This window comes from Zingiber officinale, chromosome 2B (genome assembly GCF_018446385.1).
Source record: "Zingiber officinale cultivar Zhangliang chromosome 2B, Zo_v1.1, whole genome shotgun sequence".
Lineage (NCBI taxonomy): Eukaryota > Viridiplantae > Streptophyta > Magnoliopsida > Zingiberales > Zingiberaceae > Zingiber > Zingiber officinale.
The window spans coordinates 3805776-3868637 of record NC_055989.1 but is presented as its reverse complement, the minus strand read 5'-3'; the positions used below and the strand labels follow the sequence as shown (position 1 = coordinate 3868637).

The 62862-nt window shown below is 37.7% G+C and overlaps 8 protein-coding genes across 8 annotated transcripts; 4 read left to right on the top strand and 4 right to left on the bottom strand.

Moving 5' to 3' along the window:
* Positions 1–15238: 15238 nt before the first annotated feature.
* On the bottom strand, positions 15239–18590 carry LOC122048943 (calcineurin B-like protein 4). Its single transcript, XM_042610449.1, has 9 exons — positions 18488–18590; positions 17497–17660; positions 16674–16756; positions 16512–16571; positions 16295–16403; positions 16110–16162; positions 15920–16000; positions 15723–15835; positions 15239–15581 (listed from the first exon to the last, which is right to left on the bottom strand). Exons 2-9 carry the CDS (start codon positions 17576–17578, stop codon positions 15515–15517), a joined length of 648 nt encoding a protein of 215 aa, XP_042466383.1. The 5' UTR covers positions 17579–17660; positions 18488–18590; the 3' UTR covers positions 15239–15514.
* Positions 18591–19678: 1088 nt separating this feature from the next.
* Positions 19679–23846, bottom strand: LOC122045116 (peptidyl-prolyl cis-trans isomerase CYP38, chloroplastic-like). The gene is made up of 7 exons (XM_042605188.1): positions 23478–23846; positions 22475–22765; positions 22068–22267; positions 20925–21160; positions 20609–20751; positions 20126–20197; positions 19679–20046 (listed from the first exon to the last, which is right to left on the bottom strand). Exons 1-7 carry the CDS (start codon positions 23841–23843, stop codon positions 19828–19830), a joined length of 1527 nt encoding a protein of 508 aa, XP_042461122.1. The 5' UTR covers positions 23844–23846; the 3' UTR covers positions 19679–19827.
* Positions 23847–23978: 132 nt separating this feature from the next.
* Positions 23979–26175, bottom strand: LOC122045115 (stem-specific protein TSJT1-like). The gene is made up of 4 exons (XM_042605187.1): positions 25890–26175; positions 25006–25246; positions 24449–24569; positions 23979–24373 (listed from the first exon to the last, which is right to left on the bottom strand). The coding sequence occupies exons 1-4, from the start codon at positions 26081–26083 to the stop codon at positions 24186–24188; spliced, it is 744 nt and encodes a 247-aa protein (XP_042461121.1). The 5' UTR covers positions 26084–26175; the 3' UTR covers positions 23979–24185.
* A 3840-nt stretch (positions 26176–30015) lies between these two features.
* On the top strand, positions 30016–32950 carry LOC122045114 (myosin-binding protein 7-like). Its single transcript, XM_042605186.1, has 3 exons — positions 30016–31440; positions 32467–32513; positions 32625–32950. Exons 1-3 carry the CDS (start codon positions 30208–30210, stop codon positions 32707–32709), a joined length of 1365 nt encoding a protein of 454 aa, XP_042461120.1. The 5' UTR covers positions 30016–30207; the 3' UTR covers positions 32710–32950.
* Positions 32951–33682: 732 nt separating this feature from the next.
* On the top strand, positions 33683–36725 carry LOC122045113 (E3 ubiquitin-protein ligase RHF2A-like). The gene is made up of 8 exons (XM_042605185.1): positions 33683–33809; positions 34501–34636; positions 34720–34766; positions 35090–35152; positions 35232–35340; positions 35458–35822; positions 35912–36019; positions 36096–36725. The coding sequence occupies exons 2-8, from the start codon at positions 34508–34510 to the stop codon at positions 36412–36414; spliced, it is 1140 nt and encodes a 379-aa protein (XP_042461119.1). The 5' UTR covers positions 33683–33809; positions 34501–34507; the 3' UTR covers positions 36415–36725.
* A 1342-nt stretch (positions 36726–38067) lies between these two features.
* On the bottom strand, positions 38068–40184 carry LOC122048097 (zinc finger MYM-type protein 1-like). Its single transcript, XM_042609702.1, has 5 exons — positions 40070–40184; positions 38919–39931; positions 38379–38816; positions 38203–38295; positions 38068–38124 (listed from the first exon to the last, which is right to left on the bottom strand). The coding sequence occupies exons 1-5, from the start codon at positions 40182–40184 to the stop codon at positions 38068–38070; spliced, it is 1716 nt and encodes a 571-aa protein (XP_042465636.1).
* A 2831-nt stretch (positions 40185–43015) lies between these two features.
* On the top strand, positions 43016–47045 carry LOC122045112. Its single transcript, XM_042605183.1, has 3 exons — positions 43016–43698; positions 44647–44834; positions 46301–47045. The coding sequence occupies exons 1-3, from the start codon at positions 43062–43064 to the stop codon at positions 46751–46753; spliced, it is 1278 nt and encodes a 425-aa protein (XP_042461117.1). The 5' UTR covers positions 43016–43061; the 3' UTR covers positions 46754–47045.
* An 8577-nt stretch (positions 47046–55622) lies between these two features.
* LOC122045111 (transcription termination factor MTERF2, chloroplastic-like) lies at positions 55623–57103 on the top strand. The gene has a single exon (XM_042605182.1). It carries the CDS (start codon positions 55699–55701, stop codon positions 56857–56859), a length of 1161 nt encoding a protein of 386 aa, XP_042461116.1. The 5' UTR covers positions 55623–55698; the 3' UTR covers positions 56860–57103.
* The last annotated feature ends 5759 nt before the right edge of the window (positions 57104–62862 follow it).

Sequence of the window (62862 nt, the reverse complement as noted above, 5' to 3'; positions counted from 1 at the left end):
CGCACTAAAAAATCTCCTTCAGGCGGAAAAGCCTCTTTACAGCAATGGACGCACAACAAGACGAAGCTAAAACAGAAAAGGAAAGGCGCATAAGTGTTGTTTAGATATTTCTGGTTGTGTTTTAGCTTTGGGAGCATGGCTGCTTATATAGCCCTACTTGGGGCACCTGGAAGGGATCCAGGTGCCTGGACCAGGAAAGAGATCGCGGTCAAACACGATGTGGATAAAATATGATTTCGGGTGCCCGGAAAGGTTCTAGGCGCCTGGACCAGGAAAGTCAACTAAGTTGACTTTTTATAATTTAGCCTTCCGCTCCGGTTTCGCTCGCCTCAGTCTGGGTCTTCCGCTCAAGTTCCTCTTGCTCGGGTAATCTCGGTCATCTGGAATAGGGCTCACCCGAATCCAACTTCCGGTCTTTTCGAGCAAACTTCCACTCCTGGCTTCTCATCCCTTGGAAACACCACGCGCCTCCTTCTCGTCCGCCCGCGTACTCTTTCGTAGCACCTCGTCCCTCAAACGCACTAAACTTGTCGACTCTCTCCCATGCCATCCTTCTTGCTAGCTGCGTCTTTTGCTCGACATCTTGTGCTCCTAAGTTCCTGCACACTTAGACACAAAATTAAACACAACAGAACCTAACCTAACTTGTTTGTGTTGGTGCGGTTAGCACTAACGGTCTAACTCAGGTTTTAATGAATGACAAAATAGGTTAAGTTAATTAGTTTCGTTATAAGCTAACACATTGATTGAGTGTGCATGAGAAGTCCAGTTAGGTTGACGGACCGACTGGATAGCTGGCACGAAGTCCAGATTAGTCGAAGGACTGACTGAATGTCTGACACGAAGTCCAACTAGGTCGACGGGTCGATCGGATAGCTAGCACGAAGTCCAGCTAGGTCGACGGGCTAACCGGGTAGTTGGCACGAAATCCAGACGGGTTGACAGGCTGACCGGACGTCTGACAAGTAAGTTAAGGTAAGTCACTGGAGGGGAGTGACTTGGTGAGAACGCGTTCCCAGCTAGGAAACGTAGGCGTCGATCCAACTTAGAACCATTTCGAAAATCTAAGTTGAGATCATGACTAGATTCCGGTCTTGAGGAGACGGAATCTAATTACTACTCTGTTTGATATAAATTGTACTAACTTTTATTTTGCAGGGTAGTTTAACTTTTATTTTGCCTCCGACTAACATATTCTTGTAGGAAAAAGAATTTCTAGAAAATGGTGGTCTGGACGCTCGGAAGACAAAATTTATCTCGTCGCAGATATAGAGCACGCTGATTGGCAAGACCTACGTCACGGTCCGAGCGCCTGGAAGGGATCCGAGCACTCGGAGCATGCCTATAAAAAAAAGCCTCCACGGAGCATCAAACACAACAACTTCTTCTACAATTGCTCTATTGCGCTCTGCTCCTGCGACGCTGCAAAGCTACTCTGACAACTCGCAGTTCAATTTTTTTTTATTATTATTGTTGTATGTATTTCGTTTTAATAGTTTTTGTACCTACTGTTGTAATCTTGTTTGCGAACTATTAGTGATTGTCCAACGAAAGCATTCAACGAGTGCGGACCTTGAAGTAGGAGTTGATGAAGGTTCTGAACCAAGTAAAACCAGTTTGTGTTAGCATTGTCGTTCATATTTTCCATTGTGTACTCGATACGAATTTTTCGATAGCTATTCACCCCCTCTAGCGACTTCCACGATCTAATAGTTTGATCATATCAAAACAACCTTAGGGTACCAACAGTATGACGTTAATATAATTGACCAAGATGAATATTGTTGTCCCAACTGAAAATGCTAACTTTTTGAGAAGAGATCGCTTAAAAAGGAAAGTTAGACTGGAAACGCTAATTTTGCCCAGCTTTAGCGACTAAATCGAGTGTTTCGTCGTTGGTTTATAACGAAATACTCGATTTCGTCAGTGATCATAATTAACCAACAATGAAAACTCAATATTATTGTCGACCAACGATAGAAACGACAATTCCATCGTTAATCAATGATGGAATTGAGTATTTGGTCATTGGTCTACAACTAAACATGACCCCGTCGTTATTAAGGTGTTTGATTATATTTGCAATCACTAATTGGAAAAGGATTAACGATGGGGACTTGATGTCTCATCGTTGATTATCATTGACCAACAACGGAATTTGGTATTCTGTCATTGATAATCGTTGACCAATGACAGAATACTCGATTCCATCGTTGGTTAATAATGAGATTTCATCGTGTCATAAATTTTGTCTCTTATTTTTTTTGTAGTGAAAGGCTTGGTTAGCAACATTAAAATAAGATAAAATTTATTTAAGTATAAATGATAATATAGTAAGGGATAGATCCCAATAGTATAGAAGGATCCATATAACCGACCTCACCTAGTGAGATAAGGCTTAGTGATTGTTGATATATAGTATGACCCACGAGAAGAATTAGCAACTTGAGAACCCTTCTCACCCTCCAAGCAATAATGCAGTGGCAGGGCACTCATGTAGAGTCCCAAGCACCCATGGTTCAATTCCTAATTACGGCGCATTGCATGATATTTTTCTCCGATGGGATGACAAACCTAAAATGTTGGGTTGTTAGGTCGTCTGTTGTGAGAACTTTTGAATTTATCCTAATAGCAGATGAAAAACTTCTGTACAATTAGACCGATCATCTCTATGATCATCCTCATAATTAATCGATTTAAAAGGCTAGATACTTAATCCTAGCTCTTAAAAAAAAGAAAAAACAAAAAACTTGAGAACTTCTCAATTGATTTTCGCTATACAGAAACTTAATCCAAGAAATCGTCAATCAAATTAACCATGCAAAAACTTTTATGTGAAGTGATAAGTGTTATATTATGAAAATAAGACACTCCTGAGCGACCCTCATAGGTCCGGGCATCTGGATGCCATCCCGGGTACCCCCATTCTCAGAAGTGAATCGGGGCACCCGGACTTGTGAGGGTCACCTAGGAGAATGGGCGGAGCCACATTAGGGCTAGGGTGGACTCCAACCCCACCAACTTTAGAAAAATAAAATTAAAAAAAAATCATCCCTATACTTTTTTCCTTAATTATTTCCTGTTTTCCCACATGCACTTTCCATTAAATAAAAAAAATATTTTGTTTAATTAAATTTCCAAAACACATGTCAATTTATTAGGAATTTTAATTAAATTAAAATTTTATAAACTCCACCACGCTACCTCTTATTTTTCCTCTTATCCGCAGAGCCACAAGTGTCGCCGTCCCTCCACCTCCTTATTTTTCCTCTTATCTGCAAAGTTGTAGGTGTGAAAGATTTTAATTTTGATCCTCTTTTTCCGTCACTAGGTTTGAGTAGATCTATTTATTTTTAGAATGGATTTCCTTCAAGCAATCGAGCTCCTTTCTCGATGACATAATCTCTTAATTTCTTGAAGATCTTTATATTATCATTCACATGATATTTTATATTCATATCCTATACAGGTGTTCGGCAGTAACTCGACGAGTACAAGTGCGACATCCCTTCTCTCGAATAGCACACGATATAGGTACGACCATTGTCGTAGGTATATTTTCTTTTGATATTATCTGTATGAGTCAACTACTATTTTTTATTTTAATAAATTGATTAAATTTATTAATAGATTTATTAATTAATTTGATTAGTTTTATTTAATGAGTTTGTTCAACGAGAGTTGGTTGAAAAAAATTGATAATGATATAATAATTAATGAGTTTGATTCTAAGAAAAATAGAAGAGCATAATTTTAATAGCATTTTTTGCTCTTTGCTTTAATTTTGAATGTACTGAATATTACATACTATTGTTTTATAATTTTGAAAAATTAATAATCATTTTTTATATCTTTGAATTAATTAATTTATTATATCTCGATGATCAACCCCAGGTAAATTTAGATTCTGGCTACGCTCCTGCCTAGGAGTATGCATGATAAGGGCATGTAGGCTAACACACACACACATATACATACACACACACACGAATGCTCTCTTGCGGACCTTTTGCTGTGCGCGACACTAGTCCCGACACTTGGATTGAATTTAGGCGCTCATGTACGACATGGTCCAGAAGACATCTGGATTCATTCAATTTGTTTTTTTTTTGTCTTATTTTGCGATATATTATATATATTTAGGGTTCAAGATTTTAGTATTTAGAAGTTGAGTTGTAATGGGTTTGAGCCAATCAAATTTTTCCTCTAAAGTTCAGACATCCCTCTTGGGTTATTGTGTTCAAGATTAAAAATCTTAGATACTCACGGGGTATATTATATGTATTTAAAATTTAAGATTTTAGGATTTAGAGGTTAAGTTATAATGAATTTAAGCTAATAAGATTTTCCCTTTTGGATTATAGTGTTTAAGATAAAAAAAATTTAGATACTCAGGTGTATCTTTAAAGAAATGTTGATTTAAAAAAAAAATTGAATCCAGGCCCTTGGATCACTATGGCGCACACAATCGCGTGACATCTCATCCATAGCATAGCAGGACTATATATATATATAATTTTATTAAAAAATTATTAGAAATTTTTAAAATTTAAAATAAATTTTAGATATTTTATGAAAATAAATTGTTTAGATTTTAGAAAAGTCTATTTAAATAATCTATTAAATTAGGAGTTGATTGAATTAATTTACCAACGTTTAATTTCCTAAAACTTAAGCCTTTGTTTTTACCCCTCCGTGTCGCTTCCTCACCCAAGCGCTCGCGGCGCTGTTTTGCCACACCCGTGATAGCAGTGCTGCTCCTTGCGCGCCGATTGTCGACGCCGCTCCTCCGACCACGCGACTGGCCACGGTGGCGCCGCGTCCATCTCCTTCCCCGCCTGCCAATGCGAGCGTCGTTTTCCCCGCCACCCGTTTCCTTCCTATTCCCTGACCCAGAGCAGAAGAAACAGAGATTTAAATGAGGTAAATTCGTACACATAATTAATTGTGATTAATAAGATAGTTTAATTGGTAATCAAGGCGATTAAGCAATTAATCAATTTAATAAGTTGATTAATTAGTGGAATGATTAATGATTTAGAGTTATCCGATAATGATTAATGAGATGATTAAACTGTAATTTAATTTTATTAGGGTTTAATAATCAATAGATTATTTAATTGATTAATTGATAGATTAATTAGGTGAATTAATGAGATTTGATTAATTATGATTATTTGGTTAATTAACAGCCGGTTAAAGTTCATTAATTAATAATTAATAAATTGATTAATTAATAATTTAATAGAATGATTAGTAGATTAATTAATCAAGAGGTTAATTAATTAATCAGAGGGCTAGAGACACGCCCTCTGATCTGAAAACATAAAAGAATGTATGAAGGATGTTATACAGTTGAGGTTGAGGTGGATAGTTTAATATTCTTAGACCTCTTTAGATATTTGATCTTAGTGTATGATTTCTTTTATTATGTTGATTAGGTAATATTTACTTGTTTATCCTGACTTCACTCTATTTGCTTATTGAATTTGATACTTGTTTGATCTTATTTTAGTCTATTTGATATTTATATAGTCTCATTTGTTTTTATGCTTGGGTTGGTTATATATGTAAGGTATTACTAGACCATAATATAGTTATAGACTTGTGCTTTTGCATTTACACTGAAGTATAGTTGCATACTTATGCTAGTGCCTATATATATATTAGTGATACTATACCTTACTATACCGTTGTACATGTATGTTTGTTCTTATACATTATAGATATCATACCGTAGCAAATGTTAGTGAGAGCTCTAGAGCCGATCATGTGATGATTGTTGTATGAGCTCGATGTATCATATTCCTATATATATTTATAAATATATTTCTTTGTGGTTATTATACTTACTTGTATTGATGCCAAATAACTAAGTATAATAGCGTCCTTGGGTAGAAAGTTCTTATCTATATCAATCGATTGATTGAATTGATAATGAGATGATATAGAGAACACTACTCTTAATCATTCCTAGTCAAGTATTAACATTCGGGGACAATGTTAATGCGATTAGACTAGCATGTAAGTCAACTAGATGACTTGATCTCACAAGTCATGGATATTAGATACCAAGTTGACACATGGGTATGCATTGGAGAATGTATACTGAATGACCCGCCATGAGAAAGTATCATGGATCGTTATATGAGTGTCATATACTTTCTCATGTGACTATTAGTATGACTATCAGTCCTTGGACCTGAAGTCACCATGATTCTCTACATAAGGAGTTGCATACTTTGACTTCGTCAAACGCCACCCGTAAATGGGTGGACTATAAAGGCGACTACTAGGTTATAGCAATTTGCACCATGGTTATCGTTGCTTACATATACCAACAAGTTGAATTTATATTTCACGACATCTTACTTTTGATGAGACTCTATTCCCTTTTTCAGTATCTTCTTCGATCTCTCCTCCAGATACAGGTGGCACCTTCTTAATACCACCTAATATTGTCAGAAATGATGGCATCCTAGGTCCTGCTCCGCTCTCTAATAACTCCCCTATACCATCAGAATCACCTCAGGATGCTGCTCCAATCTTGGAAGCCTCGCCGGTCGAAGATAATATGCTGTCTAGTTCTGAATCCTCGGATAATGCAAGTCTGTTATCTACATCATCATGTCAGCCTACTTCCTCATCACCATCAACAAGTGATTCAGATGATAATGCTCCTCGTCGCATGCTTCCCATTAGTGACATTTATGAACGTTGCCCACCAAATGCGACTCGATATCCTCTTCCACGGGCTCTAGTGGTTTCTTCAAAATCTATTGAAGCAACTTGTTTTACGCAAGCAAACAAGGATCCAAATTGGCGTAGTGCAATGGCTACAGAATTTGATGCACTTCTTCGCAATGGAATATGGAGTCTAGTTCCACGCACTTCCTCAATGAATGTTGTGGGCTCTAAATGGGTATTCCGTCTTAAGTATCGAGCTGATGGCTCTCTTGAACGATACAAAGCTCGACTTGTAGCCAAAGGTTTTAGTCACCAACCAGGTATTGACTTCAATGACACTTTTAGTCTAGTCATCAAGATTACATCTGTCAGACTATTATTATCGATAGCTGTTAGTTCCAATTGGCCTGTACGCCAATTGGACATCTCAAATCCATGGTCATCTTGAGGAAACTGTATTTATGGAGCAACCACCTGGGTTCATTCATCCACAATTTCCATCTCATGTTTGCCAACTTAAGAAATCCTTATATGGTCTTCGACAAGCTCCTCGTGCATGGTTTCATCGACTATCCAATTGGTTACAATCTCAAGGATTTTTTGGATCAAAGACTGACTCGTCTCTATTTCACAAATATAATGATGGGTCTATGATATTTTTTCTTATTTATGTGGATGACATCCTGATAACCGGTAATGATCACAAGGGCATCATAAGTTTATTAAGTCTTCTCAATCAAGAATTTCCTACCCGAGATTTGGGTATTGCTCATTTTTTTCTTGGTATTGAGCTTATTCCACATGAGGATGGCTATCTTCTCTCTCAGAGCAAATACATTACTGGACTTCTTCAAAGATCCAAAATGGATGGAGCACGTCCGGTCTCTACACCAATTGCTATAAACAACTCTCCATCTTCATCCTCTCCTGCTCTGTCTGATCCACAGATTTATCGAAGCATTGTTGGAGCCTTACAATATGTCACTATCACATGCCCTGATATTACTTTTGCAGTAAATCGTGCTTGTCAATTCATGCATGCTCCAACTGAACAAAATTGGGATAATGTAAAAAGAATACTTCGCTATCTCAAAGGTACTATTCTACATGGTCTTCTTTTATATCGTCAATCGTCTCGAGATTTACATGCTTATGGTGATGCGGATTGGGCAAGTTCTCCTGAAGATAGACGCTCTACTAGTGGATATGCAATATTTCTTGGACGAAATCTTATCTCATGGAATTCGAAGAAGCAACCTACAGTATCTCGTTCAAGTACTGAGGCAGAATATAAAGATATAGAAAATACAACGTTTGAAATTATTTGGCTTCAATCACTTCTCTCTGAACTTCATCTTGCATCAAATATTGCACCAAAAATTTGGTGCGACAATATTGGAGCAACATATCTCACAGCAAATCCAATCTTTCATGCTCGTACAAAACATGTGAAAATTGATTTTCATTTTGTTTGTGAACGTGTGGCAACTCAATAATTATCCGTCTCTTATATCTCCGCTGAGGATCAAATTGCTGATATCTTTACTAAGCCGTTATCTAGACAATGTTTCAACAAGTTAGCAAGCAAACTCAACGTCAAAGATCTCCCGTTAAGTTTGTCGGGGGGTAAAAGAAATAAAAGAGAATTACCAAAATTGACCGGATCAAATCATCAAATCAAATCAAATTAGTTTTAGGATTATTCTAATAATTATGTTATAATTATTAGAATAATTCTCAAAATAATTTTTAGAATTATTCTGTTATTTATTAATTGGTTAATTGACCGAGTACTTGTTTAAACCCTATATATTGTATTATCTTGAGGACATGTATCAATAAAACAATAAGATTAATTATTACTCTCCTATTTTATCTTCTTTCTATTCTTCTTTTAACAAAACCATCTACTCAAATTTGAAAATGTAGTCATCCTTCACCAGTACATGGATGATGTTAAATGTTGAGTGTTCCTTACCACTCTCTCTGGATTTGCACAAAGATGGTTCAATCGGCTTCCTACCGAGTTCATTTATTGCTTCAAGGATTTTCGTGAAGCATTCCTCCACTACTTCCGCAGTAGCCGCCACTATTACAAAACTATGTTGAGTTTATTTTTCCTCAAATAAGAGCCCAAGGAGGGGCTGAGGGCGTACATTAAACGATTTAATCAGGTGCCTATGGGCATTCCTTTAGCTACTTCAGAAAGTTTAATGAGTACCTTCTCCCAAGGGATCATAGATGGGAACATCTTCCGATTACTGATCAAGAAGCCACCTAGAGGCTCCGACTACTTGCTTGGAAGAGCGACCAAGTACATTAACGTTGAGGAGGCCCAGTCCGCTCAAAAAAGGAAAGTAGGGGCATCCACTCTTGTCCCTACCCCCAAACACCAAGCCCCACCCCCTCCTCTTCCTCACAAAGGACCCCTGAGCGGGACCCCAACTGCATCATCATGAGCAACAACTTAATGATGTACATCACGTGGAGGTCGAATGGATGCGATTCTCTACCCCCCCCCCCCTCTCTAGACTCTAAGGTTATGCACCTATCATCATTCGAAAACACACAATACTCAAGACTACTATCGGTATAAGCAGGAAGTGCGTCGGGCGGCTGGCTATCTAAGGGTTTCACCAGTGTTCGCCATCTCCCAATAATCGATGTCACCAATGTCTGAACAGGCCACCCAGATGAGACCACTGAGATGCCGAGTAGTGCCAGTGAGCATCCCAACAGTAAAAGAATAGGGCCCAGGCCCCCTGCTCGTGTTGAACAGGAGCGTCCTCGATGCGGCAAGAAGAAAACCGCAGCAACGCGGCTTGGGGAAATATTGGTATGACAGTAGGCAGGCAGCCGATAGAGACTCCAACCAGACCTGTAAGTCACACGCTCATGGACTAAAAATCAATATAGTCGGATGTAGCCATGAGCAAGCACAAGGGCCTAAAATTAGCTTTGGCCCCAAGAACTCAGAGGGGTTGGAAGTACCCCCATGATGATGCTCTAATCATTAAAGCTGTTATAACTAATTATAACATACACCATACTTTTATTGACACAGGCAACTTGATCAATATTATTTTCAAAAAGGCGTTCGAGCAATTGCAAATAGAAAAGAGTGAACTGCAGCCCATGACAATGCCCTTGTACAGATTTATGGGCAATGAGGTTCAGCTACTTGGACAGATTAGGCTAGCCATATCCTTGGGGGAGGAGCCCCTAATGAGGAAGCACTGATAGACCTTTATCGTGGTGGGCGCGCCCTCGACTTACAACGTAATCTTAGACTGCCCGGCCTTAAATGAGTTTCACGCGGTCATCTTGACCTTTTGCCAGAAAATCAAATTTCCCGTGAATGATCATGTCAGGGAAGTCAAAGGAAACTAGCCAATAGCACGTAAGTGCTATGTTGATGTTGTTAACACTGAAGCCCGAGCAGCGCAAATGATCCTGTAGACCTTGGGGTTCTCATTGATTGTCGTAGGTAGCACCCTCCCAACCACTTGATACTGATGGAACTACAACCAAGAAGAAAAAGAAGTGACTAGCAAATTGCTGAAAGTAAGTGCATTCACAGTGGGAGCTCCGAAAGGAGCTTCGACTGTGGCATGGATGCATCGAAAGAGCTCCCTCCCATAGTGGGAGGGAGCTCTTTCAACATTATGAGGAAGTGACTCCATATTTACGGAGCCGCTTCTTCAACTTTTTTTTTAAATTATTAAAATAATTTTATTTTTTAATATTTGTAAAAAATCACAAACTAAGTCATTGCACAACGGTTAATTTGTTAGCCATTTTTCACAATAAAATTTTAATTTTTTATTTAAAAAATCTATAAATACATCTTCAATACTTCATTTTTTTCATTTACCCTATCATTCTCTTCACTCACTACCTCCTCTTTCTCCCTTTCATTTTATTTGTATTCAAGATGGATAAAAATTTCAATATTTCTTTTATAAATTTGTTGAATTCTTCAAACGTAGAAGAAAATACATCTTCTCAAGATACTCACATTCCTCAAAATGTCCATATCCTCATTTTTCTCTCACATACAATACCCTCCAAATTTTAAAAATATTTCAATGCTCCACAATATCCTCTAAATTTCCCAAATTCCTAAATTTCTCAAAAATTTTCGATGATTCCAAGTAACACCTCCTCAGCTCCATTTGGTTTGTATCCATCCCCAAGATTGGTCAGCCATGGTCAGTCAATTTCAGATACCTTTTCTGCCTTACATATTTTCTCCTTCTCAATCATCAGTTATGCTTTCAAATGAATTAAGAAGGGCTACTACTGACTCATCTATCAGTGACAAAGAATCTCTAATGCTATCATTTGTTCTAGCAACTCAATAGTCATCACACTCATCACAATAAGAACATGAAGTTGAACCAAAGAAAGATGATTTGAAATGAAGATTTTAGTCTCTCGATGAAGACGTCGTCCTTGCAAAGTCATGGGCAACTATCAGCACCGACGCAGTCATTGGTAATGACCAAAAGGATGAAGCTTTTTGGAAACATATAGTAGATTACTACAAAGTATCGACCCATTGGAACTTTGATGAGAAGATATCAATAGCTAAAATCTCATTATTATAATTTTGCATCGAAGGTAAATGTATTTTCTACAATTTATAATAATTTTTATACTCATTGTCAAAGTGGTTGGAGTGACAAAAATGTGTTGGAAAACACACTAAATATGTAGAAAGCCAATAGCAATAACAAGGACTTCAAGTATATGCATGTGAGGAAGATTCTCAAAGAGTATGAGAAATGTGCTCTAGAATTAGGTGCTCATTACTCTAGCAAGAAGGGAAGGACATCTGAATCAAGGGGAACACTTCAACATCAAATCCAAATATGAGTGTTGATGTGGATGACTTTAAAGTCCGCATTCGTTTGATAGGGCAAAAGGCAACGAAGAGTAAGGACAAATCTAAAGTTAGAGAAGGTGACACATTGGAACAAAGCATAGATAAAGAATGATCGTATTAAAGAATATCAAATTAAAAATGGCTTTGCGGGAAACTAAAATCTTTCATAAGGATTATGGAATTTTTATTAAGGATACTAATGAAATGACACAAGGATAACTTCATATACATAAAAAAAATGATTGAAAAAAATTAAAGAGAGACACGGTCTAGTGTAGCTGTGCTTAAATTTATTTTTATATATTATAATTTATGCCTTTTATAATAATTTTTATGTACCGTAATATTTATGCAAATTTTTTAAAATTATTAATGTTATTCTATATTAGTAATTTATGAATTTAAATTTTATAAAAATTTAATTATATATAAGGTAAAATACGATAGAGAGATAAAAAATATATATATAATGAATAAGTGTGGGATCCATGTTGTTATTAAGGGATTTTTTTATATATATATAATCGAGAGATATATGAGATTCTTTACTTTTGATATGGTGCAGATGTAGTAACAAAGGAGCTCTCCAAGAGTATCATGACTGTGAAAACCCTAAAAGATTCGAAGAGGAAGAGGAAGAGTGGTCGTGGTGACAGACCGAAGACCAACCCTGTACATAATCATCTTGTTGATTTTTTGAGATCGCGTCTCTCTGCTCCCTTTCCCTTGCGGGGGGAGGGATCCGATCATAGGAATTAATTTATATAGAATGGGGCAACGAACCCTAATCTGGCTAAAATTGGGCAGTTCCCAGTTAGTTTAAGTTTTAGAAAAGGAATTTGATTAACTAAAAAAAACCCTCAATAAAATTATGTTTATCTTTATTGGCATGCTTAGCGTGGATTATAGGAGTGTACTTAACTATCAAACTGTGTGTTTGCACATAATTCTAATACTTAATATTAAAAAATCATTATTATTAATTTTTAGAAAAAGCATTATATCCTCCCTGCCGTATTCGAACCGACCTAGGATTTCAAATCCTAGGATCTGTAATATAGGGGTGTCAAAAATAAACCCGACCCGATGATCTAATCCAAGTCGACCTGAAAAAAATTAAGTTCGGATTGAGCATTTTCGAGTTCGGGTCGGGTTCGGATTGGAGGGTTGGAGAGTAAAAAATTTTCGGGTTCGGTCGGGTCAGGTTCGGGTTGACTTAAATATAAAGTTTTGTGGATTTTTTTTTTGGGTTAAATCAAATTTTATTTTAAAATTTTAGATTTTTTTTCTGTATATTAATATCATGTTTGTATGATAATAATGGAGTATTGAGATAAAAGTTAAGAATTATAAGGAAAATAATTCAAAAAAGTCGTTTTGAATCGGATTTTCGGATTGTATGGGCCGGGTTCCAGCTGATCGAGTTGGTCGGGTTCGGGTTCGGATTTAAATATTTTGGGTTGAACTCGGGTTCGGTCAGGTTCGGATTGGGTTAAAAAAAAACTCAACCTGACCCAACCCGATCCGACCCACCCGAATTTACACCTCTAATGTAATATCTAATTTCCTCTTTTCACAATTTGCATGTTAGTTGACGGTTGGAATATGTAGAAAGCCAATAGCAATAACAAGGACTTCAAGTATATGCATGTGAGGAAAATTCTCAAAGAGTATGAGAAATATGCTCTAGAATTAGGTGCTCATTACTCTAGCAAGAAGGGAAGGACATCTGAATCAAGGGGAACACTTCAACATCAAATCCAAATATGAGTGTTGATGTGGATGACTTTAAAGTCCGCATTCGTTTGATAGGGCAAAAGGCAACGAAGAGTAAGGACAAATCTAAAGTTAGAGAAGGTGACACATTGGAACAAAGCATAGATAAAGAATGATCGTATTAAAGAATATCAAATTAAAAATGGCTTTGCGGGAAGCTAAAATCTTTCATAAGGATTATGGAATTTTTATTAAGGATATTAATGAAATGACACAAGGATAACTTCATATACATAAAAAAAAAATGATTGAAAAAAATTAAAGAGAGCCACGGTCTAGTGTAGCTGTGCTTAAATTTATTTTTATATATTATAATTTATGCCTTTTATAATAATTTTTATGTACCGTAATATTTATGCAATTTTTTTAAAATTATTAATGTTATTCTATATTAGTAATTTATGAATTTAAATTTTATAAAATTTTAATTATATATAAGGTAAAATATGATAGAGAGATAAAATATATATATATAATGAATAAGTGTGGGATCCATGTTGTTATTAAGGGAATTTTTTATATATATAATGGAGAGATATATGGGATTCTTAGCTCTCCAAGAGTATTATGACTGTGAAAACCCTAAAAGAATCGAAGAGGAAGAGGAAGAGGAAGAATGGTCCTGGTGACAGACCGAAGACCAACCCTGTACATAATCATCTTGTTGATTTTTTGAGATCGCCGTCTCTCTGCTCGCTTTCCCTCGCGGGGGGAGGGATCCGATCATAGGAATTAATTTATATAGAATGGGGCAACGAACCCTAATCTGGCTAAAATTGGGCGGTTCCCAGTTAGTTTAAGTTTTAGAAAAGGAATTTGATAAACTAAAAAAAAAAAATCCTCAATAAAATAATGTTTATCTTTAATGGCATGCTTAGCGTGGATTATAGGAGTGTACTTAACTATCAAACGGTGTGTTTGCACATAATTCTAATACTTAATATTAAAAAATCATTATTATTAATTTTTAGAAAAAGCATTATATCCTCCCTGCCGTATTCGAACCGACCTAGGATTTCAAATCCTAGGATCTGTAATATAAGGGTGTCAAAAATGAATCCGACCCGATGATCCAATCCGAGTCGACCTGAAAAAAATCAAATTCGGATGAAACATTTTCGAGTTCGGGTCGAGTTCAGATTGGAGGGTTGGAGAGTAAAAATTTTCGGGTTCGGTCGGGTCGGGTTCGGATTGACCCGGGTTGACTTAAATATAAGGTTTTGTGGATTTTTTTTTGTTAAATCAAATTTTATTTTAAAAATTTAGATTTTTTTCTGTATATTAATATCATGTTTGTATAATAATGATGGAGTATTGAGATAAAAGTGAAGAATTATAAGGAAAATAACTCAAAAAAATCGTTTTGAATCAAATTTTCGGGTTATATGGGCCGGGTTCGGGTTAATCGAGTTGGTCGGGTTCGGGTTCGGATTTAGATATTTTGGGTTGAACTCAAATTCGGGTCAGGTTCGGGTTGGGTTAAAAAAAAAAACTCAACCCGACCCAACCCGACCCGACCCACCCGAATTGACATCTCTACTGTAATATCTGATTTCCTCTTTTCACAATTTGCATGTTAGATGACGGTTGGAATCTAGTTAAAATTAGTTACGATCTTTCTTGAATTCATCTTTCCATTTAAGTTATAGTTTGATTCGAGATAGATGATCAAAGGCCACTGGTGGTGGGCGAACCACCCCTTACTCTCCCCTGAGTTCACCTTTTCACCGTCGACGGCCTCTGACAGCTTACCTGAATCCAAACTATTAACCGAATAGGAAGATAAATTCAGGAGAAATCATAATAAATTTTACCTAGATTTTAACCATGATACGATATGCAAATTACGAAAATAACTAAGAATGAACCAAAAATTACATACCGAAGGATATTTCCTCGCGACCTAAGCCATCCGCAACGACTAAAGTCCTCCGCTCTACCTGGGCTACAGTGAACAGTGTGAATTTGATTAAAAATCCATAATGTAATAATAACGTGAAAATTCAAAATACGTAGTTATATGGGTCCGGGCATTCCCATGCTAGTTAGTTCTCTAATACTATACCACCTCTATGCAATCCTCAACATCACTCCTGCAGAAGATTTGAAGCAACCACTGGTCGTAATCCTTCAGAATACGGCTAGACAGTCATCGATATAACATCATACGGTATCGGTGTCGCTGTTGTCTGCTTGCATGACGAAACTAGGGAATGATGTTGTTATGTCCCTGCATGAACAACATGAAATCACCATACTTAATTTCTAGCAGGGTCTCTTTAGAAAGAGAAATACGCAGAGTGTTTAGTGATTGTAACTGAGTAGTAGTAGAACAACTAACAAAAGATATATGTTTGAACCGAGAACTCACAATAAATAAGGAAGAGTCATATTCCTGAGCAGAGATGGATTTTTTTTGACAAAATCCTTCCATTCATCTGGGTCGATCTTCCCATCGCCTCTTGCATCCGCCTGATTGAAACTCTTCAAAAGACAACAAATAAGTCAATTTCTGTTTTGGAATTTAATTATTTAGGAAAAGATCCTTTAAGGGGGTATCACACACACCTTATCGACAATTTCTTCGACGAGTTCATCTGAAAGAGACAATTCTGATTCACTGAGAATAGCCAACACCATCTCCTTCAACTGAGAATGTTTTTCAAAAGGTAAGATTAACCATGCAATATAAAAAATCCAACAACAAACATCCAACAAGGAGGAAATCTCAAGATTGAAAAAACGAAATTATGCTCACCTCCTCGGGTTCTATGAAGCCAGTTTGCCTTAAATCATACAGTTTAAATGCAACTGCAAGTAAAATGTTAGGGATCAATTATTGGAAGGCTTTTCCAATTGTTAGGGATCATTTGTAAATTTTAACAAACTATATCACTTGTAAGGCCAGCATACAAGAAGTCAGTGAAATGTCTAAGCATTTACATTCAATTTTCTCTGATTCTGGAGCTCTTGGGTGAAAGATGCTAAGCGACCGAACAAATTCTCCAAACTCGATAGCCCCATTTCGTTTGATATCAAACAAGTCAAATACCTGACAAATATGTCAATATGATCATAGCTTGAGCAGATTTATCACATGGATAACTTTCATGTTTGAGAAGAAATTTCACTAGGCTCAAAGTTAAACCAGAATGCTGACCCTGTCTGCAAAAAGATTTCTTCTGTTGCTGTTCCTGAACAAAGCAAGCTGGAATTCTTCCTGCTCAATGGCATAATTAAGAATAGTGAAGAAAGCCTTGGACGGTCACGATACCATAGAAGTAGTTTGGTGGTTAATTAAACGCCTAAGGAAAGTACATACCCGATGGATTAGCCCGTCCGGAATGATCAAACAACTCAACTTTTTAAATAGCTCATGAAGTGCTTCTACGTCATTGACAGTGACTGTCGAGCGGAAAAGATATAAGATTAGATATAAATTTTATAATAGTTATACATTATATAATGTTTGTTGCGCTGAACTCAGCCTGCATGACAGGCGGAAAAAAAAAACAAAGAGTACCTCCTTGTTCCGCCCTATGAAAGGTTTTTTTTCTTTAGATAACGTATTGTTCTGACATCTATTAGACATCTATTTTACTCTATATCTTTGGATGGTGATCTCCCTACATCAAAAAAATATACGAAAGCCCAACTATCCGACATTAAAACCCAATCCTTCTGTAAACGAAGGGACAACCTTGGACGGGACATGTTGAGCCTGTTCCATAGGCATTGGGCGGTTTGACTGTACGACCTTGGACGGCACATGTTGTCATGTTCCATACCTAACCTGCTGTTGTTGGATACTGTTTTGTTTGTGTGTTACGTGTGTGTGTCATACTGTCCATATAGATGCCTTTAATTGCTGAAAAAAGTCGAAGAAGCAACAGTTCAAAGCATGTATGAATGGCACCTAGAGCACAAAAGTTACAGGATTTATAAAATGAGAGATTGACAGAGAGCAAGCGACAGCTCAAAGCATATGCATGCATGCGTTGGTTATTCCTAAAGCATGAAAATTTATAGGATTAGTAAAAGGAAAGCGAGAAAATAGCAAGCAACAGTACGGAGCATGCGTGCATGGCATATTCCTGAGCATGAAAATTACAGGGTTAGTAAAAGGAGAGGTAGAAAGAAGATACAATTTGTTTGAGAAGCAAGAACCACAGGGTCCTCGTATCCGACTGCGTGTTTGTCAGTAATCTTAGAAGAGAAACAGCCCATCAGATTAGCAACCAAACCATAGATATCAAGGTAAGGCAAGCTGTATCTCAATTCAGTTTAATGACTTGCTTAGGGAGAGCTCCTGAGAAGGAACGGAGAAAACACAATCAAAATCAAGACTGGTGCACGGAACCATGTTTAGGGCAGTGAGATAACTGAACACACCAAAGTCTGATACTGAACAATCTTCTATGCAAACACATAATCATATAAACAATAACAATAAAAATAATAATATTCTGAGCTATTTAATCATCATCATCATCATCTTTGGAACTAATAAACTAATGAGTAGGAAAAAATGGTACTGCCACTGTTTACCTTTGACGTTTGTATTTTTATGATTAAATTGATGTTCAGAGAACTGATCTGTCCAATCAACATAACTTAGGAGGATTAAGACGTCTAGGCAGATCTTCTATTTCAGGATTCATCTGATGTTTTCATTTCTTGTCCAATCACAAACTTTTCAGCAAAATTCTTTCAGAATGCAATGCAATTTTAGGGGGAAAAAAAGTACATTACAGATTAATCAATTTCACTCTTCGCTCCAAACAGTTAAACCCCATCACACTACCAGAAACAAAGGCGATTTCAGGATCACCTGGCGGTGCCATCAGCTAGTAGATCTAACTCCTGCTAACGACAGCATTCATGAAAAAAAAAAAGGGGACTAAATACCTAAAAATCAGTCATTGAGCTTCGAGTTTGTGGCCACCTCTAACTTCGATTTAAACCTAACGAAACAAATCATAAAACCAATTCCCCCAAAAACGAACGAGAAGAAGGAAATAATCCGGTTCCCTTATAAAAACGCATTCCGGCGCAAAAGGAAACAAAAAAATCGACCCAAAAAAAAGCGATAGCGATCGAATGAGATAAGTAACGAGGAAAAACAGGGATTTCCACCTCTTAATTACGACGGCGAATCCGACACCATCGACCTCGCGCCGCTATGAGTCCTTCGGAGATCAGGTGCCGCCTCCTTCCTCCTCCTCGGCTCCTCAAGCGCGAGGGTTTCACTTATTCCATGCGCAGGCACATATTTAAACATGATGACAAGGAAACAGCTTAATAAAAAAAAGCTGTTAATTCATTTTAAATTTGACTTCCCAAAAAGATTATCGGACTTTCCAGTTGATATTTAAAAACGATAATTAAATTTCTGGCACATTTTTTCACTTATTGGTGAAATTAATTATGGCGTATTTTTTCACTTTTAAATTATAACTATTTATTTTTTCTTTTATATGCGCATGGACATGCACCGTCAGCATCTTATCATGCACGTGTACGGCCTATTGAAAAGGTACGCTCGTGCTGATTAGACGGTGGATGACGGGGAGGACCTTAAAGAATATTTTTAATGTAATAATATTCAAAATCTAAAATTTAAAATTTAATTATAATTATAATTATATAGTAATTATCTAACTACTTAGGTAGCTACTTAACTAATTTGAAATGATTTTGATAAATTGATAAAAATTATTTTAATATAATAATACTTTAGATATAATAATTTTAATTAAAATAAAATAGTAAAATTTTCAAACTTACGTATTATCAACTTTTTTGTTTAATGTTGGTTGCTGTAGCTAAACAGCTGCATGCGAGTGCTACGATCGATACCGCTGGATAATGCAACATGGAGAATGCAACCTGTGCCCATCTTTTCCAGATCACTGTGGCAGTGCCGAAACTGAGTGGAGAATGATTGGAGTTGCTGTCAACCTATCCATGCTCAACTGTTTGTTCTTTTTTCTCCTGTGATCATAACTGATTCAGTATTTTCGATATAGAGCTTCTAAGAAACAGACTCGGCAAAAGCATCTGAATCACTGAATGAACGATAATACTTACTCAAGTACTTGGAAGAATCTGTGCAGAATTCCTCCTAATTTTATCCATTCTTTTGGAAAGCGACTTTGAGCAAGTTGGAGGCTTTGATCGAGTGGCACCCGAGGCAAGGAAGATGCCTTCGATTAAGGAATTGCCTTACAGTAGTGTGGATCTATTTCCACGAGATTGGGTTCTTCCCGGAGATCTAGTGTCTTGTTCTAAAGAAGTTGGATCGGGCTGGAACAAAGTCAATCAATGTGACCAAAATAACCAGCTAAAAATTAGATGAATAGAGTGACACATTATCAATAGATTGTCAAACATCTCCGAGTGCTCAAGTTTTACAAGAACCCAGAGGAAGAAAAAAATGGAGCCCCATGCTCCAGCTCACAAATCTCACTACTATCCTACTTGTAACTTGGGTTGACAAGATTTTCAAGGCCAGAAACAACTTGGATCGACTCAATGACGTCGCCAACCTTGAGGTCGGCCAAGAAATCTTCGTTCTCTGTAGTGTATCCGAAGACAGCATACCGGCCATCCAATATATTAGCATTGCTAGGTGTTAGCTCACTTTCTTTTAGAAGCCAGAAGACTTGGCTTGAGCCAGAGTTGTTGTCAAATTCCTGTTTCCGAATACTGATAATTTAGGATACCAGTTGAGCTATGATCAAACAACTAGAAGAGGGTGAGCGGATGACTTACAGCTCGAGCCATTGCCATCGTACCGAATGCATTGAAGGGTAGGCATGTCTGAGCTTTGTATCTTCCAAGTTCCTAGTCAGAATTGGCATTGTGCTTGTTAGGCAAGTGCATTTTGTTCAAATAACAAATGAAAATTTCTGATCAGAAATGCTCATGAACAGCAAGCAAGCACAAGTGAATATAAAACAGAACAATCTGTGAGATTCGAGAAGAAACAGCCAAATTTTTTTCATATATGAACGAACAAACCTGACAAAGAGCTATTTATTTGTAGTATATCGGAATTTGATGAGAGTAATGTCATTTTTTTTTTTTTTGTATATAACCAAACTTGACATTATTTTTCTCTGATTACTTAGGCGAAAAGTGAAGAAATGGACTGCAATTGGGGTCTTGATGCTTTATTTGTACAGATAAGCACTTCAATGGGATATTAAACCAATGGCATTGTAACCGGTACATTTCGCAGAACAAGAAACTTACTTCAAGAGTTTCACCATAGATTGGAGCCTTGTCACCGATAACCATGATTTCAAGCGGTATAGTGCGCAATTTCTCTGTACTAGGGTCAATAAAACCTTCTGCAGGTCCTTCAGGGTCCCCAGTTTGTACAACAAAGCCATCCGCTGTATAAGAACTTTGTCATACTTAAAAGATGCATACTTGTGTGGAAAGATGCATACTTGTGTGGGATCAAAACATAGCATGCTTGAAAAATTAATGAAAGAAATGCTGCTATGCCATCATGCAAGTATTGGCATACAGTTAAATATTCTTCCAAGTACAATTACTGAAATACCTCTTTGGATTTCCATGCCATCATAGAAATGCCTTTCAACTAAGTCTACGAAGTTTCCAGCTGTAACTGGGGCATTGTACCCATCAAGCACTATGCGGAACACGCAATCTTGGACGTTGGGATTGTCCTTAACTTTAACCTTCATATCCACAGTTGCTCTTCCTTTTAAAAGAGGCAAATTACTGTACTCGTCTGGAATCTCGAAGGGGAAACCATCCACCATATCCTCTTCAATACTGCAGAAATGCAATGTCGCAGGAAGTCTCAGCTGCAGTGAATGACAAGGTTATATATGAGAATGAAGCATACATGAAGGCTTGCATCAACTTCTAGTGCCAGATTGTCTAACCGTGAGAAGCTAGAAAACTCAAGTTATATAGTGTCAGAAAGAAAGTTTGCACTGTGATGTGAAGTTGATATAAAGCATAACTATCAAGTGATTAAATAGTTGCACATTGCAGCTTTGCCCATTTGCAATTTGGCAGGCCATTTAAATGATTATTAAAAACATTATCAAAATGGGGCTAGAAAATTTATTTATTCAAGATTATCAACAGACAGTATAGGGATCATATTTCGGAGGTATGTCGCAACATCCTATAAAAGTATACCTTATTCAAGCAAAGCCTGACACATTTAAGCAATGCTTCTCGAGTAACAACTAAACAGTGAGTATGGAGTTATGCAACTTATGCTTCAATTCTTTCCTACAGAGATTTCCTATTGAGTTTGATACTTAATTAAGAGTCTTATGCCTCTGAACAATTATTTATTCACCAAATCATTCAGGAATCATTCAGTGAGAAAATAAATATTCTAGGAACCAAATTAAAATAGGGAGGTTGAACAATTATCCCATTTCAACAAATTGCAATACTAATACATAGTTTGTCTTCAAGTTTAGGCACAATAATTACAATCATCAACCTTTGAGAGACAGTTTGTGCTTATTATATCATCAACATAGGGAAATAAAAGAAACACAACCAATAAATATGAAAACAGAATAAATGGCATGTTACCAAGAAAAGTTTGGTTCTCTTTTTGATAGGAACCAAAGTACAAAATAAGAATTAGCAGCTAAAGTCTATGATTAAAGAAGAAGACCATTGGCCCGTAACTAAAATAGAAGATAGTTCTCACCTTCCAACATATTGTAAGAGTTCCTTCTGTTTTGGGGCCACTGCCTCCCTATCTCTTTGCTGGATAATGCCTTCAAGCTCTTTCATCCCAACAGCCAGCTTTTCAAGCAATTCCTTCCCATTGTCTTTCTTTGTTTCAGATACACCTTTTAGAATCAAAGCCTTCCCTTGTTCTAGAGCACGAGAAGCTTGTCTCACATTCTACCAATAAAGTAGGGAAAAGAATTAGCAAGGAATCCATGAGCAAGAGATTACTTTGAATTAGATCCGCAAGCAAATCCAGACATCACAATCATGAGTGCCTATATTTCTCATACAAATAAAACATCACCAAAGTCGTGAGATCATTGCAGGCTTGAAAGTAGCAAATTCAAATAAAACATAAATGCATGTGCCAAATCAACTTACTCGCTCAGCCGTGTCCAATGCCCTAACGCCAGAAATCTTGAGACTATCTGTGATATCCTCAAGCGGTTTCTGAACCTCCCTGATTGCCTTATTATCAATAGGCAATGCATTTCGCAACAAGACACCGGGATCTTTGATAGGTGGACCAGATATCAGCACAGACAGATCAGGCAACACTGGACTTACAGGGGAAGCATGGGCTGGAGAGGTTACTATGGGAACACCAGTTACCAATCCAATTGCCAGTGCCAAAGATATTGCACATTCTTTTATGCGACATGAATTTTCATTCTGCATTCAAATATAAATTAAAATAAAGATTCAGACACAGGAACTGCCCCAAGTTTTACCAAGAGTCTGAAGTAGATAAAATAAACAGCGAGAAGTAGTTAAGAGATTGCAGTTCGTTGTTCAAACCCAATCGTGCAAAGTAAAAGAAAACAAAGACCATTATTTATCTTAACAGTGAAAATGAAAGCAATGCTCAAGAACCCATGAGGTGTAGAAAACCACAGTAGTGTTTCACTTGAGAGACGAAAAAAAAGAGAGAAACTCAGAATAATTTGACCAGGACTATTTCTCCGAACATCGCCAAAGAGAATGTGGGTTCTCGAGAATTTCACCAGAGACAATGTGAGCTCGGGAACTACTTTGATCAAAATACCGTTTTATGACATGAAAATTTTAGTGAAGTTTCAAGTTTCAACAGAGTAAAATATGAAATGTTGAATAAATACGATGCACACAACTCCAGTCTGTCTAGTTGCGTGTAGGAACCCAAAAAGGGGGGAAATGAAGCATAACAAAAAAACCGCCCTCTTTTTCACGGAAAAAACATCAAAAAAGAAACTGGGAGGGATGGGAGCGGAGGAACTAGTGGGGGGTTAAACAACTCAGGGACGACTATAAAACTCTCACCTCGTCACACCACAAAAAGAATCGAACTTTCATACAAAGAAAACCAGACCGTAGCTCAGAATGACGAAGGTAGAGCGAGCGGTACCTGTTCGCCGCCTAGGTCAAACCGGGGAAACCTAGAGGCGGAGCAGCGAAAAGCGAGGCGGGCGCGCCTCCGAGCGACACCAGCGGCGAGGGTCGACGTCGAGCGTGCCAGAGAGGGGCGACACTGGGAAGAGAGGAGGGCGGCGGCCATTAAGGGGATGCTGAGCTTTGACACGAGAGGCGAAATGGGATTAGAAGGCGAAAACGAGGTCGGCATCTGCGTCTTGCGGAGGAAGAAGAAGGTGGATAGTGTTTGACCACCGGGAAGGAACAGCGGCCAATTGCATGTAGACATGTAAGATAAGGCTGTTCCAGGTGTCAAAACGAGCCGAGAACGGTTCAGGTCTGGTCTGGCCGCTTTCAGCATGATGAACCGGGCCTGGTCCGGTCTGTCACGGGCCGTGACCGGCACATCATTTAAATAATTCGAATAATTAGTATGATGTAAGCCGACTCCTTGTAAGATAATTAACCAACATGATAGTTTTTCTACACTCAAATATTTCATAGAAACTTGCAAGTTATTAACTCAAATAGCAATTTTGGAAGTTGAAACTATTACATAAATATAGGTTCAGGGATACATGCGAGGATCCTAACATCATTATTATGATTTAGGTCATACATACAACTTCTTTAGGTTTGCACATAGTCTAATATACCCATAGGGAAGCATCAATGGCAGCATGGAGTATGAGAATTTGCAGAATCAAAATTGGGACGACCAATCTGCAGCGCTACCGACTCTGGGAATCCCTGATTCCTTCTTCGCCTTGTCGTCGACCTTGTAGTCAGAACCACAGAAATTGCCATCACTGTCGACCCTTGGCACTGGCTTCAGCTCATGGAGAGGATGTTCAAAGCTCTTCAATCCTCCAGATGTAGTGAAGAAGCAGCCTGAGAAGGAAACAGTAGGAATGAGGTATGTATATATGCATAATGATTGAATACAAAATTCTCGAAATGTAGTACCTTTAGGGAAAGGGGCGAATGATTTCCCGCAACCCTTTTTGATGATACCTATGTCATCAGATACTATAAGATGATCTTCGGCATCGGCTCCCCAGAAGAAGGGAACACTCTCGTGAGCATCCTGCGGGAAAAGAAAAGAATCAAGTTTTTCAGAAACTAAATCAAATGAAGCATCAGGACCTTGTGTTGATTTCAAAGGATTTACTTGATCCGAGCAGAATGAATGAGATTATGAACTTAAAGACCTCTTCAACAAGACAGAATTATAGAGACAAGGCTAATGACTGGTTCCCGGAACCACAGATTTAGTAGCTTAATAATGAAGAACATAAGAAATACCAAAGCATCAAGTTCAAACCAAGAAGCATAGATCAATCATTTAGTGAGCAATAACTATATAGTCGTCAAGGATGAACATCTGGTGAAACTAAAGATACAAATTATGCTCGTTCACCTGATCATAGAAATGTGTTAGTAGAATATGCATACCTAATATATAAGAGACAATTAAAAAAATTTGTGAGAAGGAAAAAAAAAATGCTTCTTTTAGTACTCACACCAGCAATGAAGGCAGAATTTGATGAGCTATCAAACAGAACAAAAGCAAATTTTCCACTGAGGTCTCTCAAAACTTGGCTAGCAGGGAATGGCCCTCTATCTCTCAATGTTTTATAGGCTTCAATTACAATGATTACTTCATTAGCAATCTTGCCTAAACCATACTGTTGTTTCAGCAAAGTCAGATTCTCGAGATGCCCTTGGAACATGCAAAATACATCATCTGCCACAGCGAATAATCTGCCAGAATAAAAAGAAACAGCAGAAAGATGAATCCAATCAAGTTAACACTATATAACTAAAACTCTTCCTCACTGTCCCAGGTATACTATTTTCTCTGTATCTTAGACAAGTTAGCTAAATCTTTAACAAACTCAGAAGGTCAAGCAATCTTGGATGATCTGATGACAAGATCCATCTTTATGAAGAAGCAAATCAACATTAAAATACAAGTAAACAACATGTCTCAACCAAATGCAAATGATTAGCACAGTCATCGCATAGAGATGATTTCAGGAAGCAGAGTATGAATCCTGCGATTTGTAATATGCTTAAAACTAAGATCACAAGGTATGATTTTTGCTCTTCTTTTTATAACATTTGATTAGAACAGTTGAGCGATCATCCCACCAACCCTACAAGCTTTCTCAATCATACACACACTAATGGTTTTTTACTTGATAATAGAAGAACAGATCAATATTTGATAATTGATGTTACTCACAGATATCGAAGAGATGAAAGAATCTACAATTAAGAAATTTAGGGCTTTCTTCTTTATCTTATCAAATTGAAGAAGAAAAAAATCATTTTCCTCCTTAGATTGAAGATTTTGCCCTAAAATCAAGGAAAACGAAGCTAAATAACAATCATTGATTCTCACCTCGGAAGGAGAGGGTTCTGGTTCTCCGACGTGTAAGCCAAAGTGCCGGCCAAGCCGAGGCCGACGACCACCGCTCCCTTCCGCTCCGCCGCGAAGTGATCCACCACTCGGCGGCCGCCCTCCCCGCCCGCTGCCTCCGGGCTCTTCAGCCCCTCCGGCACCTTCGCCACAGTCGGATTGAACACAGCCAGCATCTTCTCCGTCGACCCTTGGAACCGATTCCGACTCCCGCGTCTCTTCTCGATCGGTTTACGGAGCCCTCGTGTCGCGCATAAATAAACTATACGCCAAGCCAATATATGTGGCGGATGGGCACCGCCCGTGCGGTCAATCGTTCCAGATCTGAAGACCGCAGACTGAAATCAATCACAAGAAGACACGTGCACAAACCTCGTCTAGCCAAAAAGTCAAGTCTCCAGGGAATGGCGCTGACGTGGAGGAAGGCAAATGCATTTAGTATCTATATTTACAAATTTGGTTAAATATCTAAAGTGTTAAATGGTTTATTAAATCTTAGAATGTGAAGATTTAAAGGTTATTTCAAACAATTATTGAAATAAATGCAGATTCCAAGCACTTATTTTTTATTATGATTATCAAATCTACCTGGCAAAAGATGATCCACCAACCTTGATTATCAAATCTAGAACTATAAACGAATGAGTTAAATTTAAATTTGTTGGATAAGAGAATGATAATTTATGTAACAAATTCATTTCTATTTTTATTGTTGTATTCAAACCAAACGCTATCTCAAAAATTCTAAGATGATATTTCGTTCTTTCATAATAATCGGAATGAGGATGAGAATAAAAATTATTGTATTATAGAATTAGAATGAGTATGATCATATATATCACTTTTAAAAATAATATTTAATTAGTTGAATATTTTTATTAGAATAAATTAAATTTTCCTTTTTTACCCTTAGAAGAAACTAAGTGAAAAAATTATCTGTGGGAGAAAAATATGATGAGAGAGAATGATTAGAGAGAAAGTGTGATAAGAGAAAATATGATGAGAGAAAATGTAATGAGAGAAAATGAAAAAATAAAGTATGATGGGAGAGAGCATGATAAAAAGATGAGGAGATTGAAAATATGACGAGAGAGAATAAAGAGTGAGAAAATGTAATGAGAGAAAATGAGAAAAGAAAGTATGATGGGAGAGAGCATGATGAAAATATGAGGAGATTGAAAATATGATGAGAGAGAATGAAAAAAGAAAAAAGTGTGATGAGAAAAATGAGGAGAGAGTGTGTGTGATAATAGAGATTGATGAGATAGAAAGTATGATGGGAGAGAAAACATGTTAAAAGAGCAAGTGTGATGAAAAAAAAAAGTGTGATGTGAGAGAAAACATGTTAAAAGAGGAAGTGTGATGAAAAAAAAAAATGTGATGTCAGAGAAAGCATGATGAGAAATGATGAGGAGAGAGGAAGTGTGATAGGAGAGAATGAATAAATAGAAAATGTGATGATAAAAAATAAGGAGAGAGAGTGTATATGAGAGAGATTGAGGAGAAAGAAGTATGATGAGAAAAAAAGTGTGATGATAAAATGAAAAGAGAGAAAATATGATAAGAGAGAATAAAGAGAGAGAAAGTGATATGAAAACAAATTGACCATCTTGCTTGATCTTCAACACGAAGATGTCGAACACCATCCTGCTCTTTATCTTTGTCGTCGTTGCTGCAATGGTGCTTCCGGCACCAGTCGTTGCCGCAAGGGTGCTTCCGACACCACCACTTCCGACGGCTCCTCCGACGTCAGCATAAGGAGCTATACCGGTTGTTTGTTGTTTATTCGAAATAAAAATTCTTTGTCGTCGCAACTGCGGCATGCCACTCACCCGTGCTTCAAGTCCACCTTCACCGCCTTGGCACTGGCTACCAGGATTCATAAACTCTAGTACTTAGCTTGGAGGTCTAGAGTTCGAATCCTGGAGAAGACAAAAATCCACTGGCCATGGGTGGGAAGACCTAGTAAGTAACGGCACGACCGAGGGCTGTCGGTCGACGACATAAGGGGTTGCCAAATGGGCCGCAAGTTGGGCCACCCAAGGGATCGCCAAAGGGACCGCCAAATGGGCTGCCAGTTGGGCCGCCCAAGGGGCCGAGGGGGCGGGTCGTTACAGAGTGCTTTGTGTTCACCCCCTCTCATGGATTCCCCTGCGCCTGCCTATGCTCTTGGAGTTTTGACTTTCACTGGCATGGATCTGGATGATCTCTGCTTCTCATATGAAATCCCCATGGCAACACACATCATCATACCCTCTGACGTTCATTGGGTCTTTTCCCCTCCAATAGGGTATGTGATTTTATTTTTTCAAAGAGAAGTTTGTCGCTGACCTCCGTTTTCCCATTCACCCTTTCTTCTCCGAAGTGAGTCGTTATTTCCGCATCCCTCTTTGTCAACTTACCCCCAATTCTATGAGGATCTTGTGTGGATTCATCCTCCTCTATGAAGTGTGCAATGTATCTTGGACTCCTCGCCTATTCCACTACTTCTTCACCCCCTCGTTGTCACAATGAGGGCCTTTTTCATCTCCAGACCCGTACCCGAACTACTTTCTTCGCTCCTCTCCCATCCTTCGACTCAGAATGAAAGGATAAGTACTTCTTCCTGCGCTTCCCCCTCACCGTGGAGTGGCCTACATAATGGCGATCAACTCTTCACTCGGCGGCCTATCTGTGGGACTTTCAGACATACCCTAATTTTATTGAGGCCTCTGCGCAACTAGTAGGGTAAAATTTCAGGTTACTGTTGCAGTTATTGTAGCGCTACTATAGCATTACTGTAGCTAGTGTTTTCATCAATCGACTGATTTTGAGCCGTTGGCCTATAATGGTCGAAATCCACGAAGGCCAGTCGATTGGTAAGTATGGTAGTCGACTGGTGGCAGAAATATTGTTTGGATATTTCCATTCGAGCTCTATTTAATGGAGCTCGGGATGCTTGAGTAAGGTGATGAAATTAGTGGTGGTTAACCCTAATTAGAGTCTCCAAGTGCTTAAGTGATCTAGTGTGGTCTTGTGCGAGTTGTGGTGAGGTTTCTCCACCCACAAGAAGTTATATGAGCTAGCCAGAAGTTCTCCGAGAAATCATCCATTGACGGATTGAGATCGTCCACCTTATGGACAACCATGTAATAGGAGCAAGTGATCTCCGAACCACGTTACATAAACGTGTGAGAGGTTTAATCGTCTTAGTTATTGTCTCTAGGTTTATCTTTCATCTTGTTAGGTTGTTTTGTATTTTTGCTGTGCACTAACAAGCATATGAAGCAAAGAAGTGGGTGATTGACTATTCACCCCCTCTAGCCAGATGTGTAGGTCTCAACATAGTATTTTTAGGGCGACCGCTCATTAAGAAAAATTCATTCGTTAATTTACCGAGCCTGGGACTCAATCCATTATTGTCTCGAGACTAAAATAAAGCTCAAATCTCAATTATTTTTTAAAATATTTTTTTAGGTGACACAAAATATTCAGGTTATGCCGATAAATTCTGGGAGTGATTGGTCCGACCTCATGAATTTTTTTTTACCAACCAATCATGGCTTAATCCTTAAATTTCCAGAAAATTGAGAAGTCGCATTACCACTGCACTATTGCCCTGAGGCTAATAAACCTCCACTTGTTTTTTTAATCTAAGTATTCAATTATTTAAATCGGCTAATTCTGAAAATGACCGATCTAACTCTATTAAAATTTTTCATTGTCTCTAAGATAAATTAAAAATTACTCACAAAGACCAGTATCTTTGATTACGTCTCTCATTTGGAGAAATTTTTTTACAAATATGTTATAGCTAATGTTCGAACTATTGATATCTAAATATCTTACCACGGTACCATTACGTCGAACCACCCAGCCATTTTTAATCTTTATGTTTAGCTAGTATTTTGAGATGATGATTTTAATTTCACATTGATTGCGATTTTATGTATGGGCCCCGCTTAGTCCTGGGTTGGGAAAGTGGGTATCTTTGTCCGGTACGCATTCTTAGTCCTTCTCATTTCTGTCCTACCACAGAAAACTACTAGACGAAGCCTTCTTGGAAGCAAAAATAGAAGCCACGCGTTCGTTCCGGGCCGGCGATAGTTCGTTCGTCGTCTAATAAGGCGCTTCGGGCCGTCCCTCGCGGCCTCGCCCTATTGGTTCATCCTTGGCATCTCCTTCTCCGCCGCCACCGCCGCCGCCGCCGCCTACGAAGCATTTCACCCACGGGCGGGGGGCGACGCACCAGGAGGTGGCGTTGGAATGGCAGCATTGGATCCCGGTTGAGGATAAGAGGTTAGGCTTTTTTGGGGAATCTATGGATTTCGGTCCGGGCTATGGTGGAGGTGGAGGGGAAGGATTCTCCGTCGGGGTTTTCTCTCCTGGACGACATCGGTCTCTGAGGCGAAAGCGGGACGCCAGGGCAGCCGATGCCCATTTGGTATCCTGCGTCGGCACCGATGGGGACGATCTCGGAGCTGGCGCTAGCGTTGCCAGAGTCGAGATCGGGAACGAGGCGGAAGCCCTACGCGAGGCCCTCCTCAGCCACCAGCAATCGATCCAGAAGCTACAAGAGGAGCTGGAAGAGGAGCGGAGCGCCGCTGCGTCCGCTGCGCAAGAGGCCATGTCAATGATTGTCCGGCTACAGCACGAGAAGGCGGAGGCCATCATGGAGACTCGCCAGTTCAAGCGCGTCACCGAGGAGAATCTGAAGCACAACCAGGAGGAGATCGCGACGCTTGAGGACCTTCTCTTCAAGCGCGAACAAGAAATGCAAGCCCTCTCCTGTGAGGTCCAGGCTTACCGTCACCGCATCCTCAGCTACGGCTTTAGCCTCGACGGAGATGCCCCTCCCTCTGAACCGCAAACACCTGACACGGCGACCTCCGCCTTCGCCATCCCCCAAATCGAGTTCCCGCAGGAGTATCAATATCCTTCGATAAAGTGTGTCGGGGACGCTGGTGCCGAAATCGACAAGTACCTCCCTGGTGAAACTCCACGTGAACACCTCCAGAAGCTGGAGCAGCGAATTTTCCAGCTCGAGCGGACGCCAAGTAGCAGATTTGGGAGCGCCATCGACAAGGGAATCATCGTGAGGCATTCTCCCCGAGCTCGGCCTAGGCATCTCAGAAATCTTTCCTACGGAAGCCATGGATCTGTCCTCGAATTCAACAAGGGGGATGAGTTCCCGACATCGTTAGATGCTCTATCAGATTACGAGGAGATGAATGACAGAGTGTATACAGTGGATGCTGTGCATGGAGCCAGTGATGACTATGTTACCACACCAAGGGAGCTACAGACTAGGAGATCCCGAATGGGTGAAGTGGTCGAGGAAGGAGAAATTTCTAAGCTTGAGATGCGTCTGCAGGAGCTTGAAGCTGATAGAGAGTATATGAGACAGGCATTGATTTCCATGGGTGCAGATAAGGCGCAGATGATGATATTGAAAGAAATTGCTCAGAAGATGTGCAAGGAAGGAACCATTGACAATAGAATCATAAAGCAATCATCTACCTCGCGGAGGTTTCCTTTCATGTCGATCATCAAGGTACAAATTTATTCACTAATGTTTTCGATAGTATTTTTTTTACATGTGTAGATCAAATTTAAGTATGTGCTCACCTATGTGAATATATACTATATGTTGAATTCGGAATAGAAAATTAGCATAGTAGTATTTGCACAGATTGTATCATGCATAGGCTAAGTCAATTGTTTTTTCAGCATTTTACTGAACCGCACTCATGTTAGTTTTGGGATTTCTCATTTCATGTACCTAACTTTTATAATACCAAAATCACATAGCACATTCCCATTATACTCCTCATTTCCCATTCAAAAATTTGTTGCTTTCAATTTACACTATCAAATTCAAATCCGAGGGCATAGGTACATTAACAAGTTTCATTAGTTTTGGTTTGAAATGATTCAGAGTTTTGAAACTGTACAATGGACTTAGAGAATTCGAAAATTCAAAAGTTTGATATTTTTCGAACCATGAGAGTCCTAGGAACTTGTTGGTGATGTTGGTTAGTGAATATCATTGTCTTAGGCCTAATAATGAGCTTGTGATAAATTTTATCAAACCTTTGCAAATTTAAAAATTCACTGTTTTTAATTTAGGTTGTCGAATTCATATTTTAGAGCATAGATACATTCCAGGAGTATATTGGTTTTGATTTGAAGTGATTTAGAGTTCTCTAGGTCCATCATTTAGTTTAGTCCAAAACTGTCATTTAGTTTAGTCCAAAACTGACTATGGACCTAGAGAACTCCGAATTATTTCAAATCAAAATTAATGTACCTCTAGAAGTCTCAACGTATCTATCCTCTCAGATCTGAATTCGACAGCGTAAATTGAGAGCAGTGAATTTTTTAATAAAAAAAAAGGAGAAGTATAATGGAAATGCGTTGTGTGGTTTTGATATTATGAAAGTTAGATACGCGAAATGAGAAATCTCGAAACCTGCATGTGCGGTTCAATAAAATGTCATGTTTTTTTTTAAAAAATTTAAAATAACATATATACAAACCTGAACTAATTGCTACTTCACTTGTTCTTCTGTCTCCCCAGGATGTATTTTCATGTTTTGTATTCTGGAAGAAATCATCTCAAGCCAAGTAAGTTTCCACATTTCACTTAAATTTGGTGACCTTGTTTTTTTTTTTTTTGAGAATCCTTATAGAACTGATGCCTAACCAAGGTGTGATTTGTCACTTTAATCCTAGTAGGTATACTTTTGGGATAACAGCCGGTGTTGGCTTACTCCTGTTCTTAGGCAAGTCATGTCACATGAGGCAAAGGAAGATCCTCTAAACACAAGTGCAGTTGTGCAGCTATCAGTTCTCACAGTGAAGCATGAGTTGAACATGCATATCCAGTTCCTGTTCTTTTTTTCCTTTCCTTTCCTTTCGCATGTTATTAATCTTTATCAACTGTATCTTGGTTATAAAATCACCAATTTTTTTCTTTGTTTAAAATATAAATAATTTATTATTATTATTATTGTTTTGGTGCAAAAATATGAAACACAATGCAGATTATCAATCCCTTTTTCTACTCGAGCTTCTTAATTTGTAAATTTGTTGAGTCAATTTGATAATTCGTCTCATCATATTGTTGTATAAAAGCTTAATTGAGGAAATTGTGTATTTTATTTTTTTCTTTAACTTGCCAATTTTCTTGGATATTATATTATTACATCTAATTGATTCGGTTAAGGTTGTTTCCTAATTTCTTGAATAATCTTTAAAATAAAATATGTTGTTTTTTTTTTACTTTTAGAATTTAAAAATAATAATAATAGATTATAGAATATAAAATTTTCATTAGTGACCCATGGGTCGAAATAAAAAGGTGACCATTATATTTTTTAAAAAATATTAAAAGATTTTTATTAAGTTTGAGAAATTTTGATTTGTATTTTGATGAAACAGTGATTTTTATTAAGTTGGAGTAGACAAAAGGTATTTCTAAAAGAAAAATAAAATAAAATGTTATATATATATATATATATATATATATATATATATATATTTCAAATCAGGTGTATTTTGGACAATAGTCAAAAAAAAAAAAAATGCGTAACATAAATATTTGCCTATAATATAATAAAATATCCTTTCCGCCTCGATTACGCATTATCATCGACCCAAACGTACTCGAGTCAAGGGATTCCGATGATTCCGCACCTTCACCCCCTTCCATTGGTTAGTAAAAGCTGCGTAAGAAAAGCACGTACAGTAACTAACTCTATTTAACCCATCCGCATCCTTCCCCTAAAATAGCAAGAGGGAGCGAAACGATCAAACGAATGTGACGCCTTTCTTCTTCTCCGCGCTCACTCTAGGGTTTCTTCATCGCGATTCCAGGAATTGTCGGCTCACAGAACCTCCACCCGCGTCTCTTCGTCGGAGGTACTTGATCGATCGCTTCCCTGTTTGGTTTTTGTGTTGTAATCTCGCTCGGATCCTCGGTGGTTAGAATCCGTCTTTGTTTTCCGCCGATCTCCCGTTTGCCTTATTGTTCCCCATTAGCCATATCAGATATGGTGTTGCGCGCTCCTGGTGATGACAATCAGCTAGAACGATAAGATGCTTGTTTTAAAAATTCATTTTTGATGTTATTTCCAATTTCCCACCCTAATTTTAGTGTTATTTCTCGGCTTTGGTTGTAGCTGTATCGATGATATCCACTTTCTTAGATTGAATTTTGTGATTGAACTATCCTTTATGAGCTATTTTCCTGGGGGGTTTGAGTTTTTCTTTTTGCTCGATCCCTGATTAGAATCCGTCTTTGTTTTCGCACAATGTTGCTAATTTATTGGCCCCATGGTCCGCCGATCTCCTGTTTGACTTATTGTCCCCCATTATCCATCTCAGATATGGTGATTTGCGCTCCTGGTGATGACAGTCAGCTAGAACGATAGGATGCTTGTTTAAAAATATCATTTTTGATGTTATTTCCCCCCTAATTTTAGTGTTATTTATCATATATTCACATTCTTAGTTTGAATTTTGTGATTGAACTATCCTTGATGAGCTATTTTCCTTGGGTGTTGAGTTTTTTTTTTCCTGTTTGATCCCTGATTGAACTACTTCGACTTAGGTTTGCGATGGAGGCTGCTTCAGAGATGGAGAACCACTTGTCGTCAGCTTCAGCTTTTGTGGAAGGAGGCATCCAGGATGCCTGTGATGATGCTTGCAGCATCTGTTTAGAATCCTTTTGCAGTGATCCTTCCACTGTACATACATATTTTGCTAACAATATTGCTTTCACCCTCTTGTTCGTTCGACGTGTTATGTTTTCTAATACATTGTTCTTCAGGTTACTGGTTGCAAGCATGAGTTCCATCTACAATGCATTCTTGAATGGTACTGTTTTATTTTTCTTCTGTTGATGTTCTGTGCATTCTTGAAGGTTACTAATATCGAATCAGTTACCTAATTGTGAAATTCGAAAGTATATTCATCCTCATACAGAAAAGTTGTTGGTTGAAGGCAACCTACTTTGTTGCATTATTTGTTGGAATCACAGCCATGACTTGCACTGTATATTTTCGTAATAGCTGAACAAGTTTATCCCATCTGTTTTGGTTTACTTAACTGCATATTGATTCCACATGCTAGTTTCGTGTACATACCCCAGACTTAATCTACTTTCGCAATATTTATTTTTCCAAATTCATTATGATTAGGTGCCAGAGAAGCTCTCATTGCCCTATGTGTTGGCAGACTGTTAGTTTGAAAGATCCAGCCAGGTATATTAGTCGTAATAAACCGATATAATTTGCTGAGACTAATGGCACAAATGAAAGGTTCTGAAATTGCCTGTGGCAGCCAAGAACTACTAGAGGCTGTAGAGCACGAAAGGAGCACTAGACATAACCGCGCACAAACTGCTACCATTTTTCATCATCCTGCTCTTGGTGATTCGGATTTGCAGCATGTGGGTGCTCCTGTAAAGTGATTTTGATATTTCTCCAGTGATTTATTTTTCAGGCGAAAAGATAATGGTTGCTTCCTCATGTGCTATGATCATTTCTTTCTGAACTTCTCATTGCAGCTGCCAGTTGTTGGAAGTGATGCTGAACTTGAAGAGCGCATTTTTCAGCACTTAGCTGCTGCTGTTGCCATGGGAAGAGCACATCACATTGCCACAAGCGAGGGACGAGTTGGATCAGGATCTCACAACCGGTCACAATATTCAGTGTTCTCTACGAATTCAAATGCCCCATCTGTGGTCTCTGCACCTGCTGTTTCTGCTTTAGGAAGGGAAAATGAATCAGTTCATGTGATAATGGATGCTGATCCATCACCTCCAACACCTAGTCCAGGAGGTGTACCTGCTGAAGCAGCCAATGGTTTCACAGCTCAGGCTACCCAGTTTCCTTTACTGACATCAGGGACCAATAGTCTTTCAAATCCCAGGTGTGCTTTAGCACTATAGGCATGTAAATCACTTTGCATAAGTTCTTCAATACATCATTAGATTGTTCTGCTCACCGCTTGTTATGCAGGACACCCATCCGGCATTCTTCTCCGTTTAGTCGAGAAAGACCAGGGCCCTCCGAGTCGCAGCCCATTTCAGAAAATCTGAAATCTCGCTGGAATGCTGTTTCGATGAGGTACTTGTAGATTATTTGTGCCCCCAATCTCCAGAATACACATGTTGATTATGCTTCTTTTCCAAAAAATAAATAGATACAAGGAATCTATAGTTAAGAATACTCGGGGATGGAGGGAGCGGCTACTTTCACGTAGTGGTTCCATGGCAGATATTGGTTCTGGAGTCAGAAGAGAAGTGCGTGCTGGAATTGCCACCGTAACACGAATGATGGAGCGGTTGGACACAAGAGAAGGAAGAACATCGAGTACTTCTGCTCCACCAAGCGCTGAAGTAGATGCAGTCATGGAACCGAGCAATGCGGATAATATGGATCTTAATGCCAATCGAGTTGGCACTCATGGGAACACTAGCAGTTCATCAACTCATTGGGTAGCAACTTCAGGTCCCAAGTAGTCTGCATTCCATTTTCTAACTCTCCAAGCTTGCTCTGGCCGAAAGGTACACACATGTAAGCTCGGTTCGTCCTTGGCATTGCTTATCGGTTTAGACATAATAAATCCACAAATAACCACAAGGTCATTTATGCCCAAGTTTTCAATGTTGTGTCCTGTTCTTTTGCTTAAAATAAAAAGGAAACATAGAGAATCTCCTTTCCATGTATGGATGGTGATACTGTATTTTGTATCAAAACTCAATGTCTTTAATTTGGCGATAGAACTCGCAATAAACAGATAACAGAAAGCATGGAAAGCTTTGGCTGCAAACACCAATGAAACTACAGGAACTGCTAGGGTAGTAAATGATTCAAAATTTATTAATTGGATAATGAAATGATTTTCTTCATTCCATCCCACATCTAAAGAAAATTCATGATCATGTAATGAAATTTGGATCAACTACATAATTTGAGTCTGTAGAGCCTACGAGGTCAATCAAAAATCGACTTTCAAAAGCTTAATAGTAGTATTCATCTCGATCATACTCTAACCAATGAGAAACATGCCATAAACAGGCTTGCCTTAGCAAAGATGCATGCAACAACGCAACAATTCAGATCATCTCAGGAGATGCTGCAGGGAAAACCTTGCCTTAGCAATTTGTCTAGAACACATTGTTATCATACACCCGATGCCACTTCTTTGACAGTTTCAACTATTTGATACTGGGTCACAAATTGCATCATGAACTTCGTTCAACATCTTGAAATGATTCCCTGTGAAGCCAGGCTTGATCAATCCCTTGTGCATGAGACAGCGCAGGACAGTATACCTGGGCATCAAGCTCTTCTCCAAGCTCATCGACAGAACATTTGGAAACTTAACTACACTGTGTGCTCTGGTGTCCCTGCCAGCTTCTCTTCCACAAACTTCACAATCTTCCTTGTCTTCTCAGATGGTATCCGCGCAATGTGAGGTTGCTTTGTGAAGGCCTCCAAGACATGATCCTATGACCAGGGGCGGAACCAGAAAAAAAAATTCAGGGGGATTGAATTGTACAGATATTTTTTTTATGATTAAATAAAAATATTTAATAATTAAAGTTTTACATCAACTCTTAGTCTCTTACATAATAAACGATACTGCAGAAACTATACATATGAAATCTGAAATCTAACGGACAAAGGAGTTAAGCTCTAGACTATAGTCTATTCATTTCCACTGTGCTGATCCCTCCAAGGCTCCAACTCTTGCATAATATACGTTACTGCAGAAACTGCAGCCAAATAAACATGAACGTCACTCACATAAATTGTAATATGCACGGAATTTTTATGAGAGAGAGCGTAGAACAGAGCAAAAAAAAGAGGTTCAGAATTTTGAGGAATCAACGATGAACAAAGAACAGTTTAATAGCAAATGTTTCTGTCAATATAGAAGCAATAAGAAATAGGTCTACATCTCATTTTGCAACCCACTTGATGACTAACAACATAAAACACTCTCCATGCAAAAGCTATTAGCCATTTAGCCTATTAAGTTAACGACAACCAATTGATCTTATTGAACACTTAAGATTCTCATTTAAACCATATAACAGGCTGCAATACTAATACTTACAATATGTGATTGAAATGATATTGTTAGAGTTTACCAAGAGTCCAAGATACTAGAACTCGAGAGTCTTTCCATTGTCCCACTTAATACTCGACTGATTCTCCATAACCTGATAAAGTAACATTGAGAACATTTAATCTAACTTGCAAGAGAAAAAAAACTAGAAGTTTAGGAAAGATTAGTCTACCTTTCTTCCATAGGTGAGCTTCATTTCCTGGTTGGCACAGAAGTCTGCGACTGCGACGGTCGACGAGTCGATATAAGAGGAGGCAATTGCATTCTACGAGATTGCATTTGTTGAAAATGTTTTTATATTTGCTCATTTTCAATTGTAGAAAAAATATCCTTTTCAATGTATACAACTAGACTGTCATTCATCCATTCATCTCCCATTCTATTGCGTAAATCAGTCTTCACAGTCTTCATTGCAGAAAAAACTCGTTCAACCGAAGCAGTTGCAACTGGTAAAACTAATGTCAACTCTATCATACGATAAACCAATGGAAACACCAAATGTTTTTCAGTCTCAACCAATTTCTGAGCAAGAATTCCCAAGTCATCAATTGAAGAAAAGTAAGGATCATCCCGCAGATTATAAAAGTAACTCATAAGTTGTTGTTCCAAAAATAAATAATCAGTACCACAGAAGTCCTCGGGATAAAAATCAGCAAGATGGATGAGTTTGTGAACATCAAATTGAGAGAAAGAATTTCTTGGATGAAGACATGATATGCAACCAAGCAAATCCGTACTAACTTCTGAAAACCGATTATTCATCTCTTGTATAATTAAATCAACAACCTAGCATTCAAATTTGCAACCATGATAACATTAATACTCAATGAAATCTCTTTAACAAAAAAAAAAGATTTTTAGAAATAATACCTAACAAAAACTCTCCACACGATAATGATGAAAATTGGTGATGAGTTGCCCTCTACGCCTACCATGACCACGAGTTAGCATGTTGTCCTCCATATCAAGTATTGGAATCATATTCAATTCACAAAATGTGTTAACTTGTTCCAAAATTATCTGCCATCCATCTTCCCTGAAGTCTTGTAGTCGACATTTCACACTTCTAACCAAGGACATGCCTTGAACAATATTTTGATCCCCTTGTTGTAGGGAAAGTGATAACTCATTTGTAATTCCCAATATATACTTCATCAAATGTAACACAAAAACAAATTGATAACTCTCCATATTCTCAATTAAACCTGCGACAACACCTTTATTCGCAGAATAAGAGGCATCATCATGTATATTTCCTAACACTTCTATCACTGAAGACCACATAGAGCATAAACGAAGTAATGTTAAGTAGTGTGATCCCCAACGAGTATCTCCAGGTCTTGCTAAACTAGTTTCTTGATTTTTTCCTTTTCCACTATTAATTTCTCCACTTTCCAATTTAGCAATTATCTTATCATGTTGAATCTTTCTAAGTTGATCTCTCCTCTGACAAGATGCTCCAGATATATTCACAATCATGGTTATATACCCAAAAAATTCACTCATAGTAAAATTGTCATGGGCAACAGCAACAAGAACTAATTGGAGCTGATGAGAGAAACAATGAACATACATTGCAAATGGATTTTCTTGTAGTATCAAGGATTTCAATCCATTAAACTCGCCACGCATATTTGAAGCTCCATCATATCCTTGGCCTCTCAATCTAGATAATGATAAACCATGTTGCACAAATAAAGTATCAATAGCCATTTTCAAAGAATGAGAACTAGTGTCAGGCACATGCACAACCGCAAGAAATCGTTCAATCACACATCCTTCTTTATTCACATACCTCAAAACAACTCCCATATGCTCCTTCACTGAACTGTCCCGAGCCTCATCAAGCATCAAAGAAAAGAATTTATCTCCAATATCATTGATTATAGCAAGTGTGATCTCTGAAGCACAAGTACGTGTTAAATCCTTTTGAATTTTTAGGGAAGTCAATTGATTGTTTGCAGGAGCATTTTGTTTTATAACTTTAGAAACCTCTTCATTTCGTTGACTATACCATTCAAGCAACTCAAGAAAATTACCTCTATTTGAAGAACTAGTTGACTCATCGTGTCCTCGAAAAGGTAACCCCTGCTTCAATAAAAAGCGTGTCACATCCAACATTGCTGTTAAACGAGTGCGATAATCAATTTCCATATAGCGACTATGTACTCATAAAATATTCTCCACACTATGCCTTTGATCTTGAAAAGTCTCAAATTGTATTCTAGCTTCATTGTGATTTGTGACAGCTATTCACAGTCCCCATATGACGATTGAATCTTTCTAATGCCCTTTTCCAATTGTTGTATCCATTTTTTATAAAGGCATTATTTACATTTTCTTTATTTAACGGTTTGAAAAGATAACACCAAAAGCAAAATGCAGCATCTTTTGATATGCTATACTCTAGCCATGTATATTTTTTATACCAAGTTCCTTGAAAACTTCTTTCTTGATTACCAAAAGTTGTTTTCGGATACACATGACCATTTGGTTGACAAGGCCCTCGGAGCACATACTCTCTTCGAGCTTGATCTCGAATAGCAATATCAAAGTCTTCAATTGGTTTTCGTAATCCCGGATCACTAACAATATCATCCAAATTTAATTCTACACGGGATTGATTTTCCACTTGTTCAATAACATTCGGCTCATTAGAGGAGCTAGAGCCGGAAGGCCCGGAACTATGAGTTCGTTTAAAAAATCTCTTCATATCCTATACAAATAAATAACTAAAAATAAATTATGTAATGAAAAAATATATGTTGAACTAAAACTTTAATAAACTACCATTACAAATGCAATAGAAAACTAAACTTTAATAAATTATGTAATGGAAAAATGTACAAATGCAATTCTGTATATTAAAACTAAAACTTTAATAAACTAAAACTTTAATAAACGTTAATAAATTATGTAATGGAAAAAATGTACAAATACAATTATGTACATTAAAACTAAAACTTTCATAAACTAAAATTTTAATAAACGTTAATAAATTACAAAAATGTACGAATGCAATTCTATACATTTTACAAAAAAAAATCAAATAATAATGGAAACTACCAAGTACCCAAAAATGGTATTCTGTACATTTAAAAAAAAATCAAACTATAAAAAAAAAATAAAACACAACAAATCTAAATTCAAAGTTCAAACCTCATGCAGAAATGACGTTGGAGCTTGGAGCCTTAGAGATCCAGTTGCCGGTTGGAGAATGGAGACTACTGCCACCGCAGCGCCGCCGCCGCTTGCCGCTTGGCTGTTCGCGAGCGAGACTGCAGCCTGCAGGTCCGCAAGACCGCGACTCCACTGAGGCTCAGTCGCTCAGAGGCACCAACTACCGCACTTGGAGACTTGGTTGGAGGATTGGAGCCTTAGACTCTAGAGCCTTGGAGTTGGAGGAGAGTTGGAGTGGGAGAGGAAGAGATTAGGGATTTAGGCCTTTAGGGTTTCCGCCGCCGTTCTGTGAAGTAGCAGCGAAGAGGCAAATCGACATCGAATTAAAGAAAATAAAAGAAGATGTTGTGTTTAATGTTTTCACTTTTTTATAATTATTTTATTTATTTAACGTGGGCCCACTTACCACTAAGTTATGTATTATTTAATTAAAAAAACTAAGGAAGTAAGAATATGAAAAAAAACGCCTTGTTCTCTCTGTCACCGCACCTGCACCTCAGCACCTGGCCACCTGCACGACGCCGACGTGGACGCACCACACAAACGCGACAAACGCACAGTGGCAAATGGCGATGGCGATTGGCAAGCAGCGCTGCAGGCCCCCAGCGGCACCACCGCGGCGGCGGCAGGGCAGCGCCAGCGCCGCACCGGTGCATGGCGCACCAGCACGGCAGCAGCAAGCGCCGTGGGCAGCGTCCAATTGGGGGAGGCTGAAGCCTCCTCTCATCCTCTTGCGTCGCTCGGAAATTTTCTTATCGTCCAGCGATATCAGTGGACGACAGCCATGCTGGGGGGCTAAAGCCCCCCTCAGCCCCCCAGTCGGTCCGCCTCTGCCTATGACCATCCCAATCCCCTCAAGTTCTCGACTCTCCTTCCACTTCACGAATGAAAGCGCTGCAATAAGTTGTCAGTAGTGGTCTAGTGGATAACCACGGTTTTCGCCATCCCTGTAAGACCGTCCAATATTGAGTCTTTGCCTGTGAAGATAAACTTGTGGGCTTTTCCATCTCTGGGAACTTCAGCCCATGGTGACTTAGTCCAAGTTTTTCTATTAAATTCAGCGACAACCTATATCTCAATATAGGATCAAACCATGATACTCCCTTTAGCTCCGTAACTAATTAATTTTGAAGTTCTCTTGCTTAGTTTACTCATTGGATAAAGTACAAGTGGCTCTTCACCCAATAGCTAATATTATAGATATTTCATCCTACTAGAGGAATCATTTTACGGGAGGAAAATATTTTACAGTACACCGTACACCATAACTAAGATTCGAGTACTTCGTGTGCCATAGCTAGGATCTAAATCATGAATACGTAAGTAATGTGCTGAATACCTTGTTGTTACCACCGTATTCAGGGGCTTTCATTTGATTTCTTTATACAAGATATTGGAAAAAAAATGACATGGTTATCAACTATTGGTCGTAATGAAATATGTTATTTTCTCCTTTATGAGTAGTGTATTTTTGAGTATTGATTGTCAGAATGGGTATGTATATATATACTTTTGATGAAAAATTTCTATAGAATCGATTCATCCACGTTCAACATTATAGTTAATCATTTTTTTTAATGAAATAGTTTCTTCCCTACCAAAGTTATACTCAGCCTAAGACTAATAAAATTTGGAAACTATATTAAAAAATAAAATTTAATATTAAAATTAAGCAATTGTCTTTTTTATAAATATTATTTAATATTTTTAAAAATGCATTTAATTTGGGCCTTTTGCGATCTGTGAAGCCCACTATTTGTCCAGTCCACTATTTATTCGGAGCCCACTTCCACGTCGATACGAGCATGGTTTGATGTCTAGGGAAACAAACAGACCAGTCCAGCGTCGGCAATGTCCTGGCTCTCGAGATCGCTGGCCAACTCTCTTGCCCCCGACCACCGTAGCGACGGCGGTGAAGGCAGCGGCGGCAGTAGCGTTGCGGAATCAAGGGACGATGGCAGATCTTTCCGATCGGACAAGGGAAGCGGAGTGGACGAGAAGGAGGAAGATGATGATGCCGGCCGGGGCGTCAAGGAAGACATTTCTGAGCTCTCCCAAACCCTAGCCCGCCAATTGTGGGGCGTCGCCTCTTTTCTTGCCCCTCTTCCCCAGTCCGCCGTCGATGAGGCCCCCCCTGATCCGGCTGTTCTCAGCGAGGCGGAGCAGCCGACGGAGGAACCTGATTCGGCAGCGGTAGCGGGAATCCGGAATGATTTCGCTGAGATTGGTGGGAGATTCAGGTCCGGGATATCCAAGATCTCCGGCAATATGGGCGTCTCGGAAATATCCAAGTTCGCCTCCAACTTCCTTCCATTCCGGGACGAAGAAGAGGAGGAGCGGGCAGAGGAGGAGGAAGAAGATGATAGGAACTTCGGTTCTGGAGCTATTGGTATTACGGATGAAGTGATGTCCTTTGTCCATAACATCTCGATGCATGCTGAGACATGGTTGGATTTCCCTCTCTTATCAGATGACGAAGATTCTGATGGTAAGGCTTTTTCTATATTGATATAGATATTACTTTACCTTATTTTCGTAATTCGAAAATGTATTGAATGTTCTACTGAAGAACTATTTGGGAACTTCTAAAGAATTTTTTACTTGTATACGGAAGATTTTATTCTTAGATATTATTCCCTTGTTGATATATGGAAGATTTTAATTTTTCCTAACGTCTTATATCTGGGTCTTATATTGCAAAAGTTGGTGAAGTGATTTTGGCAATGTTCAATACAGTGGGAAGGAGAACCAGCACAATTTTTTTTTTCCTTTCCAGTTTAGAGGGATCAGACTTGTTGGAATGTTTTTGAATCATAGGTTGGTTTGATGGATGCATTTCTTGCTAGCAGTGTTGCCACATCGAGATCACCAATTCAATTGATTTTTGTAAGGGATCAGGAACTTCCATTTTTCATTAACATCATGTCTTTGTTCTTTGTTATGTCTATTGCTGTCTCAGTACCTCAAGTTCTTAGGAACGCCTTGAGTTGCTCGAGTAATCAAGAGATGCAGTATCATCTTCCTTATATCGCATTGGTTGCACGTTATGTTTCGTTGTGCCTTACTTTTTGGTGGGATAAAGTTTTTTATGTAAAGGGCCTTGTCTTTATGCTTGTTCTTCAGTGTGTTCCTTTTTATATCGTGCTTGTAAGGGCTATGCTTTTGTGCACATAAGAGAGCAGAAGCATATGTAAGCCTATCTCTCATATTGATGATCGAAGTTGCTTTTTAAAGAGTTTCCATGGCTGTTTCTCCTCATATTATTTCTAAAACTTGGATTGTTTATCATTTTTTTTTATAGAGTTCCAACATGTTATTTTCATAACTTCATTAGTTTTGTTTTTGCCTATTTTTCAGTGGCTGAACATGTGTCACATATGTGAAGAATTTCAAATTTCTTTGGTTCCAAACAACTTATGCCTTTGCCATCTTTCAGATTTTCACATGTCTGATGCCCAACTTGAGCATGCATATACTATTGAATGCTTTTCACCAAGATTGGCTGCTTTAAGAATTGAACTTTGCCCTAATATCATGAGTGAAGGGAGCTTTTGGAAAACCTATTTTGTGCTTTTGCATCCTAGACTAAATAAGCAAGATGCAGAACTTCTCTCAACACCTCAGGTAAGTTGCTTTGTACTTAATAATTGTTTTTTTGAATATTTGTATTTGATTATGTTCTAGATATTTATCAAGACCACCTTTTTTCTTGAACTTTTGCAATAAGAGAGTACCTTGAATGCATATTTAACCATACTAGGGCAGTGCAGTTATTGTTTTCCTGATAAACCACATAGTTATAATCGTGTTACAAGAAATTGCACCATAAAAAGGTTTCAGTATCTTGTTAGGCCTGGTAACATACCTTAAAAAGCAGCACCACACCACGCCTGGTTTCTTTCTGCTAGTGTAGAAAAATAATATGTTCTATGGATTTGATTAATCTTTAGCAGATGGACTTAGGAAATTAGAGTTGAACTAACAATGAACGCTAAAACAGAAGAATATGAACAAATTGAAAAAGGAAAAAACTAAGTTGTTGTTAACTTCTTTGATTCATAAGATTTAACATTTAATATTTGATATAACAATGATGATAAGCTTCCTTTTTGGCTATACATCACATATAATAGTTGTTACAAAGTTTTTGGCAGCCAGTTCAAGAATTTTTGGCCTCCATTCCTTACATGATCCTTTTTTCTGATCTGAGTGCATAACAAACTTTTGATAACTTTCACCAAAAAACACTGATATTAGAACCTATAATGTGTTTCTTTGTTTGGCAATTGAGTACCTCAAATTCCAGAGAAGACTACAGTGTCTCATCTCCACCGTCAATTGTGTGATCTGTGGGGTGAGAGCAATATGTTTTCAAGAATTGAATGGCTTTCTCTTAGTTTTAGTTTTGGTGAGAAGGTTGATTGTTTGAGTGAAAGTTATTTCTCAAGTTTCATCTCTTCCAGTTTATTACCACCTGGAATGGCTGTATGATGGTGAGTTGATTGATGTAATTGTGTTAATATTGGAATCTTTGCACTTTAGCTAATGATTTTTTTTCAAGTTGAAGGGAATGCAAATTAAATGACAAAGTTTCTCCTCGTTAGCATTTAAAGCATTTGGTTATATCAACTTTAATTAAAGTAAATATTTTCTAAATCCCTTTTTTCAAGTAGTGACTAGGGCATGATTTTCTATCCAGTGGTGCTTACTTTGTTAAGCCATGGTTTTCTATCCAATGGTGCTTACTTTGTTACAATGCTCTAGACTGCATGACTGAGAATTGTAAGATCTTTAATAAGCAAATCTTTCTAATGCAGTCAAGATGGCATACCAATTTGTGCAAAATGTTTAATGCTGACCTATATTATAAAGAAGTGAGAAGTCTTAGATTTTAACAGACTTAGTACTTTGTATCTGTAATGTTGTTTCTGTGGAGAGATTTAAAGTAACTTGACCTGGAATGTTTTGCATATTGTACAATCTATCATCGTCCACATGGTTCTCGCTTGTATAAAACTTTTGCTATTTCAGTTCAGTCCCTTTTTTTTCCTTGTAAGTAATAATTCATTTTATATCATGGATGTCTGTAGGTCGTGGAAGCCAGAACTATGTTGTTGCAGAAATTGCAGCATCAGAGCAAGTCAGATTCACCAAAACTGGTGGATGTTTCCCATGGGAAGTCTGAGACATCATTTCCATTTTCAAAGCCAGCCATAACCTCAAAGGATGCATTTGATACCTTTCCATCGGAGAACCCACAAACTGAATCCTTGCATGAGGATAGGCACCCAAACCCGATCATAGCAAGTTGGACAGCTACTAACCAAACTGTTGCTGAAGAGAAGAGACAGAATAAACACCTCAATAAGTTCAATGTTGCCTCCAACATCTCTGTTGAGGAGACAGATGATGATGACTGGCCAGAAGATGAGGATGGAGATACGACACCAAGGATCATCAGCATCCCTATCGATGAAGATGTGTCTTTTAGCGATCTCGAGGAAGAAGATGAAAAATATGCGCCGAAAGCTTTGAAAACATGAGAGCGATTACAATCCTGTTGAGACTGTATGGAAAAGGCTCGACACCGCACTGTTGTTGTCTCAGTGGTAACAGCTCTGCATTGATGGTGTGAATCAAATGCTCGTCTTTATAGACAATTGTTCATTACATGATTACTTAATTTGTAATCTTTATTGTTCTCTTGTACATATTACCCAATATGCTCAGCTTGAATCAGTTGAGACTATGTATTCGTTTGGAGCATTTCCAGTCGTAATGTAGCTTGAAATATTTCAGCTTTTTATAAACTAGTAATCAGTTTTGTATCGACAAGGAAGACTCAATCGCTTGCTGTTGTTTGTAATATGGTGGATTTTAACTGCAGTAAGATATGGGTTGCTCATATATCTGTGAGCTTGAGACTCGATGTTTACTGGAGATTTAGATGTGATTGATAAACTTGAAATAAGATGTTAGTGATGGCCGATGGGTTGCTTCCTGTTTACTTGTAATTCTATAAATGAAGGACGAATTACGGTTTGAATCCAAGTTATGGCGTCTTATATGTACGACAAACTTAAGAGGCCGTTTTGGATGGACTAATATATGTACGACAAACTTCCTCGTGTGGCTCCTCTGAGTTGGCGTCGGCGTCTCCACCAATCGTAATCAGGCAAGGTTTTCCTCTCACACCATCCCTTGAGATGATCTGAATTGTTGAGTTGTTTCATGCATCTTTGCTAGATTTTGCTGTGTTAACTTAAACTCAGTTTATGGCATGTGGGATGAATGCTATTAAGCTTTTGAAAGTTGATTTTTGATTGATCTAGTTAGCTTCCTATAATATATACTACAATATATAATGCTTTTAAAAAGAGGGATAAGGAAGTAAAGTGGTAATCGTTTTCTAAAGACACACGTATATTTTTAAATTTACTAAAAGACACATATTACTTTGATATTTATAAAAAAAATAGACATTTTAAATACATTTTTTATTTTATCCTTCTTACAAATTTAACTTTTTTCCTTTTCTCTTTTGTTTCTCGCTCTTTCTTCTATGCATGCAACCAATCTTATTTTTCCTCTCCTCTCTTCTCCTTCCTTTTTTTTTGCATGTGTATATGCATAACATAGACCTAATATACTAATCATATTAGGCCCACGACATTAGAGTTTAGTAGATTTTTTGATAATATTTTAATATATTTGTAGAAGTCGAAATAATTAATAAATAGTATATTTGAACTCTTTCTAATTCCAGAAATCGACAGAAATTGATCGATTATTTATTTTCAACTTCTAAGGAGGTGTAAAATTGTAATAATGATGAATCGACAAAAATCCTCATACGTGGGCCTGATATGAATCATATTAGGCCCAACGTGGAGGTTTTTTTTACTGATTTTTTTAATTATATTTTAACACATTCTAGAAGTTAAAAATAAACAATGGATATCATATTTGAATTCCTTGCAACATCAGAAATCGACATAAATTGAAATGGATGCAATCGGAGCTCTTTAGATCCCTAAAACACATTCTGTCGATTTCTGATGTTGCAAGGAATTCAAATATGTTATTCATTATTTATTTTAATTTTTAGAATATGTTAAAATATAATAAAAAATTAGCAAAAATCTCATACATTGGGTCTGATATGAAGAATATCAAGCCCATGTTGGACCTGATATGATTCCATATCAGGTCCAACTCGGACTTGATAAATTTCAAAAGTGATAATCCAAGAAAACATGTGATTAAAGATTTTAGTTTTGAAGATGACATGCTTATGCATGGAAATTATGCAAAGAAACCCAATTGATATCATTCTTCTATTCTTTAGGATCCTTGCATTGTCTCACAGTGCAATTCCTAAATCAAATAAGAAAATTGGTGGCTTTACTTATGAAGCTGCATTTCTTGTTATTGCTAGGGAATTTGGCTGAGTTTTGTAAGAGGACTCAATCTAGTGTATTCATTAGGGAGAAATATTCATCTTCTGAAGATCTTATTGAGAGATAACAATTCAGTTTGTATATTTTAATCAATAAGTTTTCTTTTTTTACGAAGACCTTGGTGACTTGATATTTTGTTTTGACAAAGAAAGTTTAAGATTCTAAATATGTTGGAATTCAATAGCAAAAGGAGGAGAATGTCTGTAATTATGTGTGATGCAAATAGAAAATTTTTCCTTCTTTACAAAGGTGGTGATAGGTGTTGGTGTAGCGGGGCCTACAAGAGGGGGGGGGGGTTAATTGTCTGCAAAATAAAAGTATATCCTCCTCGATTTTTCAACTCAAAATAAATAGCAACAATTAAAGTACAAGACAGAATTAAAATAAGAGATAAGAAATTAACTTGGTTACAACCAATACGGTTGTTAATCCAAGGCGGTTGAACAGCTCTACTAGAATGTCTCCTTCACTGTAGGCGGAGAAGTGCCTTTACATACTAAAAGAGTTCACAAGTTGCTAGGAATTGAATGCCTGATTTGAATACTATTTCCTAGCTCCAGGGGTCATTTTATAGCTCCTGAAAATCTCATCTCGAAGGTCCAAGGCGCCTCCAATAGAGGTCCAAGGCGCCTCCAATATAATGAGTGGATGGATAAAACTTTATCCATTACGCAAACGATCATCTTTGACCTTTCTGAGGCGCCTCAAACAAGCATGAAGGTAGACCCGACCCCGGGCCGGGTCTGGCCCGGACCCGGCCCGGGCCCATAATCGGGTCAACGGGTCGGTTGCCCGTTGACCCGGTTCGCCGGGTCGAACCGGAATCGGCCTGGCAAGTTGCCGAGCCGGTTCCGGTTCATTCGCTGCAAAACCGGCGAACCGTCGGTTAATCGGCGGGTTGAACCACCGGTTAACCGGCGGGTTGAACCGCTGGTTCGGTTCAGCCGATAATTTTTTTTTTCTTAAACGGCTTGAACAGCCGGTTAACCGGCGGTTCGGAGCCATTGGGAGGGTTTTTTGGGTTTTTTTTTTTCAACGGTTAGGATCATTTGACCGTTTTTTAATCAATGACTATGATTTAGTGTCCGTTACTATCAAAACTCTATAAATAGAGAGCTCATTTCATCATTTTTCACACACATCTTCTCTACTCTTAATCTCATTTTCGTATTCTCTAATCTCTAGACTCTACACACTTTCGTTTCCAATTTTCAATTACAATGGAAGGAGGCCGCGGAGGTGCATCATCTCGAGCTCGGAAGGAAAAGCAAATAATGAATCTGCGGGAGGAGGACCCCAACATTCAATCCATCGATGATGAGATCGAGCATCTTCCGAATCCAACACCCGAAACACAAGGAAGTGCCGATGCAATTACTTCTAAGGTTCGGGAACTTCCTCCTCTAAAGTCTTCTATTTTCACTAAACATTTTGAGAATGTCACTCTTCCGTCGGGAGAAATGCGTGCAAAATGTAAGCACTGCAATGCTTCCTACAAATTCCAAGCCGGCGGCGGCTATGGGTCGTTGAAACGACATGTAGAAACGAAGCACCCGACAGAATATGGACTTGACCGTTCTCAAACACAATTATCAAGATTTTCTTCAACTAGCGGTAGTACCGATTCCGATTTATTTTTATATTCGGATAATAAATTAATAGAATCATTAGCTAAATTTGTTTCCGTAGAACATCTTTCTTTTAGTTTTGGATCTAAATGCACATTTGAAGATTTTTGTAAAGAATCTCTTAATCCATGTGCTAAACGTGTTCCTAGGACTACACTTACTCGTACAATTAAAAAATTAGTAAAACCAGGAAAAAAGAATTTAATTGATGAATTTAGTAAATTAGATAATAAAGTTTCTTTATGTTCCGATATTTGGAGTGATCATTGGCAAACACATTCATATATGAGTGTGACTTGCCATTGGATCGATAACTCTTGGAACCTCCAAAAAAAGATTATTAGCTTATAGAGTTTTTGATAAATCACATAATGCTCATAATATCGCACAATTATTATGTTTAATTTTAGAAGAATATGACTTAACTCATAAAATATTTTCAATATCATTAGATAATGCTAGTTCCAATACCGCTTGTATAGATGATCTAAAATTTGTTTGTCAACATATTATTGGAGGTTTATTTTTTCATATTCGTTGTGTATGCCATGTTTTAAATTTATGTGTTCAAGATGGTTTAAAAATTTTAGAAAGTTATATTAAACCAATTAGAATTACAATTTCTTATTTATGGTCTCATCCATCTATAATGAAACAATGGGGTAGGTTTTGTAAAATTAATTGGATGAGACCTAAAAAATTTCCATATGATGTACCAACACGTTGGAATTCAACATACCAATTATTACAAGATTCATTTCAATATAAAGAATTATTATGTTCATTTTTTGCACAAAACACTAATACTAATATATATTTATTTTCACAACAATGAAATATTTGTAGTAGTATTTGTGAAATTTTAAAAGTATTTAATGATGCAACCGAACAACTTTTCGGTGTTTATTATCCCACTGCTCAATTAGTTTTAGAAAATTTTTCTAATATAGTATTAGTTTTAAATGAACATATTAATAATGAATATTTATCTCCTTGCATCTTAGCTATGAAAACTAAATGGGAAAAATATTTTTATTTAATTCCTGAAATTTATTTAACTGCATTTGCTTTAGATCCTAAATTTAAATTAGAAGTTTTACAAGAAATGTTAACTTTATATTATGACGCTTTAATTCCAATTAAAGAGTCTTCTTCCCCTGATCCAGTTAATATTATATATAATGTTAGAATTTATTTATATGATATTTATAATCAATATTATGCAAAATATGGAACACAAATTAATATTTCTGAAATACAACAAACTACTAGTAGTAATTTAAAACTTACAAAAGCACAACTCTTATTAAAAGAACGGACAAAACGTCGACGAGCATCCTCAAGTTCCATATAGGAACTTGAGAATTATTTTACGACTTCTTTTGATTTTAATGAAGCAGATAGCGAAAACTTCGATATCTTAAAGTGGTGGTCACAGAAGGCTCAAAGCTTTTTCTCTCCAGTCTTAACTGTTGCTGTGGAGTAGACATTTAGTGCCGACGACAACATATTAGATGAACGACGATCAACTTTGCCTCCCGACTCATTGGAAGCCCAAGCATTACTGGACGATTGGATCAGAGCGGAGAAAAGAATCCAAGGAATGCAACTTTCAGATGACGAAGTTGAAGATTTTGATACTGAACGAACAAATACGACAGGAACAGGAAATGGTAGTGAGTGAAAATGTAAAATGATAAAAATGTAAAAGGATAAAAATATAAAAGAACTACGTGAGCTTTGATTCTCCTAAAGGGATACGTAGGCAACTTAAATAAGTGCAAGCCCTTTTTCCAATATATTTTAATTTTTAATTTTTAATGTTTAATTTTTGATGTTTAATTTTTAATTTTTTAAACATAATAATCTTGAACCGTGACGAACCATGAACCGACGGTTCCGAACCGTGAACTGTAACCGTCTTGGGCGGTTAAGGTTAAGGGTCGACCTGCCTAGAACCGTCGAACCGGCGGTTCCGAACCATCGACCCGTTGGTTTCGAACCGTGGTCAGGTCTACATGAAGGCACCTCCAAGTTTGAGGCGCCTCCAATCCTGCTTGAGGCACCTTTACGGTTGAGGCGCCTCAGAGTTGGCAGGTATATAAGTGTTTCCAGCTTCTCTTTTTTTACTTCTTTGGCTTCCGATTCTCCGTTCGTTTGGGTGATTCCGGCCAACTGGAATAGGGCCCACCCGAACCCAATTCCCAGCCTTCTCCTCGAACAGTTTTCCGTCCCGGCTTTACGTCCCTCGAACGTCACACATGTTCTTCTCGCCCACCGGTGTACTCTTCCATAGCTCTCTCGTCCTTCGGACGCACCGAGCCCGTCGGCTCCCTTCCCGTGTCGTCCTTCTCACTAGATGTGTCTTCTACTTGACTTCCTGCGCTCCTAAGCTCCTGCACACTTAGACACAGGGATTAATAACAAACAGGACCTAACCTAAATTTGGTTGATCACATCAAAATAATCACGGGGTCCAACTATGTTTAACTTTTATACAAAGGATTTTTTGTTTTGTGACTATAGATGTAGTTTATGTGAATTATGTCTTTAGTTAGATCTGAAATCACATCATGTAGGTGGTAAATACGAATTGAATTGTTACTAGTATTTGATTTTTTTTTTATTTTTTTTTATCGAGCATCATCATATTTTGGTTTTTGGAAGGTCTTAAAATTTAATTAGGAAGAATCGACAAAAATCCCAATGTGTGGGCCTGATATGAATCATATTAGACCCAATGTAAGCTTGATATGGAATCATATCAGGGCCAATGTATGGGCATTTTTGTTGATTCTTTCTTATTATATTTTAACACCTTCTAGAAGTTAAAATAAAAAATGGATATCATATTTGAATTTCTTGCAACATCATAAATCTACATGAATTGAAATAAAAGCAATCATAGTTCTCTAGGTCTATCAGTAGATTCTGATCAAAACTCATTGATGGATCTAGAGAGATTCGATTATGTTCATTTCAGTTCCTGTGGATTTCTGATGTTGCAAGGAGTTCAAATATGTCATTTATTGTTTATTCAGCAATTTATTAAAACATGTATTTAGGTTTTCGAATTTACTAAAAGGCGCATGCTACTTTGTTATTTACCAAAGGGCGTACCTTTTTATAGTGTTTTCCCATTCTACACTCTTGACAAAGTTAACTATTTCCTTTTTATTTTCTCTGTCATTTCTCTCTCTCTTCTCTTTCCTTCTATACATGCAACATCTATTCTCATTCCTCTCTTCTTTTTTTTCTTTCCTCTCTTTACAACGCTTTTCCTATACGTACATATATGATAACGTGAACTTAAAAAGCCTCATGAGATGCCGATTCTTCTAAAGATATTTTAACACCCCTAATAAGCTAAAATAAATAATGGATAGCACCATTTAACTCCTTACAACTTTAGAAATTCATAGGAACTGAAATAGGTGTAATTGAAGCTATCTAGGTCCATCAGTGGATTTCGACCAAAATCCATTGATGGGCCTAGAGAGCTTCGATTGCGTCCATTTCAGTTCTTATGGATTTATAGGGTTGCAAGAAGTTCAAAAATGCTATGCATTGTTTATTTTGACTTCTCGAAGGTATTAAAATATAATAAAACAGAATCACCAAATTCTCTACGTTAGACCTGATATGGAATCATATTAGGTCTAACGTGGGCCTGGTATGGAATGATATCAGGCTCACCGTAGAGAATTTTGATGATTCTTTTTTGTTATATTTTTAACACCTCCGAGAAGTCGAAATAAACAATAGATAACATATTGAACTCCTTGCAATCCTAGAAATCTACTGGAACTGAAATGGGTGCAATCAGAGCTCTCTAGGTCCATAAGTGGATTTCGGTGGAAACTCACTGATGAACCTAGAGAGTTCTGATTATACCTATTTCAGTTCTTGTGGATTTTTAGGGTTGTAAGGAGTTCAAATATACTATCCATTATTTATTTTGATTGCTCAGGGGTGTTAAAATATAATAAGGAAGAATCGTCAAAAAATCTTCATGTTGGACCTGATATGTATCATATAAGACCCAACATGGGCCTAATATAAAATGATATTTGGCCCACTTGGGCCTGATATGATTTTATATCAAGCCCAATGTGAAAAATTTTGACGATTCTTTCTTATTACATTTTAACACATCCGAGAAGACGGAATAAATAATGGATAACATATTTGAACTCCTTGCAACCCCAGAAATCCACAGGAACTGAAATGGATGCAATTAGAGCTCTCTAGGTTCATTAGTGGATTTCGGTCAAAACCCATTGTTAGACCTAGAGATCTCAGATTGTATTCATTTCAGTTCTTGTGAATTTTTAGGGTTGCAAGAAGTTCAAATATGCTATCTATTGTTTATTTTGGCTTCTCTGTTGTGTTAAAATGTAATAAGAAAGAATTACTAAAAATCTCTATGTTGGGCCTGATATGATATATACCAAGCCCAACGTGGGTCTGATATCATTCTATATCAGGCCCAACGTGGAGATTTTGAAGATTCTTCCTTATTATATTTTAACATCTTCGAAAAATTAAAATAAACAATGGTTAACAAGGAACTCTAATTGCACCCATTTCAGTTATTATAGATTTATGGGTTGCAAGGGGTTCAAATATATTATCTATTATTTATTTCAACTTCTCGGAGGTATTAAAATGTAATAAGAAAAAATCACTAAAATTCTCCACGTAAGGCCTGATATGGAATCATATCAGGTCCAACGTAGAAATTTTTAGCGATTCTTTCTTATTATTTTTTAACACATCCGAGAAGCCAAAATAAATAATAGATAGAATATTTGAATTCTTTGCAACTTCAGAAATCCACGGAAACTGAAATAGGTGCAATCAGAGCTCTTTAGACTCATCAATAGATTTTAATCGAAACCCATTGATGAACCTAAAGAGTTCTAATTGCACATATTTTAGTCCTTGTAGATTTCTAGGGTTGCAAGGAGTTAAACGGTTGCAAGGAGTGTTAAAATAGTTTTAGAAGAATAAATAGTTTTAGAACAATCGACGTGTAAAAAAGAGGAAAGCAAAAAGAAAAGAGAAAAGAGAAGAAATATTATATGGATAAGAGAAAAAATAAAAGAGAAAGAAGAGAGAAATGAGTAAGGAAAAAAATTAGTCAAATTCATCATGATGATATAATAAAAAAAATATTATAAAAAATATGTCATTTGATAAATAATAAAATAATATAATCTTTTCTTTTTTTTTGATAAATTCAAAAACTTAAATACGTCTGTCAGTGAATTGCTGTATAAAATTTCGTATAAATGAGGGACGGAGGGGCAACTTTTTGAGCACCAACGTTAGGTCGAAAGATCTACGGCCGTCGTTAACATCAAACGACACAGTTTGGTTTACAGAGCGAAAGTAACAATGTTTCGACGTCTCTGCGCCGCCGTCCACAATCGACTTCAAGTGACTGCCACTCTCGGCCATCGTCGGACAGCCGCCCCCTCCTGCCCACACTTTCTGGGATTCGTCAAACCCTATTCTGCTTCCTCCGTCGGCGCCGACGATCCCTCATCCCTGACCGCTTCCTCCCTCATCAGATCGTGCGGGATCTCCGACCGTGCCGCCCTCTGCATCTCCAAGAAAGTCCAGCTCGACACCCTCGACAGAGCGCTCTCGGTTCTCACCCTCCTCAAGGACTACGGCTTCGAAGAAGCGCATCTCGTCCGCCTCGTCGACCGCCTTCCTCGTGTCCTCGTGATGGACGCCGAGAAGACCTTGAAGCCAAAGTTGGAGCACTTCCGCAGGATCGGCCTCGTCGGAACCGCCCTCCCGGAGATCCTGTCAGCTAGTCCCGATCTGCTCAGACGCAGCTTAGAGAAGCGATTGCTCCCCAACGCTGAGCTCCTCAAATCAATTTTGATAACGAATGCGAACCTTGTGAATGCCATAAAGAACTCACTTTGGTTGATGGGCTTAGACATCAGAACCAAAGTGCTTCCCAAGGTCGATGCTCTGCGCGCACACGGCGTGCCCGATGATGTAATCTGTGTGCTTTTGACCCGTTACGGTGACGCTTTGGTGACAGATACAAATCGATTCAATGAGGCCTTTGACAAGATCAAGAAGATGGGAATCTGTCCGAAGAAAACTACTTTCGCCCGTGCACTCGGGATGCTTGCTATCTTGCCCCAGAAGAAGTGGGAGGAGAGACTGGAGACCTTGATGGGATTGGGATGGTCACAGGATAATGTCTTGGAGGCCTTCTCAAAACAGCCTCATATTGTGTGGATATCGACTGAGAAGACAAGGAATACTGTGAAGTTTCTGGAAGAGAAGCTGGGATGGACGCCGGAGCGCACAGTGAAGAATCCAGTTGTTCTCTTGATGAGCCTGGAGAAGAGGTTGATGCCTAGGCATGCTGTCCTGAGCATTCTCATGCACAAAGGATTAATCAAGACTGGCTTCATAGGGGATCATTTTCTGATTTCGAACGAGAAGTTCATGAAGCAATTTGTGACCAAGTATCAAGAGAAAGCTCCAGAAATAGTCGAAGTTATCAAAGGAGTGAAATCATGTAGATGATAACAATGTGTTCTAGACAAATATACTAACAAGCAAACTCTTCTGTAAGACAAGCCTTACACCATCCCTCGGGATGTTCTGAATTGTTCAGTTGTTACTTGTTACATGCATCTTTGCTTGGTTTTTTTTGTTGTTGTTGTTGTTGTTGTATTAGCTTAAACTCATTTTATGGCATGTTTCTTGTTGCTTAGAGTATGATCGAGGTGGATACTATTAAGCTTTTGAAAGTTGATTTTTGATCGAAGGAATTAGTTAGTGTCATAGAGAAACTTGCCATATTTATCCATTGTGGGAGGAGCTTGGGCAATTGTTCTTTGATCATAAGCTCTTACAAAGGGCAGTCCGATGCATGAAATGTTCTTCAATGCAAGGTTCTAGAAATAAATTTATTTTACACATTTTTATCATACTTTGTAAGAGATTATTTCCATGATGACCTCTAGGTCATTCAAGCTTTACCGCTCCATCAAGACTCTTTCAATGAGCTCTTACATAAAAAATAGTCAAAGTGCTTCAAAATGTTGATAATCAATTTGTAGGTCAACATAAGTGTGTATCCCATCCAACTCAGATCGTTTCCATCTGTCTAACCTACGATCAATCCTTGATTGATATCTAGCAATCCACTGACCTTTAAGTCTATCAAAGAAACTTTGACAAAAATAAAGTGGCTATTTGGATGATGATGGAGTCAGATGAGTACCAATATATGAGAGAAGACTCTGAAGTGTAATTCTATAAATGAAGGACGAATTACGGTTTGAATCCTAGTTATGGTGTCTTATATAGTTATGGTGTCTTATATGTACGACAAATTTAAGAGGCCGTTTTGGATGGACTAATATATGCACGACAAACTTCCTCGTGTGGCTCCTCTGAGTTGGCGTCGGCGTCTCCACCAATCGTAATCAGGCAAGGTTTTCCTCTCACACCATCCCTTGAGATGATCTGAATTGTTGAGTTGTTTGATGCATCTTTGCTAGATTTTGCTGTGTTAACTTAAACTCAGTTTATGGCATGTGGGATGAATGCTATTAAGCTTTTGAAAGTTGATTTTTGATTGATCTAGTTAGCTTCCTATAATATATACTACAATATATAATGCTTTTAAAAAGAGGGATAAGGAAGTAAACGTGGTAATCGTTTTCCAAAGGACACACATATATTTTTAAATTTACTAAAAGACACACGTTACTTGGTATTTATCAAAAAATACACATTTTAAGTACATTTTTTATTTTATCCTTCTAACAAATTTAACTTTTTTTCTTTTCTCTTTTGTTTCTCACTCTTTCTTCTATGCATGCAATCAATTTTATTTTTCCTCTCCTCTCTTCTTCTTCCTTTTTTTTTGCATGTGTATATGCATAACATAGACCTGATATACTAATCATATCAGGCTCACGACATTTAGAGTTTAGTTGATTTTTTGATAATATTTTAATATATTTGTAGAAGTCGAAATTGTCAATAAATAGTATATTTGAACTCTTTGCAATCGCAGAAATCTATAGAAATTGATCGATTATTTATTTTCGACTTCTAAGGAGGTATAAAATTGTAATAATGATGAATCGACAAAAATCCTCATACGTGGGCCTGATATGAATCATATCAGGCCAAACGTGGAGGTTTTTTTTTACTGATTTTTTAATTATATTTTAACACATTCTAGAAGTTAAAAATAAACAATGGATATCATATTTGAATTCCTTGTAACATTAGAAATCGATAAAAATTAAAATGGGCACAATCAGAGCTCTCTAGGTTCATTAGTGAATTTTATTCAAAATCTACTAATGGACCTAGAGAGCTCCGATTGCGTCCATTTCAATTTATGTCAATTTCTGATGTTGCAAGGAATTCAAATATGTTATTCATTATTTGTTTTAATTTCTAGAATATGTTAAAATATAATAAAAAAATTAGCAAAAATCCCGTACATTGAGTCTGATATGAATCATATCAGGCCCATATTGGACCTGATATGATTCCATATCAGACCCAACGTGGGTTTGATAAATTTCAAAAGTGTTAATCCAAGAAAACCTATGATTAAAGATTTTAGTTTTGAAGAAGACAGGCTTATGCATGGAAATTGGGCAAAGGAATCCACAGTTGATATCATTCTTCTATTCTTCAAGATCCTTGCATTGTCTCACAGTGCAATTCCTAAATCAAATAAGAAAATTGGCGGCTTTACTTATGAAGCTACATTTCTTGTTGTTGCCAGGGAATTTGACTTTGAGTTTTGTAAGAGGACTCAATCTAGTGTATTCATTAGGGAGAAATATTCATCTTCTGAAGATCTTATTGAGAGATAACAATTCAGTTTGTATATTTTAATCAATAAGTTTTCTTTTTTTATGAAGACCTTGGTGACTTGATATTTTGTTTTGACAAAGAAAGTTTAAGATTCTAAATATGTTGGAATTCAATAGCAAAAGGAAGAGAATGTCTATAATTATGTGTGATGCAAATAGAAAATTTTTCCTTCTTTGCAAAGGTGATGTTAGGTGTTGGTGCAGCGGGGCTGACAAGAGGGGTGAATTGCCTGCAAAATAAAAGTATACTCTCCTCAATTTTTCAACTCAAAATAAATAGCAACAATTAAAGTAAAAGGTAGAATTAAAATAAGAGACAAGAAATTAACTTGGTTATAACCAAGACGGTTGTTAATCCAAGGCGGTTGAACAACTCCACTAGAATGTCTCTTTCACTGTAGACGGAGAAACCTTTTTACACACTAAAAGAGTTCACAAGTTGCTAGGAATTGAATGCCTAATTTGAATACTATTTCCTAGCTCCAGGGGCCAATTTATAGCTCCTAGAAATCTCATCTCGAAGGTCCAAGGCGCCCCCAACAGAGGTCCAAGGCGCCTCCAACGAGTGGATGGATAAAACTTTATCCATTGCGCAAACGGTCGTCTTTGACCTTTCTGAGGCGCCTCAAACAAGCATGAAGGCGCCTCCAAGTTTCGGCTCCAATCCTGCTTGAGGCGCCTTCAAGGTTGAGCCGCCTCCAATCCTGCTTGAGGCGCCTCAAAGTTGGCAGGTATATAAGTGTTTCTAGCTTCTCTTTTTACTTCTTTGGCTTCCGATTCTCCGTTCGTTTGGGTGATTCCGGCCAACCGGAATAGGGCTCACCCGAACCCAATTCCCTGCCTTCTCCTCGAGCAGTTTTCCGTCCTGACTTTACGTCCCTCGAATGTATCGCACGTTCTTCTCGCCCACTGGTGTACTCTTCCACAGCTCTCGCATCCTTCAGAAGTACCGAGCCCATCAGCTCCCTTCCCGTGCCGTCCTTCTTGCTAGCTGCATCTTCTGCTCGACTTCCTGCGCTCCTAAGCTCCTGCACACTTAGACATAGGGATTAATAACAAACAGGACCTAACCTAAATTTGGTTGATCACATCAAAATAACCACCGGGTCCAACAATCTCCTCCTTTTTGATGTGCATCAACCCAAGCTTAAGTTAGGGTAAAAACAGACAAATAGTAATTTAAAGAAATTACAAAACTAACATTTAAAGTCTAAATTTTCAATTAAACTAAATTGCAACATACATAAATTTTAGTTCATAAGAAAATTTTAGTTCGCCCTAAACTGAGCTTGTACCTATTTCTCCCCTTTGATCACAGCAAAAAATGGGGTACAAAATATTTTCAAAAGAAATTCTAAGTTAATTTGCAGAGATTTGACATAATTTTAAGAAACTTTGAAAAATTTTCTAAGTAAGATTTAAGGAAGACGATTTTCTGAAGAAATTTTAACTTAGCAAAAAAAAAATGTTCTTGAAATTTGTTAAGTAAAAAGTTTGATATTTAAATCATTTTCAGAAAAAAAATTTAGTTAAGACAAATTTAAAAAATTTCTCATTTAAGAAGAGATTAAACAAAATTGATAATTTTTCTAAGTCAAAGAATTTCCAAAATGTTAAAAAACTTTTTAAACCATTATTCAATTTTAATTTTCATGCTTTTATCATAAAGTTAATTAAATTTTTTTTTTTCAATATTTTAGTTTCCAGGTTGTGGCGAGGCACTATGCCTTCTTGGTTATTGGAGCAATAATCACTTCCTTATATAAAACCTCATAAAGAAATTAAACATTTAACCTTTTTCTGAAAGCCTTTAAAGAAAATAATTTACTCTAATAAAGATTTTGGAACCCAATAGAGGTTCCTTCCTAAAGGGTTTATCAAAATCTTAGAGGGTATATAGCTTTTGGAAACTTTTCTAAGTTGATCATGATATTTTCTTATATACCAATTTAATTTTCCATAAGTCTTAATTTTTTATTTTTGAAAAACATTTGTTTTTGAATATTCAACCGTTTTCAAATTTTCAATTTGTATTTTCAAAATATCATTTTCTGATTTTAAATTGTTAAATAAGTCTAATGGACATGATTTTTCTAATTTCAATTTCAATTCCGCATTTTTTTTCTAATTGTGTTAGATCTTTCGTAAGTATTTTGATAAATTTAAACGACTGAGTAGGAGTGACAACACGTACCTTACTTACCTCACTTGGTGATGCTCCCCCTTCATCGCAGCTTTCTTCTTCTGATGATCCTCCCCCTTCATCTATGCTCATCTCTGAGCTAGTTTCTTCGAAAAGGTGGTTGGCCATCAGTGCTAATCCCGAGAAGGTCTCGACTTCTGACTCGGAGGATGAAGAATCATCCCATATAGCCTTCAGACTCTTGCATGTAGAGGGCGTCAGTTTTTGAAACTTCTCCTTGTTCTTTTTCTTCAGTTTGGGGCAGTCATCCTTGATGTGCCCTTCCTCATTGTAGTTGTAGCATCGGATCGTCCTTTTGTTGCGTTGATGCTTCCTCGACCGTGATCAAAATTTATTAGTTTTAAGAAATTTATTGAAACGTTTTACCAATAGCGCCGCTTCGGTTTCGTTGATCGACGTTTCGGAGTCAGGATCGTCCTTTTCGGCTTGTAGGGCAATGTTGAGGTTCGACTTTTCTACTTGTTGAGGCTCTGCAAGTTGAGACTCGTGAAGTTCGAAGGTAGAAAATAAACTTTCTAAACTACTTACCTCAAAATTCTTAGAGATGTAGTAAGCATCTACTAAGGAAGCCCACTCTGGAGTCCTTGGGAAGGCGTTGAGTGCATACCGGATGGAATCTCGATTTGTTACTGATTCACCGAGATTTGTTAGTTGCGTTATCAGCTCCTTGGTTATCGCTTGGAATTGCGCTACCTTCTCGCCGGTGTTCATCCAGAGATTCGTCAGCTGAGTCCGGAGGATGTCACGCCTCGCTAGCTTTGCTTCTGAGGTGCCTTCATGGAGCTCCAGGAATTTATCCCAGAGGTCTTTGGCGGAGTCGTAGCTTCCGATCCGACTTACCTCCTGGGGCAGCAGAACACTGAGCAGGTGAAATTCCGCCTTTCCGTTGGCCACGAAATCGGCCTGCTCCTTCTCCGTCCAGTTGCATTCTTCTTTGTCTTTTGGCGCTGTATATCCATATTTCATTATTAAAAGAATATCCAATTCGGTTTTAAAAAATACCTCCATTTTGCATTTCCACGTAGCGAAGTCTCCGTCGAATTTCGGGGGATGAATGTTCGCTCCGGCCATCATCTTGATCTTTGTGCTTCAGTTGGCGGTTAGTCCTTCTGAGGCGGTCGGGCTCTGATACCACTTGTTGGTGCAGCAGGCCGACAAGAGGGGGGGGGGGGTGAATTGCCTACAAAATAAAATTATACCCTCCTCGGGGTTTCAACTCAAAATAAATAGCAACAATTAAAGTAAAAGGCAGAATTAAAATAAGAGACAAGAAATTAACTTGGTTACAACCAAGACGGTTATTAATCCAAGGCGGTTGAACAGCTCCACTAGAATGTCTCCTTCACTATAGGCGGAGAAGCCTTTTTACATACTAAAAGAGTTCACAAGTTGCTAGGAATTGAATGCCTGATTTGAATACTATTTCCTAGTTCCAAGGGTCATTTTATAGCTCATAGAAATCTCATCTCGAAAGTC

What these genes read in the sequence shown, in the direction of transcription:
- LOC122048943 (XM_042610449.1), bottom strand. Translation starts at nt 17,578, where the DNA reads ATGGGCTGTTTCTCTTCTAAGATTACTGACAAACACGCAGTCGGATAC. An exon ending in TCTTGCTTCTCAAACAAATT is followed by an intron (nt 16,757 to 17,496) that starts GTATCTTCTTTC and finishes TCCGCTCGACAG; the next exon opens with TCACTGTCAATGACGTAGAA. An exon ending in GCTTCATAGAACCCGAGGAG is followed by an intron (nt 16,001 to 16,109) that starts GTGAGCATAATT and finishes AAACATTCTCAG; the next exon opens with TTGAAGGAGATGGTGTTGGC.
- LOC122045116 (XM_042605188.1), bottom strand. Translation starts at nt 23,843, where the DNA reads ATGCTGAAAGCGGCCAGACCAGACCTGAACCGTTCTCGGCTCGTTTTG. An exon ending in CTCTTACAATATGTTGGAAG is followed by an intron (nt 21,161 to 22,067) that starts GTGAGAACTATC and finishes GCATTTCTGCAG; the next exon opens with TATTGAAGAGGATATGGTGG. An exon ending in CGATGGCAATGGCTCGAGCT is followed by an intron (nt 20,047 to 20,125) that starts GTAAGTCATCCG and finishes ATTCGGAAACAG; the next exon opens with GAATTTGACAACAACTCTGG.
- LOC122045115 (XM_042605187.1), bottom strand. Translation starts at nt 26,083, where the DNA reads ATGCTGGCTGTGTTCAATCCGACTGTGGCGAAGGTGCCGGAGGGGCTG. An exon ending in CAGAACCCTCTCCTTCCGAG is followed by an intron (nt 25,247 to 25,889) that starts GTGAGAATCAAT and finishes TTATTCTGGCAG; the next exon opens with ATTATTCGCTGTGGCAGATG. An exon ending in ATTCGCCCCTTTCCCTAAAG is followed by an intron (nt 24,374 to 24,448) that starts GTACTACATTTC and finishes TTTCCTTCTCAG; the next exon opens with GCTGCTTCTTCACTACATCT.
- LOC122045114 (XM_042605186.1), top strand. Translation starts at nt 30,208, where the DNA reads ATGGATTTCGGTCCGGGCTATGGTGGAGGTGGAGGGGAAGGATTCTCC. An exon ending in CTTTCATGTCGATCATCAAG is followed by an intron (nt 31,441 to 32,466) that starts GTACAAATTTAT and finishes CTGTCTCCCCAG; the next exon opens with GATGTATTTTCATGTTTTGT. An exon ending in AAGAAATCATCTCAAGCCAA is followed by an intron (nt 32,514 to 32,624) that starts GTAAGTTTCCAC and finishes TAATCCTAGTAG; the next exon opens with GTATACTTTTGGGATAACAG.
- LOC122045113 (XM_042605185.1), top strand. Translation starts at nt 34,508, where the DNA reads ATGGAGGCTGCTTCAGAGATGGAGAACCACTTGTCGTCAGCTTCAGCT. An exon ending in TTTGCAGTGATCCTTCCACT is followed by an intron (nt 34,637 to 34,719) that starts GTACATACATAT and finishes ATTGTTCTTCAG; the next exon opens with GTTACTGGTTGCAAGCATGA. An exon ending in TGGAATGCTGTTTCGATGAG is followed by an intron (nt 36,020 to 36,095) that starts GTACTTGTAGAT and finishes AAAAATAAATAG; the next exon opens with ATACAAGGAATCTATAGTTA.
- LOC122048097 (XM_042609702.1), bottom strand. Translation starts at nt 40,184, where the DNA reads ATGGAAATTGATTATCGCACTCGTTTAACAGCAATGTTGGATGTGACA. An exon ending in CCAATTTTCATCATTATCGT is followed by an intron (nt 38,817 to 38,918) that starts GTGGAGAGTTTT and finishes TTTGAATGCTAG; the next exon opens with GTTGTTGATTTAATTATACA. An exon ending in AATGGATGAATGACAGTCTA is followed by an intron (nt 38,296 to 38,378) that starts GTTGTATACATT and finishes GCAATCTCGTAG; the next exon opens with AATGCAATTGCCTCCTCTTA.
- LOC122045112 (XM_042605183.1), top strand. Translation starts at nt 43,062, where the DNA reads ATGTCCTGGCTCTCGAGATCGCTGGCCAACTCTCTTGCCCCCGACCAC. An exon ending in AGATGACGAAGATTCTGATG is followed by an intron (nt 43,699 to 44,646) that starts GTAAGGCTTTTT and finishes GCCATCTTTCAG; the next exon opens with ATTTTCACATGTCTGATGCC. An exon ending in AACTTCTCTCAACACCTCAG is followed by an intron (nt 44,835 to 46,300) that starts GTAAGTTGCTTT and finishes GGATGTCTGTAG; the next exon opens with GTCGTGGAAGCCAGAACTAT.
- LOC122045111 (XM_042605182.1), top strand. Translation starts at nt 55,699, where the DNA reads ATGTTTCGACGTCTCTGCGCCGCCGTCCACAATCGACTTCAAGTGACT.